This window comes from Beta vulgaris, chromosome 3 (assembly GCF_026745355.1).
Source record: "Beta vulgaris subsp. vulgaris cultivar EL10 chromosome 3, EL10.2, whole genome shotgun sequence".
Lineage (NCBI taxonomy): Eukaryota > Viridiplantae > Streptophyta > Magnoliopsida > Caryophyllales > Amaranthaceae > Beta > Beta vulgaris.
Window position 1 is genome coordinate 40,033,370 of NC_079204.1, and position 72,089 is coordinate 40,105,458.

The 72,089-nt window shown below is 35.3% G+C and overlaps 1 protein-coding gene and 1 long non-coding RNA gene across 4 annotated transcripts; one reads left to right on the plus strand and one right to left on the minus strand.

Annotated features, from left to right (window-relative positions):
• Positions 1–22,300: 22,300 nt before the first annotated feature.
• LOC125496059 (uncharacterized) lies at positions 22,301–29,640 on the plus strand. 3 transcript variants are annotated; one of them, XR_007272741.1, is made up of 3 exons: positions 22,301–25,087; positions 25,159–27,391; positions 29,444–29,640. It is a non-coding gene; the product is annotated as an uncharacterized LOC125496059 (long non-coding RNA). The 3 variants fall into 3 exon arrangements; XR_007272740.1 differs by having other exon boundaries at positions 22,301–23,432; positions 23,718–27,391; XR_007272739.1 differs by having other exon boundaries at positions 22,301–27,391.
• An 8,918-nt stretch (positions 29,641–38,558) lies between these two features.
• Positions 38,559–42,166, minus strand: LOC104906524 (uncharacterized). Its single transcript, XM_010695288.4, has 3 exons — positions 41,773–42,166; positions 39,669–40,107; positions 38,559–39,564 (listed from the first exon to the last, which is right to left on the minus strand). Exons 1-3 carry the CDS (start codon positions 41,857–41,859, stop codon positions 38,918–38,920), a joined length of 1,173 nt encoding a protein of 390 aa, XP_010693590.2. The 5' UTR covers positions 41,860–42,166; the 3' UTR covers positions 38,559–38,917.
• Positions 42,167–72,089: the final 29,923 nt, after the last annotated feature.

The following is a 72,089-nucleotide window of genomic DNA, read 5'->3' on the forward strand; positions in this document are numbered from 1 at the left end:
TTTGCTAATATAATAATGATAACTTAAACACTCTTAAAAATCTGGGCCATTGCAGTTTGACATGTTAAGTTTAGGCAATCTCAATAATCGAACTTCAAGCAAAAAAAAATATTAAGAGGTAATCGACATTATATAATGGACGTCAATAATCATTCCCATTAATGAAGTATGTTAGTCTATTGTATAAATCTTCATTCATCCATATGAAGCACGCTTATCAACTCACTATAAATTGGGAGTGTAAGTTAATCATCTACACATGTTTGATTCTAAATTATCGTAACCCTCTTTCAAAGTTCATCATCTACCATTTGAACTTTGTTACGAAGATATAAAGGGCTACAATTGTAGAGCAAGTGGAATGAAGGAGGATGCTTTTTACTAGCAACAATGTTTTTTTCGCAATTCAAAATTATTATTGGCTACCAAAAAAATGGGGATTACACACCAAAGCAACACAAAAGCCCTAAAAACTCACCACCAATAAGGGGATAGAACAAGAGCCAAAACAACTAACACCCAATAGTTGCTAAACATTGTTTCTCAACAGTAAAATTATATCACTATCTTTACATCTAGGAGAGACTTTAAAAACAATATCTTTCATGATTTGGCTAGTAGTCAAGCAAGCCCCTCTGAAAATCTTGTTGTTTCTTTGAATCCAAATTGCTTCAGTGAAAAGCATGACATATAGCATTGATCTTCTACTCTTTCTATGAGCTTTAGTAGCTGCAATCTACCACTCATGCTGAAAGCCCTCCCCTACTTGAATAAAACCCATCATCTGCATAATAGGATGCCAGACACCAGCAACAAACTCACACTCAAACAAAAGGTGATCTATTGATTCCTACTCCTTGTCACAAAGCCTATAAATTTTGTTGCACTGAATATTCCACATACTCAGCTTATCTGTAGTGTAGAGATGATTTTGCAAGGCAAGCCAAAGGATAAACTTGCTTTTGGACATCCCATTGTTGTTACATAGTAGTCTTCTCTTCCTGACTCCATCATGGTCACCAAGCAGTCAAGTTTTTTTTATACTGAATTGACCCTGTATAAGGATTGAACCCCAACCTCCCAGATCAGTTAGGTTGCTTCTACTTTCTACTATCTTCCTCAATAACTAGGATGTGTTGCTATTGATGGCAACACTGATAACATTTTCTCTTTTAATGTAGTAGGCATTCACCCACCTTACCCGAAACTTATCACTCTTGAAGGCTAAGGCCTATAACTGATTCATAATGGCAGCCTTATTCCACAGTTTCATACCAATCAAATTCAAACCACTAGCTGATTTAGGCTTATGGAACTCAGTTTGTGCAACAGGAGCTTTAGGAGAAGGATTAATAGACCCGATCCATAAAAAATTTCTACAAATACTCTCTATTTTAATAACTTACTTTGATAGGGAAAAAAAATATGAGCCAATAGTTCTGCATACTACTCAAGATAGTTCTTATAAGCTGTAATCTTCGTGCATATGAGAGCAAATGTGCCATCCAGCTCTGAGCTCTCTCTGTAATCTTTTCAATGAAAGGTTTACATTGAGAGAAGCTCAATTTCTTAGGAGTTAGAGGAACTCCTAAGTACTTAAAAGGCAGAGTACCTATGGGCAAGTTCACTACTGCTGCTAAAAATAGCTTCATCATTTTTTATTACTGTCATACAGATGCAACGTTTTTCAATCCATGCTTCAAGCCCTGAAACTTGAGAGAAAGATTGGAACACTGTCATGATTTTTATGATTGAGCTCATGTCAACCCTTGCAAACAGTAACAAATTATCATAAAAGATGAGGTGTATGAGGTGTGTGAGGTGAATCTTGTCACATTTAGGGTGAAACTGAAATCAGGGGGTACAATTGTCTTAAGCCCTTTTTTTCTTTAAAGGCTTTAGTAGGAATTCCATTAACCAAGATAGAGTATGAAACACTTTGAGCACAAGCTGTTGTATTCACTATTTTGATGATGACAAATATTTATCTTTGATTAATTTAGTTTCTTTTATTTCGTGTGTTTTATTCATTTTATTTTGTGTTATTAGATTTATTTATTTTATAATTTAGGTTTGTTATTTTATCTTAGGTTTATTATTTATATCACAAATATCATGTTTAATAACTTATGGAGAATTGATTAGAAGTTTAATAAAAATTAAGTTATTAACTGTATTTGTGTTTTTGTCCAATAATTAATATTATGGACGTTAATTTGTAAAAATATATGAATCTATAATGCTCTTGGAAGTTAGTATATGCGCAGAAATTGAAACAATTAATTGATGAGAAGATTTATGAAGCGCTAACTTCTAGCACCTAAAACGGAGGGATATTGAAGTAGTTCCTAGATTTTAGGAACTACAACAACCCACAACAGCCCACCTACTTCTAAGGCATGTGATCATGGTTGAAGATTTGGAACCGTAATAGCATAACTTCCAACATATTCACTAACGACTAGAAAGTGGATGAGTGAGGCTGAAATTCAGCTCCCACTATGTTCGTGGAGAAGATCATGGGAAAATCTGTTATCTACAAATAGTTGTGTGTAACGAACAAAAAATAATAGCTTTCAGAATTTTATTGTAATATTTTCTGTGAAAGTATTCTCGGTTTCATCTCTTCTTTCATTATTATTCATTGTATTAGAGATTGGGTTGTGTGACACAAAATCTGTAATCATTTCGAGAGAAAAAGAGAAAGAGAAAGAAAGAGAGAAAAAGAAAGACGAGTGAAGTCAAGAGAGAAAGTCACTTGTTCAGGGTTAACAAGGTGACAGGAAACAAGTTCCTAGAGGAACAGAGAAGGTCCAAGATTAGGTTGTACAAAAGAGAGTCTTTTGGCCTAAGTATATTAAAGAGAATTGAGTCAAAATCCCTCGTGGTCAAGGTTTTTCTTCCTATTGGGCCTAGGAAGTTTTCCTTGTAAAAATTCTCGTGTTCTTATTTCTTTCAAGTTTATGTACTTATCTCTTTCCTAGTTAAAGATTATTTTATTTCCGCAAAAAGATAGAAAATCTTCCCAACTACAATTCAACCCCCCTCTTGTAGTTGCTCAAGTGTTTGTACTCGACTAACAATTGGTATCAGAGCCCGGTTCTACCAAAATCAGTATACACTGAGGAGCTAGTACCTGGTAATCATGAAAACTACGAGAGAAAGATTGGATGAAGGTTACTCAACTCAACGTCCACCTATGTTCAATGGCAAGCATTATCCATATTGGAAGAACCGTATGCAAATCTTCATCAAAGCTGAGAACTATCAAGTTAGGAGAGTGATAGAAATTGGTGACTTTGAAGTCACTCAGAAAAACGAAAAAGGCGAGACCATCCCCAAACCACTCTCAAAATATGATAAAGATGATTTTGACAAGATGAAGATGAACAACTTAGCCAAGAAGATTCTCCACTGTGGTCTTGGTCCCAATGAACACAATAGAATCATGGGATGCAAATCTGCGAAGCAGATGTGGGAACTTCTACAGGTTACTCATGAAGGAACAAGCGAAGTCAAAAGATCGAAGATAGACATGCTCATGCACAGGTATGAGTTGTTCCAGATGAAGCCTAAGGAGTCAGTTCATGATATGCTCACTAGGTTCTCCAACATCATCAATGAGCTTGACTCCCTAGGAAAGGCTATCACTCGAGAGGAACAAGTACGGAAAGTACTTAGGAGTCTCCCACAGGATGACAAATGGATGGCAAAAGTTACGGCTCTGCAAGAAACCAAAGATTTCACCACCTTCAATATTGAACAACTTGTAGGTTCCTTGTTGACTCATGAGCTACATCTGGGAACTCATGAGGCTGACCCTGGTAGATCTAAAGCTTTGGCTCTCAAATCGGAAGAATAAGATGATTCAGAAACTGATGATGAGGAAGCAGCATTGATCGTGAAAAAATTTAAGAAATTCTTTAACAAGAATTATTAACGGAAAAACATGAAATAGTCTGCAAAGCTAAGCTGTCATAAGTGTGGAAATCTTGATTACTTCATAAAGGAGTGTCCACTTTGGGAAAATGACAAAGGTCAAGGTAAATACAAGGAGAAAGGAAAGGAACAACATAAACCTTTCTCAAAAGTTGATATGAGAAGGGTCATGGTTGCTGCCTGAGGAGAATCAGACTCTGACGAGGAGCAGGAACAACCTGAAGAGGAAACAGCTCATCTGTGTCTCATGGCGAAGACAGATTATGAAGAATACTTGCCAAACAATAAGGTATGCATTAATGTTATTGAAGAAGAGTTAAAAGAACTTTCAAAGAATCAACTAATAAAAATACTTTTGGAAACTTTGGATGACTACAAGGGCAATCTGCATTAGAGAAGAAAATCTAGAGAAGGCCTTGGAAGTCACCAAAGAACATTTGAATTGGTTCAAAACCGTAAATGCAAATATTGAGGAAAGATTCTTTGAAGTTTTTGATGAAAACCGGCGTATTCGAGAAGCTCTTGAAAATGCTAAAAATGAAAATAATTTCTTGAATATGGAGATGGCTGAATTGAGACTATTTATTCCTGAAGGAACTAGTTCCTCTATAAATACCAGATCCGATTTCGAAAAATTAAAATTCGAACATGATAAAGTTTTAAATGAATATCTGGTACTTAAAGGGAAATTGGAATCTTCAAGAACAAAACTTCCTGATCCAGTAAGTTGGATACAAAAGTATAAAAATGAAGGAAGGAATGGATTAGGTTTCAATCACAAGAAGAAAAACAAAATGAAAAAATATGTTGATATTCCAAGCAGCCGAGTATGCTCTTACTATGGGAACAGTGGTCACTTAGTGTCTGACTGTTCCTCCAGAGAAGAACATATTGAGATGAACACTCGCTTAGTTAAGCAAGTGTGAAAAGTTAAGAGAAATACAAGCCCGACAGAGGAACCCAAGTCAGAGTGGGTTTCTACCACTAACTAATTGTTTTGGATACAGGCTAAAGTGAGGGGGAATAACCTGTGGTACCTCGATAGCGGTTGTTCTAAGCACATGACTGGAGACAAAAATAAATTTCTCTCGCTTTCAGCCTATGATGGAGGAACTGTGACATTTTGAGACAATCTTACAGGTAATATTGTAGCGGTAGGCAAGGTAGGAAAGTCTAAGTCACATTCCATAGATAATATATTTTTGGTCGAGGGTTAAACACAATCTACTTTGTATTTCTCAATTTTGTGATAAAGGGAACAATGTGAAGTTTACTGCTGATGAGTGTTGTGTAGTAAGTGATACAGGACCAGGCACCAAGATTCTGGAAAGAACTAGGAAGGGAAACACTTATGTTGTTGACCTAAACCTGGTTCCTAGGAACAATCTAACTTGTTTAAGTGCTATTGACGATGAACCTCTTCTTTGGCATAAAAGGTGTGGTCACGCAAGTATGACCTTGCTCCAGAAGCTAAGTGGTAAGGACTTAGTTGTTGGTCTACCAACAATCAAGGTCTCAAATCATGAAGTTTGTGGACCATGTGCAAAAGGAAAACAAGTTAGATCCTCGTTCAAACCAAAGAAGATGGTAAGCACACAAAGTCCTCTTGAATTGATACATATGGACTTATGTGGCCCTGTTCGAATCCAAAGCAGATATGGTAAGAGATATGTACTTGTTCTAGTTGATGATTTTTCAAGATACACTTGGGTTATTTTTCTTCATAGCAAAGATGAAACATTTGATGAATTTGTAAGGTTTGCTAAAAGAATACAAAGAATAAGTGGTTTTAAAATTAAGCATTTGCGTTCTGATCATGGTAAGGAGTTTGAAGATTTTTGCAGTAATGAAGGACTAGACCACAACTTCTCAGCTCCTAGGACCCCACAACAAAATGGCGTGGTGGAGAGGAAGAATCGTACTTTGGAGGACAGGGCAAGAACAATGATAATAGCCATCAATCTTCCGAAGAACTTCTAGGATGAAGTAGTGAACACGGCGTGCTATATCATTAATAGAGTCATGCTGAGACCCATTGTCTTGAAGACCCCTTACGAGCTAATTAAAGGAAGGAAACCCAATATCTCATACTTTAGAATCTTTGATTGTAAATGTTTTGTACACAACAATGGTAAAGACAATTTAGGAAAGTTTGATGCTAGAAGTGATGAGGCTGTTTCTATAGGATATGCTTTAAATATTAAAGCATATAGAGTTTACAACAAAAGAACAATGTGTGTTGAGGAAAGTGTCATTATTATTTTCGATGAAACTAACTCCTTGCAGGAACAAAGTCATGAAAATGACTTTGAAATAAGACTGACTCGCTCTGAAGAGTCAGTGAACCTTGATGAGGAACTAACACCTGCAGGTACTGACAAAAAGCATATTCCTGAAGAAGAGATAACTGTTCCTGATCTTGTCATTCAGGAGGAACAGGCAGAAGAAATTCATCCAGAAAATGAAACAACTAATGATCCTCAAGCTGAAGGAGCAGAGACAAGGAGATTTGAACCAAGACCATGGAAACACCTGAAATCACATCCCTTGGATTTAATCGCAAGTGATATCGAAAAGGGAACTCAGACGAGATCCCAACTTAAAAATTTTTGTGCTTTCCAAGCCTTTTTGTCCATGACAAAAACTCGAGATCACAATGATGCCCTACTAGAGTCTGACTGGATCAATGTCATGCAAGAGGAACTGAATGAGTTCTAGAGGAACAAGGTCTGGCATCTTAAGACCAAGCCTAAAAACCAAAAGGTAATTGGGCTGAAATGGGTCTTGAGAAACAAGCTGGATGAGCATGGAACAATCATAAGGAACAAAGCCAGACTCGTAGCAAAAGGGTACAATCAACAAGAAGGTATTGATTTCGATGAAACTTTTGCTCCTGTAGATAGAATAGAAGCAATGATAATTTTGATTGCCTTTGCTGCATTTATGGGTTTTAGGTTGTACCAAATGGACGTTAAATGTGCCTTTTTAAATGGGTATTTAATAGAAGACATCTATGTGGAACAAACTCCTGGATTCGAAAACCTTGATATTCTTAACCATGTCTATAACCTAGATAAAGCTCTTTATGGGCTAAAGCAAACTCCTAGATCATGGTATGAAAGATTCTCAAAATTCTTACTTTCTAATGATTTTATAAGAGGTAAAGTTGATAGAACTAAAGGAACAGACATTCTAGTAGTTCAAATTTATGTGGATGATATAATCTTTGGTCCAACTAACGAATCTCTTTGTAAGGAATTTGCTGAGTTAATGTGTAGTGAATTTGAAATGAGCATGATGGGAGAATTAAACTTCTTTCTCGGCTTGAAAATCAAACAAACTGAAGGAGGAACAATGATCCATCAACAAAAATATGTGAAGGAGTTATTGAAAAAATATGGGCTGGATCAAGCAAAAACCAACCATACTCCAATAGGAACAGGAACAAGGTTAGATGAGGATCCACGTGGTAAATTCATAGATCAGAAACTCTACAGAGGTATGATTAGATCCTTACTTTATCTAACTGCTAGTATGCCTGATATTTCCTTTAGTGTTGGTTTATGTGCTAGATTCCAATCAAATCCTAAGGAATCTCATTTGACAACAGTCAAAAGGATCCATAGATATTTGAAAGGAAGTGATGATCTTTGTTTATTTTATCCTCGAAGTGACATCTTTGATCTAGTGAGCTATTCTGATGCTGACTATGCTGGAGACTTGGTGAATCGAGAAAGCACCTCGGGTATTGTCCAGTTCCTAGGATAAGGGTTAGTTTCTTGGAGTTCAAAGAAAAAGAACACTATTGCTCTTTCCATAGCCGAAGTTGAATACTGTCATGATTTTTAGATTGAGCTTATGTCAACCCTTGCAAACAGTAACAAATTATCATAAATCATGAGGTGTATGAGGTGTGTGAGGTGAATCCTGTCACATTTAGGGTGAAACTGAAATCAGGGTACAATTTAAGCCTTTGAAGGAACCTACTCAAGTACTCCATAAATAGAGCAAAAAGAAGGGGGAAAGGAGATCCCATTATCTTACCCCCCTTTTTTCTTTAAAGGCTTTAGTAGGAATTCCATCAACCAAGATAGAGTATGAAACACTCTGAACACAAGCTATTGTATTCATTATTTTGATGATGACAAATATGTATCTTTGATTAATTTAGTTTCTTTTATTTCGTGTGTTTCATTTATTTTATTTTGTGTTATTAGATTTATTTATTTTATAATTTAGGTTTGTTATTTTGTCTTAGATTTATTATTTTATATCATAAATATCATGTTTAATAACTTATGGAGAATTGATTAGGAGTTTAATCAAAAATTAAGTTATTAACTGTATTTGTGTTTTTGTCCAATAATCAATATTATGGACGTTTATTTGTGAAAATATATGAATCTATAATGCTCTTGGAAGTTAGTATATGTGCAGAAATTGAAACAGTTAATTGATGAGAAGATTTGTGAAGCGCTAACTTCCAGCACCTAAAAAGGAGGGTTGTTGAAGTAGTTCCTAGATTTTATGAACTACAACAACCCACAACAGCCCACCTACTTCTAAGGCGTGTGATCGTGGCTGAAGATTTGGAACCGTAACAGCATAACATCCAACGGATTCACTGACGGCTAGAAGGTCGATGAGTGAGGCTGAAATTCAGCTCCCACTATGTTCGTGGAGAAGATCATGGGAAAATCTGTTATCTACAAATAGTTGTGTGTAACGAACAAAAAATAATAGCTTTCAGAATTTTATTGTAATATTTTCTGTGAAAGTATTTCTCGGTTTCATCTCTTCTTTCATTATTATTCATTGTATTAGAGATTGGGTTCTGTGACACAAAATCTGTAATCATTTCGAGAGAAAAAGAGAAAGAGAAAGAAAAGAGAGAAAAAGAAAGACTTCGAGTGGAGTCAAGAGAGAAAGTCAATTGTTCAGGGGGAACAAGGTGACAGGTAACAAGTTCCTAGAGGAACATAGAAGGTCCAAGATTAGGTTGTACAAAAAAGAGTCTTTTGGCCTAAGTATATTAAAGAAAATTGAGTCAAAATCCCTCGTGGTCAAGGCTTTTCTTCCTAGTGGGCCTAGGAAGTTTTCCTTGTAAAGATTCTCGTGTTCTTATTTCTTTCAAGTTTATGTACTTATCTCTTTCCTAGTTAAAGATTGTTTAATTTCCGCAAAAAGATAGAAAATCTCCCCAACTACAATTCACTCCCCCCCCCCCTCTTGTAGTTGCTCAAGTGTTTGTACTCGACTAACACAAGCCATTATCCATCTTAGACACTAAACTAGAAATCCCAACTCATAAATCATGGCCTCTAGAAAAGTCCACTCTACTAAATCATAAGCCTTTCAAATATCCACCTTGATTACACATTTTGGAGATATATGAGTTCTACCATACCCTCTAATCAACTCCGTTGCTAAGATTATATTATCAGTTATATGCCTTCCAGGAATAAAGCCAGACTGAGATTGATTCACTACCTCCCCTATGACCTTATCCAACCTGGGAGCGCCTATTTTAGACACTATTTTGTAAACAATAGTGCAGCATGCTATAGGACGAAAATCCTTAGCATACCTTAGATTGTATTTCTTAGGAATAAGTGTTACAACAGTGTTGTTTAGAGGCTCATGCATATAGGAATGCAAGAATAATTCCTGAATTGCATCATATATATATGTCTCTTTTTAATGAAAGGCCAACATTTCTTGACGAAAACAACATTAAATCCATCAATGTTTGGGGCCTTAGATTCATCAATAGCCCAAAGAGCATTGTCAATCTCTTGCTCACTAATAGGCTTTACCAATATTTCCCTAGCTGTAGCACTCAAGGTTGGACCATCTCTAACTATAAGAAGATTAATCCCTAGCAATTCAGTTGCACAAGTACCCAACAACTTTTCATAGAAACCATCTAGCTCTTGCTGAATATCTGCTATGTTTATGAGAGGAGTATCACCTTCAGAATAATCAAAGCCAATATATTCCTTGCTTTCCTGATTTTAATAGCAGTATAGAAAAGTTAAGAGTTGGAATCACCTAGGGATAGTAAATTATGTACTTCTGTCTCAATATGCTTTCATTGTCCTTATACCAGAATCTCAGTTTATCATAGCAGTTTTTTCTTCCTAATGAACATCAATATCATCCTAAAAGTGTGCCAGAACTTGTAGGGCTGCAAGCTTCCTTCTAAATTCTTCCATTTGAATGTGAGCCTGAGCATAATGCTTTGAATGTAAACTTTTAAGGGCTTATTTACCATTTTTAAGTATGTGCCAGACTTTCATCATATGAAATCTTTCATTCACATTATTCGAAGATGTCTGCAATATATCTTCAAAGTTTTCATGATCACAAATAATGTTGTTAAATTTAAAAGGCCTACCATCTTCAACAACAATAGTATTCATATTAAACATTAAGAGAGAGTGATCAGAGATACCATAACGAAGATAATTAACTTTAACTTCTGAAAACTTATCAATCCACAGATCATTAATAAAAGCTCTGTCTATTTTACTAGCAATTTTGTCTTCACCCACACCTTTGTTAGTCCATGAGTAAAAAATACCCATACTAGGAGCTTCAATGACATTAGTTTTATGAATGAAATTAGCCATGTCTTGAGTCTCAATGTCACTTACCAAGGTTCCATTTATTATATCATCAGACAGATATACTTCCTAATTAATGAAAGGCTTGTTGCAACCCTGAGTAACAGCCTCCAGTTCCCTCAAGAGCTCTTTCCTATCACTTATAGTGCGCAAACCATATACTATAATCACCATAAACTCCACAGTAGCATTTTGTTGCTAGCATCAGTTGCCATAACTTGCTCTGAAAGACTAAGCACAATCATTATAACTTCATTATGTTGCCATCCTAACCACATTCTTCCTCTAGGAGAGTGAGCATAATTACAAACCCATTCCCACATTGTTCCAAACTTCCTTTGAATCTTAATTAGCGACATTATGAGCTCTTACTCTGGTTTCAAGAAGAGCACATACTATAATCTTTTGTTCATGTATGAAATTCATAATTTTTTTTATTTTAAAGGGGTCATTCATTCCCCTAACATTCCAAGAGACACTATCATCCTGATAGATAAGGGTTTGGTCCCTTAGCACCCCTAGGTCTACTTGAGTCTAGCACTATAAGCTATCATCCTTGAAGCCTTATAGCCTACTTCTTTTCCCTTATCCTTGGTCCTTCTGGTGACCACCCTCCAAGCACCTTCTTCATCAGATTATTTATTTATTAATCCTTCTGGTGTGCCAACAGGTGTCTAAATAGGTGTGATCAAGTTGCCAGGATCTACTTCAGTGACAGGATCACCAGCTAGGCTAGAGTCTACTGTCAAATAGGGACCCCCTGTAACAAAATTAACCTTAGAAATTTCAATAACTTCTTGTGGCTCTGTCACTAACTGTTGAGTTCCCTGTTTTGAGTTTTGAGTGATGACAAACCACATTGAACTATTATATTGGATGCATGTTTCTGTTTACATGTGTAGGTGCCAAAGTACGAGTTCAATGGATAGAAAGATGAAGCTTGTGAAGCCAAGTCTTGAAGAATTGCATGAAGACCAAGATCATGTTGTAGCAGTTAGGTCTTAGATGCAATGTAAGTGGTATAAAGGTGTTGATGCACTATAAAAGTTTGAAACTAGAGAGATGAGTTAGTTGTGGATGACAAGAAACCTCGGTTACTTGTCATACACAACTACAAGTAAACTTGGTTGATTGGAACGTTCTGGGAACAGATCTGAACCAGTCCTCTAGGGTTTATTTCATGCATTCGTATTTTACGAAAGTTTTCTTTCCGCGTAAATTGATTTTCAAAATACACGGATGCATGGATTGTTGTGTGAGCAAGATTTCTTAAGTATGGTAAGTTTGTTATATAATATTATACTGATTTTATTTGATATCAAATAAAATCAGTGAGTATATTTTCCTTGGAATAATTTCCATACTTCCGAGGAAAATATACTCTCATAATATCATGTAATATTTACTTACCACAGACTTATTTAAGGAGTTCTGCTAGCACACAAACAGTGGGGCTTTTGCACGCATATTTTCATATACTCTAAGCAAAAGCTTTCTCTCTCTCAAGCTCTCAAACCTAGCACTGATTGGAGACATAGACCAGAAGCAGACCAGTTTAGGAAAGAAAGATGAAGCTGGGGTGATTCTAATTCAGGTGGTGAAAGTGAGGAAGATGAAGCTCTAATGTGTGTGACTGCACTGATTGGAGACATAGACCTCGTTGGATACTCTTCACACGGCAAGGCATACAAAGTTTTCAATAGAAGAACCTTGTGTGTTGAAGAAAGTATCCATGTCTTGTTTGATGAGACTAACATGTTCAGCAAGCATGTGCAGGTTGAAGATGTTGATGAGTTCGAAATCGGTATGCTGAACTTTACAGGAGCTAAGGATGAAGAAGGTGTTGAACCAGGCTCACCACACAATTCTCATAGAGAGGAAGAGTCTGGTCCAGCACAGAATCAGGTAGCTCAAGAGGTAAGGGAAGGAGATAGTGACTCAGATGCTCATCCACATGAAGATGATGCAGATGAGACCACTATGGAAACTGGTTCACCTGCTCAAAACAACAATAGACAGGGGGAACCAATACAGGAACAGGTTCAACATTAGAAGGCACAAATGCAAACCTTGATATGAACAAATCTTTTAAGTACAAGTCCTCTCACCCCACTGATCTAATCATTAGTGACATTAACAAGGGGGTGCAGACAAGGAATTCTACTTTGCAAAACTTTTGTGCATTCTATTCCTTCTTATCAAATGTTGAACCTACTGACTATAAGGTTGCTTTAACGGATCCAGATTGGGTTCTAGCCATGCAAGATGAACTCAATCAGTTTGAGAGAAATCAAGTATGGCATCTTGAACCCAGGATGAAGAACATGTCTGTTATTGGAACTAAATGGGTGTTCAGGAACAAATTGGACGATTCAGGAATTATAGTCAGAAATAAAGCTAGGCTAGTGATTCAAGGGTTTAATCAACAAGAAGGAATTGATTATGTTGAAACCTTTGCTCCAGTAGCCAGGCTTGAAGCTATCTGGATATTAATTGCATTTGCTGCTCATATGAACTTCAAACTCTTTCAAATGGACGTTAAGACACCCTTTCTTAATGGTTATTTGAAAGAAGATGTTTATGTAAAGCAACCCCTGCTTTTGAGGATAGTGACTTGCCAAATCATGTTTTTGAACTCGACAAAGCTCTTTATGGTCTCAAACAAGCTCCTAGAGCATGGTATGAGAGACTTTCTAGTTTTCTTTATAAAATGGCTATAAGAAGGATCGGTTGACAAGACACTATTCTTGAAAGAAAGGGGAACTGATTTGTTAGTGGTCCAAATATATGTTGATGATATTTTGTTCGGAGCTACTAACCCTGATTTGTGTAATGAGTTTGCAGATTTGATGAAGAGCAAATTTGAGATGAGTATGATGGAGAACTTGGATTCTTCCTTGGGCTTCAAATCAAGCAAACCAAAGATGGAATCATGATCCATCAACAGAAATACCTCAAGGAGCTGCTGAAGATGTATGGTCTGCAAGATAGCAAGTCCTATAAAACACCTATTCCAACTTCTACAAAATTGAGCCTTAATGAGAAGGGAAAGGATGTTGAGGGCAAGCTATACAGAGGTATGATTGGCTCATTGCTTTACTTAACAGCTAGTAGGCCAGATATAGTGTTTTCAGTAGGGTTGTGTGCGAGATTTCAAAGCAACCCTAAAGAATCTCACCTAAAGGCTATTAAAAGGATTCTTAGATATCTCAATGGTACTGATGATATGTGTTTGTGGTATCCAAAGGGCAGCAGCATGAGCCTCATTGGATACACAGATGCTGACTTTGCTGGTTTTATTGTGGACAGGAAGAGTACTTCTGGAATGGCCCACTTCTTAGGTTCTTGTCTCATTTCATGGGGATCTACGAAACAAAATTCTGTAGCCTTATCCACAGCTGAGTCTGAGTACATTGCTGTTGCTTTGTGCTGTGCTCAACTCTTGTGGAGAAAGTCACAACTAAAGGATTTTGGGGTCTATTTCGGAAGTGATCCTATTTTATGTGATAACACAAGTGCAATCAATATTTCGAAAAATCCTGTCCAGCATTCTAAAACCAAGCATATTGAGATTAGGCATCATTTTCTAAGGGACAACGTTGAAAAAGGTAATGTTGAGTTGGAGTTTTGCAGGTCAGAAGATTAACTAGCTGACATATCTACAAAACCTTTGAGCAGAGAAGTGTTCATCAACCTTCGTACCTTGTTGGGCATGATTAAGATTAGACAATGAACTCTTAGGTCTTGACTTGTCCCTTTGGCTAGTCAAATGATGTCAATTTGTGTATATATTTCTTTTTCTTCTGTATATTTCTTCTTTTGCTTTTTAGGGCTCACAAAGTTCTTATGCGATGCTGAACTGATCATCTTAGTACTTTAAGCATAAGTCTTAAAAAGGGTAAGTTGGCACAGACCAGTTGCAGACCACTTGGGAACCAGATTCTTGAGGCGGTTATTCTCTGAATATTTTTCAAATTTCAAATAAGGAAAATAAATGAAGTGACGGTTGTAATTAAGGCAACTGCAGTTTGCGAAGAACGGATATATCCGGTTGGTTATTTTCTTTCCATCTTATATATATTCTTGCATGTGATCATACTTTCCTTATTTCTTTCTTATTCTCTTTGATCACATATTTTCCTGATATTCTTTTCCTTTCTTTGCTTATATTCTCTCGATCAAACCCTAATTCCTTTTCTACTTCTTTCTTTCTCGAATTCTTGAAACACAAATTGGTCAAGTTTTTCTTTTCTTGTTCTTAAGTGCTCAAAACAGAGTGAATTTAGTCTCATCATGTCAAAAAGAAGGAGTACTAAGTTGGTAGAAAAGGAGGTTGAAGAATCTCCCGAAATTGAAACTAAGAAAACAAAGGGAAACCAGTGGAGAAATTAAAGAAGAAGGAAGATGCTGATGTTGAGGGGGAAGTTACTAAGAAGGAGAGTGTTAGGGTTGTTGCTAGCAAGGACACAAGGGTAAAGACGGTAGCTAGGAAGGGTGCTGAAACTTCCAAAGGCAAGGGGATTGAGCAGGAACCAGAACCAAACCAGTTCCAGCTGACAAAAAGAGGAAACTACCTGCTATTGTTGCTGCAGAGGGTTCTAAACCCAAGAAAAGTAAGTCTATCACTCACGAGCCTTTGTATGATTTGAGGGATAGGTCTATTCTGGTTGGTTTTTCTGCTGCAAAGAGTTGGGTTGATCAGAAATTCTTGCATGAGGTTAAGGAAGCTTTAGAATTTCAGAAATGGTCTGTTTTGTTTGCAAAAGAACTTGATGTGTTTATGTCTTTGGTTGAGGAATATATGATACTGCAGATAGGTCCTACTTTGCTTTTTTTAAGGGCACTCCCATTAATTTATCTGAGAAGATTTTGGCTGAAATTCTCAAAGTCCCAAACAAGGGACTTGATGTGTACTCAAGGGAGAACTGGCCCACAGTTTATAGGTGAGCATGACATAGCAGGTGGTGTTCTGAAAATGAAGAATGCAGCAAAGGATTATGCAGCTGGTGCAGGGACAGTCGTCTTAGGCCACTCATGCTTTGGTAAAGCAGTTGAGCGAGCAGAATCAGATGATGCAAAACATGATGAACACTGTTACTGAGTTGTGTTCTGCACCTCAGGAATCCTACAGAGCTGGCATGCAGTCAAGAAAGGATTCTGAAGAAAAGGAAGAGTCATCCCATGCTGGCTAGTGAGAAGATGATGACTGGTTTCCGAGGAGAAGAAGAAGAGGAGGAGGAAGAAAATGAAGAAGATGTTTCAGAGAATCTTGAGGAGGAAGAAGATGATGGGACTGAAAACGACTCTGGAGCTGATTGATTTCTTCTCTTTTCTTCTTATTCTATTTTGCTACTAACACCTCTCTTTTCTTGAACTTTCTATCTGGTTTTCCCCCTTCCGATCTTATGTAATTTGGTCTACTACTGGTCTGTAATAACTCTTATTTAGAACTCGTAGCTTTTGGTGCTTTGCAGGAACAATGGTAGCATCAGCATCCCTAGAATGTTGTTTGAGCTACCTATTTAGCATGAACTTCATATAATTGGAAGTTTAACTACTGGTTGTGTGTTGTTATTTGTTAATTTGTTTGTTTTCTTGATCTATTTTGATGATGCCAAAAGGGGGAAGCAGGTGTGAAGTTCTGTGATCTTTTCCACCTAATCTTAAGGGGAAGCAGGTCTGGTGTTACAACCTGTGTGTGTTGCAGCAACTAGAGCAAGGCTGAGTGCCTTGTTAGAGGTGACAGACCAGAAGTGGTCTGGAAGTGAGTGTATTCAAAGCACTTTACTTCTTTTCACCCTAATGGCTTAGAAATAAGTCTCAACAACTACTGATGTTCTTCTTGCGAATGCATGTTTATTAAGAGCTCTGAGTCTAATTAGTAGCTGCCTATGGTACTTAGAAACTCCTTAAACTGCTGTCAGTTAGTTGTGAACTGGTGTACTTGTAAATGATGCTTAATCTGCAGGAACAGTACGAGACCAGTGCCTTGAGTTCTTATCTTAGGAATTCAAATTGTTTGAAAAAGTTCTCAAAACTAATGATATTATTTGTAGGGGGACTTCAGGGTTTGTCATCATCAAAAAGGGGGAATTTGTTGAGTTCCTTGTTTTGAGTTTTGAGTGATGACAAACCACATTGAACTATTATATTGCATGCATGTTTCTGTTTGCATGTGTAGGTGCCAAAGTATGAGTTCAATGGATAGAAAGATGAAGCTTGTGAAGCCAAGTCTTGAAGAATTGCATGAAGACCAAGATCATGTTGTAGCATTTAGGTCTTAGATGCAATGTAAATGGTATAAAGGTGTTGATGCACTATAAAGGTTTGAAACTAGAGAGATGAGTTAGTTGTTGATGACAAGAAACCTCGGTTACTTGTCATACACAACTACAAGTAAACTTGGTTTTGGAACAGTCTGGGAACAGATCTGAACCAATCCTCTAGGGTTTATTTCATTTCGTATTTTACGAAAGTTTTTTTTCGCGCAAAATTGATTTTCAAAATACACGGATGCATGGTTTGTTGTGTGAGCAAGATTTTTTAAGTATGGTAAGTGTGTTATATGATATTATACTGATTTTATCTGATATCAAATAAAATCAGTTAGTATATTTTCCTTGGAATAATATCCATACTTCCGAGGAAAATATACTCTCATAATATCATGTAACATTTACTTACCAAAGACTTATTTAAGGAGTTCTGCTAGCACACAAACAGTGGGGCTTTTGCACGCATATTTTCATATACTCTAAGCAAAAGCTTTCTCTCTGCTCTCAACCTAGCACAAACCCTAATACCACATAGATCTTAAACTACTCTCATTCTAAGCGTGTAAGGCTGTTTGTTCTTGAGAGAAAACTTGTTGTAAGTGAGCAAATTGTGAGTTCAGTTTGCTGGGGAAGTTGATCGGGGATGAACTTCATTTGAACCATCATAGTTGGTGGTTTGGTCGAACTTCCATAGGTGGAAGTTGGGGAATCATCTTGTGCATAGGTGCATAAGTGATTGAGTGTAATTCTTTTGTTATTCTGAGTTGATTAATAGAGTGAGTGAGTGGAGGACGTAGACTTATTAGAAGTCGAACCTCGTTAAATCCTTGTGTTGTTTATTCATTGCTTTTATTTCCGCTGCTAGAGAATTGTTCCTTTACTGTTCTTACTATAATCGAAAAATTTACAACATTCGGACAAAAACTCAATTCATCCCCCCCCCCCTCTTGAGTGTCACTTGCACTTACACTAACACTGATTTCTTTAACACGTTTTTATTGTGGAGCCTTAGCCTGACTTTTCTGATGATGCTTGGTATCACAATTATGCCCAATAACATTGCATTTCCTACAAAAAGGGGGAGCCCATCATATAACACATATAACTTTCCCATTAGGATCAGCTATTTTCACTTCTTTCTTTACCTCCTTTGTAGCATCCCTTTCAACGAAAATTCTTGCAAAAGAGACTTTCAAGGATTTAGAAGTACATTCATCAGCATATAGAGGGACCCCAATTAGACTACAAATCCTATTGAGTGAATCTTCACTCCACCAATCAAGAGGCAAGTTTGGAAGCTTAATTCGGATAACCTTCAACACTTGACTATGAAAATTGAAATTAGTTGTCTGTTGTTTATCAATCGATCATAGGTTTGCCATAAAATAGATGTGGACCAGAGTATAATATTTAATCCCTAATTTCACGACTACCCAACTTAATCACTAAGTAATCCTCCTCGTGTTTAAACATTTGAGGTTTGTCTATTAGCTGTCATTGAGACATATGTACTTTCAGAGAAGTTCGTTAATGCAGGGTTATGACCAACTACATAAACAATCACAACATTCATCCAGATTTCATTCATTTTTTCAACTTCATTATTCTCTAATCTAGCCGTGGGTACTCCTCCTACAATAGTAGGAGCTACAAATTTGAGACCAATAGCTTTATCATAGATTTTACTTTGATTAGTGAATGTCTTCCGTTTTTGTCGAGCTTCTTCACCAAACATCACTTCGGCAGATGCCTTTGATTGAATATTTTCAGGGATCATCACATTCTGATCAGGGTTAGTAATTGTTCCATTACTTTTCTCCTAATCTACTCCTTCTCCAGCCTCGCCTTGTGTCTTAGATGATTAACCAGATTGTTTCGGTGCCGGAGAGCTATTAACCGTCCCACAAGTCTTTTTCTTTCTCCCCGTGGAGGCCCGTCGGCTTACGATAGAAAAAACCTAAACGTACGCTAGTCAAGCTTCTAAAAAGAAAGTTGATATATTCGAACTATAGCAACAAAATCAGAGACTTAAGATCAATTTTATTAAAGCAAATTAATGAAGGGAAGAACAATGAGATCAAAAAGAAACTTGCTCATAACATGTTGCATGTCGGAAGATTGATATGAGTGAGAAAGGGTTTGATAATTCAATACTATAATTAAAAAAAATGGATGGAATAATCTCACCTTTGAGCGGTATTCTTAAATAATTACCACCTTTGGATTAACTAGCTATGATCCAACTTTTAACCTTATATTCTTATATTTGGTACATTACCTATTAGTAACTTACAATTGCAGGTGAAAACCCTTGCGTGCTAATGTAGACATAAAATCGTGTTTCCACATTGAGTACCCAATGATGAAACATACCGTCGTCCTAATTGGTCTGGTCCAAAGAAAGAGAAATTGAAGAAGTTAATCCCAAAAGCATTTAGAAATATAAAGTATTTATCAAACCCAAGCCTAATTTTAAAAGCCCAATTAATTATTCCTGATAATTAATTGTATTTTAAATAGTATTTTAAATTAATTATTCTAGATAATAAATTTTTAGAGGATATTTCGAAAATCAGATTTTTGTTCCTGAAGATAGTTGATTTCATATCTCAAAGAATAGATTTTATCGAAGGATAAAAAAAACGAATCCTTAAACAATAAAAAACCGGCCAAAAAGCAAGTGCGCGTGATGCACATGTTGTGCTGTTGATGCAAAGATGTGCGTGTGGCGTACAGGATAGCGCACATTTTTATTTTACCCTTTCACTTTGATTTGCGGTTTCCTTTGCATATAAATACTTCGTTTCTTCGGAAAAAAAAAATCACAATGCTCTACTACGCCTTAATACCTCGACATCCCTAAAAAAAAACGTTCAAACTCATAATTAAACACATTCATACCTTCGAATTTCCTATTTCAATCTTCAAGATTGCTCATCTGGAAGATCGTTGCATAAGATCCAAGCGACAAAGGTATAATTTGTGATGGTTAAATCCAATTTAGTTACTTTTTTTTACTAACAGTTTACTTGTCACAATATAGATCTTGAGAGAATTAACATTCTATTCTATTTTTATGTCTTTTCTTTATTATTCATATGCATGATCGTATGTTTTAATGTTTTTATTACCTCACATGATTATTATAACTAATCAAATACCTAAATAATTGTTCTAATGCCTAATAAGATAAATAGATTACCTGTTAGGATCCTAGTAATTTTTTAATTGCATAATAACATGCCACCCAAAAATTAGTCTTTTCTTTGTTTAAAGGACCGACATAGATTTATTATAGATTGACATATTAAGTGATTATTTATTTGCCTAAATATTGACATGAACCAATATTAAGTAGAGGCTAGCAATATGCGAATTCGATTCCTGGTCTTATTTGTACTCTCACCCTCGAACTCAATATATGGTTCATTGACCATTAATAGAGTCATGCCGGGGAAAATCTATATTGGATAAGTCCCTAAGTTGTTGCTATGATTTTCCAATATCCAATTAGGTTTTTGAGTATTCCTTTAAAAACTTGTTGGCAACTTCAAAAACTTTTTCAATAATACAGAGGTAGTCAAATATACACTTATCCCACTTAGGCAATAAGAATATGCCCTTGTTGCCTAACATGTTTTTTTAGATGTATTTTTTCCTCTCCCCTCCCTCTCCTGCTTCTCTTTTAGTTGTTTCTTCTTCCTTTTTAGTGCTCTTTAATATGTCATGTATCTCTCTTCTTCTTCAATTCTTATCCAGTTTCGACTTTTTTGTGACACGAAGATTAGTTTATCAATGCTAAAACTAATATCTCCGCCTTCTTCTCTACAACATTGTCAACCGCCTCAATTTTGCTATTGGGCCCGTTATCCTTATCTTGAACCTTGTCAATTTCTTCTTAGGCACTTAAAATCATTTCCATCTTAAAATTTCCACCACATTCTTTCTCAATAGCAGCATCAATCGGTAGCGACTTCAACAATATTATATTTCGGCCATAGCAGCATTTATTTCTTTGTTGCTTCAATATTGTGATTTGTGTGTATGATGATATCTTCCTTGGATTTGTTGATCAAGAAATCGGGCAAATTTCCCCAAATTTCAAACTCAAAACTGGATCAATCTGAATTTGTTGCTCTTAATTTTTTAATCGTACTTATCTAAAAACTTGCATCGATTGCTTGCTAGTAATAGTCATGAGTCTCTTTCTTGGTTCATCCCCTGTTTCAAAATTTATCAGGACACAGAAAGTTCTTGAAAGATTTGAATTAAAAGGATAATTTAGCATAACATTATCTTTTAGTAACCTGTGAATATTTTTGGATGCTATATATTCAATTAGCTTGTCAATTGTTCATCTAGTAGATCTGATTAACTCTCACACATGTAATAAGTGTGATCCTTGGCTATCCTTCTTTAGCTCTTCAACATTTGAGATAATTTAAACCTGGAAAAATTGAAGCTCCACTACGATAAAAAGAGTATTGAAATCTTCAATTAGAAAGGGTAATTTATTATGAAGCTATGTTGGATATGAATGGAAAGTGAATTAGTAAGTATAAAGGTTTTGGTTTGTGGGTTAAGCACTTAAGTGACGGTGCTCGAGATGTGATTTTGTGAAAATTTATAGGATTTGTTTGGGATCCAGTGAGAAATGGATAAAGTGCTGGGATAGGAGGGGAGGACAAACCTTGTTGCATCCACTGAGTTAATTTTGAAAGTAAACTTGATTTACTTTGTTATTATGGTAATTAATTAATGCATTAGAGAGTAAAACATGAGTTTTTATTGGTTTATCAGTCTCAATAGGTGACAGGTTAGTCCAGGTCAGTATAAAAAGATAAGGTTAAAGGTAGAATTATACTTAGTTAATGTAAGGTGTGATCATTTTAAGAATATGGCTCAAAGGTGGAATTTTTCCCTCTAACTTTCCTTTAAAAAATTAAAACAATTTATGTAAGTATATCTACAATACTTTTTAATACTATGACCGAGTTAGAAATTATGGTTTTTTCACCATTTAGCCCTGACAAATTTTTTTTTGCACCATATATCCTTCCAAGTTTCCAAATTCACTATATACCCCCCACTTTTCAAAAAATATATCCACTTACCCTTAATGACTAACGGCGTTAACGTCCGTTAGTCATTAACCCCTAATCCCTTCCTAACCCTTATTAACTAATCTAAACCTAAGCCAAATGCTAACCCTAACCCCTAATTTATACCCTAACGCTAATACCCCAATCCTAACCCCTCGCCCCCAATCCTAACCCTTCTTTCCTTCGTCTTCCTCTTCGCAGAGATTGTTATGTTAAGATTTCGCCTTCTTTGCCAAAGGAATTCAAAGAAATTTGGTTGCAAATTCACAGTAAGACGAAGGAAAAAAACAGGGGGAGGGGGTTACGCGATTTTGTAGGGGGGTTGCGCGATTTTGCGGGGGAGGGGGGTTGCGCGAGTTTGCGAGGATGGTGGGGAAGAGGATTACGGGTTAATGACTAACCGAGTTTAACGTCGTTAGTCATTAAAAGTAATGGAAATATTTTTGCAAAAGTAAGGGGTATATGGTGAATTTCAAAAGTCGAAAAGGTATATGATGCAAAAATAATTTGTCAGGGGTATATTGTGAAAAAAACGTAGGAATTAAAATGTTACCTTATTGGAATATATTATGTTAATAAGGAATTTAGTTAAGTTAGATTAGTAGTTCAGTTTGGAATCCTATCTGCAAAGTTGTTAGTATTCTAGTTCAGTATGGTTTCCTAATATTAGGTTGTATATATATTCTCTATCGTTTGATGTGTTCAGTCGATGAGTTTTCCTATCTTCAAAATCTTAACATGGTATCACAACCACTCTAATCCTAATTGATTTGATCGACTGTTTGCTGTTCTTGCTCGATCTTTGTTGTTTCTTGCTTGTGCTATGTGGGGTTCGTCTCTTATTCTTCCGCTGCTGTTGGTAATTGGTATGGTATTCTTGGTGTGTCTTCGCCATCTTCTTGTATCGTTGACTTAAATTTATTAAAGTGTTATTTTTTCTCGTCAAATTCTTGTATCCTTTTTCCAGTTTCTTCTTTGTTTTGTCTGCTTGTTGTTTTCGCCATCTCTATCTGTTCTCCTTGCTTTTGGTTGGTGCAGTTTGTACGAGTGTGAGTGCGGATCAGTAACTATTGCTGTTGTTGGGTGTTCTACGTCTTCTGCTTTGTGCGAGTTGTGTGTGCAGATTTCTTGTCTGCTTTGTGTTGCGTGTGCAGCCTCGTCGATTTTTTCCCTCTTTCTTGAGTATGCTTTGTCGTGTTTTTGGCTTCTTTGGTTGGTTTGCTTTGTGTGAGTGTGAGTTGTCTTCGCTGGGTTGTTCCTGCACTTTGGCGGTTTGATGATTCATCTTGAGACACTTTCTCCAATATTCAGCAACAATATTCAGCCACGTTTTCAGTAGCTTCTTCCTTTGTGCGGGTTTAACATGGTAAATGATGCGGTAAGTGATGGTGATTGGGCTAGTCTCCCGACGCTGACTGATGATCAGTGGAACCAATTGATTGCTGCTTTGAAGTCTTCAAAGGTGTCTGCGACTTCAAAATGTTATTCAGGTGTGCTCTGTTCTAGTGATTGGATCAATGATGGTGGTGCATCAAATTATATGTCTGGTCATTTGGAGTTGCTCTCTGATTTGTGTCTATCTCATCTCTTATTGGTTTGCCTAATGGTAAACAAGCTACTACAACTATGGAACGGAAAGTTGTGTTGTCGGATGGTTTTGTGTTGGATCATGTTCTCTATGTTCCTACTCTTACTTGTAGTTTATTGTCTGTTTCTCAGCTTTTAGAGCATCGTAAATATTTATTATTTTCACCGACAAGTTTTGTGTCACACAGGGTCGCACTTTGAGGAACCTGATTGGAGCGGGGACGCGGTTTAATGGAGTCTATATTTTCACACATGTCCGTGCTCATGGTTTGCAAGCAAATATTGTTCAGGCTCCGGATTTGGGTATGCTATGGCATCGTCATTTAGGTTACTCCTCTATATGCAAGTTATTTCCATTTTTCCAGGTGTAGCTAGTACTAAAAATTTTAATAAGGGTTGTTCTCTTGATTGCCACATTTGTTTTAAGGGTAAATTACCTAGAAACAGTTTTCCGTTCATTAATCATAAAGCTACAGAGATTTTTGATTTAATTCATTGTGATATCTGGGGCCATAATCATATTGTGTCTACTAGCAACGCATGTTATTTTCTTACTATTGTTGATAATTATTGACGTGCTACCTGGGTTTATTTCATGATTGGCAAATATGAGGCAAAACAATTGTTGCAAGAATTTTATGCTATGGTCAAAACCCAGTTTAATAAGAAGATTAAGGTGCTTCTGAGTGATAATGGACAGGATGTTTTATGTCTTGCATCTTTCTTTCGCCAAAAAGGCATCATTTATCAGACATCTTGTGTTGATACTATCCAACAGAATGGTAGGGTGGAGCGTAAACATTGTCGTATCCTTAATGTAGCTCGGACTCTTAGGTTTCAGCTAAATTACCTAAATCTTATAAATATTACCCCTACTCCTAGTTTGAAAGGTTAAACACCTTATGAATGTTTGTTTGGTGTTTCACCTTCTTATGATTCATTCGTGCATTTGGTTGTCTATGCTATGTTGTTAATCGTTCTCGTATACAAGATAAGTTCGATTCTAGATCTCATCGTTTCTTATTTCTTGGGTATCTAATAAGAAGGGTGGCGGCTTTATGACCTTGAGACGTATGATTTTTTGTGAGAATGGATGTTATATTTTTTGAGGATCAATTCCCCTATCCTACTGTTCTTTCTAATGTGGCGCAAAAGCAGTGGGATTTATATTTTTCCCGACCATCCCTTTCGGCGGATGATTTGATTAATGATAGTGGTTATGGCATTGATGTTGGTGCGCCTATTGGTGATGTTGGTGCGTCTAGTGTTATTGATGGTGCTGGCATGCGTATGAATGGTGGGTCACCACGCCTCCACGCTCCATTCGTAGCATAGTTAGTGATGCTTCTGTGACTCATGTGCGTATTGGTGAGGTTATGTGTGACACCTCCATGCCTCTTTATTTGAGGGGGATTTGGTCATTGTCTGGTGAACTATTAGGGCATGGGCATCGTACTAAAGTTCAATCTTGCAAGGTTCGTGATTTTGTGACTCATACTGTGGTGTGTGAAAATATTGACTCCCAACATTCTACTACGTCTCCTTCTCCGTTCTTCAGGTACGTCCTTTGATATTGCTTGTCATGTTGATTATAATAATTTTTAGTAAATCATAGAGGTTTTCTGGCAGCTATTACTAAAGCATAGGAGCCTCAAAGTTTTCAGGAGGTTGCGAAACATCCTGGTTGGTGCAAGGCTATGGAGGAGGAGCTTACGGCTCTTGAGTGCAATGGTACTTGGAGTTTGGAGGATCTACCTTCAGGTAAGAAAGCTATTAGTAGTGGTTGGGTGTATCGTATTAAATACACTTCAACTGGTGAGGTTGAACGCTTGAAAGGTAGACTAGTTTTTCATGGTAATCGTCAGATTGAAGGTGTTGATTATAATGAAACGTTTGCTCATGTTGCGAAACTGGGCATTGTACTTTTATTTTTAGTTGTTGATGTATCTCTTAATTGGGAATTGTGTCTGATGGATGTTCATAATGCTTTATTACATGGTGGTTTGCATGAAGAAGTTTATATGAAACTTCCTCTTGGGTATCGTGGTGCTCCTCCAAGGAAGGTTTGCCGTTTGAGAAAGTCATTGTATGGATTGAAATAGGCACCTCGATAGTGGTTTGCAAAGTTGTGTCAAGCATTGAAGTCCTATGCTTTTAACCAGTCTAATGCAGATTGTTCTTTGTTCAGTTACATTTAGGGACATGTTGCTTTTCATGTTCTTGTTTATGTTGATGATTTGATTATTGCAGGCTCATCTCATGATGTCATTGTTCACTTTACAAACCATTTGAGTTCATGTTTTCATATGAAGGATTTGGGTGTATTGAAATATTTCTTAGGCATTGAGGTTGCTAGGAGCAAGGATGCTATTTTTTTGTCACGACGCAAATATGCGTTCGATGTATTAAACAGAAGCTGCCATGTTAGGTTGTAAACCCATTGGCACACCTATGGAGCAGAATGGTCGTCTCACTTCTGTCGAAGGGAAGCCATATGCGCAACCTAACAGATATAGGCACCTAGTTGGTCGTTTGGTCTATCTGTCTGTTACTCGTCCTGAGTTAAGTTATGTTATGCATACTCTATCTCATTTTTTTATTGCACCACAGGTTTTGTAACAGCCCGTATTTTTGAGCTTGTTTTAAATTAAGTAATTGTGTTTATTAATTTAACTAAACTTTATATCAAACAGAGATTACTAAGAATTTTTATTTGAAATCCAATTATGATGGTGTGGATTTTATCAAATATTTTTGTATTTAGTAAATGATTTTAAGTTTTAAAAGAAAAATAAAAAGAAAACCCATTTGTTATTTCGTGGCTTAATAAGGAGTAGCCACAAATTATATTTGCTGTCAACTTCTCATACCTTCTTTGACAAATAAAAACCCTAGCTTCCTTCTTCACTCAAAAACCCCAAAAAAAAACCCCAATTCTCTCTCTTTCTCTCGCGGGTTCTGCCCGATACCCCACCGAGGAATGACTGCCGGACTTATTGCCGTCTTCGTCACGCTGCTGCTGTTGTTCTAGCGGTGCTGCCGCAGTTGTTGTTGTTGGTTGTTCTTAATTTCGTTTTCTCTCTCCTCTGTATTGTGCTGCTACCATTTTCCGGTCCTCTTCGCCGGCGAGCTGCCACCATCGCTGTTGTACGTTGTTATGGTTGTTGAGTTCTTCAAATTCTTATCTCTTTAACAAGGTATAAATTTTGGGTTAAATTGTGAATCTTATTTCATAAGTTCAATCTAATTTATATGTTAATAATGGTTCTGATTTTTATAAGTATAGTTGAATTTGTTATTGATTTGAAAAAAAAAAATCAGATTATGAGATTTTGAATTGGTATTATTTGAGTTGTTGAGATTAAAGATTGAATTTTTTGCTCAATTATGAGATTGAACTTATATTTTTTTTCGAATTATATAATCTGAATTTTACTTCTTATTTCAAGTTAAAGCATGAAATCATTTTGATAATTTTGTTTCCAGTAGCTAAATAAGTTCAAAATTGGTCTTGTTTTGTAAATCCCTATGTTAATCTAGAGTGTGGGATAGATAATTGAGCTTGCAAATTATATCAGCTTGTGAAGAGGAATGACGTTAATTATAGTTAGTAATTAAGATTGATGATTTGAGTTGGATGAGAGTAAGAGTTTGTATATAAGAATCATAGTTTGTTCATAAAAGAGTTAGAAATATATCAGCAAGTTCAGATTGTCAATATGAGTTGTTCTAAAGATGGATGTTAATTTTCATTGTTTTTATGAGGTGAATGATTGTGGAGCTCGAGTATATATTGGATAATGAGGATATTAGACTCTTGAAGAATATTTCGGAGTCTAGTGCTATTTGAAGATGCATAGAGGTACACATTGTCCCTCCACTTTTGATTGGAAATCGGTATTTTTGTATGATCATGAGAGTTCTCTGAAAAACATTGATTTTCAGCGTTAATTTATAATGTTCTTTCCGGAAGCTTTAAGCTACAATGATGGAGATGTTTCATAAGCTTACTGTATTTATAAATGGAGTATATGATAAGCAATTAGTGTATTATTCAAAGCTGATGTTATTATATTAAACCTTCTATTGCAAAGTATGATAAGTTTATGAATTATGATTTTGAACGACCTGATCTAAACTTACACTGTCTAAGTACTACCATTCGTTGTACTAAACTTAATTATTTATGAGACTTAAGAGTATTAAATGGGATGTTGGGTGATTGTATAATAGGTTTCTATTTGCAAATTATGGTTGTATATAAATGAGTTCATAATAGGGAGTGTATAATTATCAAGTATAATCGTTATATCCACTAGACAAGTTATGAATTTATATTGTGGATGTAAATTATAGATAGATGCTTGTGATGTGAATCATTATGACTATAATATGAGTCTTCAAAAGGAAGGAGTTTCCGATATAAATTTTGAGGATTTTATCTTTCGGTTTCTCTAAGTTCATAAACTAATTATTGTGTTATATGTTTTTGAGGAAAAGAAATCCAGATTATGATTAAATTATATTCTTTAAAAAGCACCTTTAAATATTCTCTGGAAGGAACTACTTTAGTATACACTGGGAATTTACGGTACTATTGGAGCCAGCAATAAATCATTTAGGATATTAGATTTAATATGCAATTGTAAAGTTATAAGTAAGTTTTCTGAATGTGTTTTGGGAAGGAAGAGAATTTCATACTAGAAGATATATCACATTATTTAGAGGTAGTCTTTGGAGAATTCTGCATCCTTGAAAATGGATTTGGTAAGATAGAAAATATATGTTGGAGATGGTTGTGCGTTTGATGGATTGCTAAATAGGATTAAATGGAAAGGTTATTCTGCATGAAGTTGTGTTTTAGATATAAAGTTTATATAGAATAGTGAACTCTAATTTGGAGACATGATCTTTTGGTAAGCAATGTTTTGTTTTGGAGAATCCTGTATGGGAATGAAGCATAGTTTCTTTAAAGTCGGTATTAAAAGAGATTTAGCCAAAGAATTTTTATAAAGGCTGATTTGTACCAAGTTACTAAAATATTATGCAAGCAATTTAATTTGGGTATATCTAATACCCGAAAGTGATTCTATTATGACAATTTGAGATTTATGAATCTGAATTATCGAAAATATGAATTTATGATTCTGTTTTATGAGGGTAAGAAGCTGCTAAAGCAGTGACGAACAACATTCGTAGAGCGAGTATTGCTCATTATGTGTTAGAGCGGGTATTGCTCTGGAGCTGATATTGCTCCGTTATGTGGGGTCATGACCTAAAAGTCTTCCAAGCAGTACAAAATGGAAGAGGGAGACGTCCCTTGTAAAAAGCTTAAAGAATTCGCCTGTAAGGCAACTCTATTCGTGTTCTCTTCCCCAATATGATATTCAAAGAAAAATAGAGTATGTATTTGAGTATTCGAATGGTTTCGTGGAAAGATATTTCAAACTTTAATTTCTGAAATAATGTTTTACTCACCCAAGTTATAGAGTTCATGCGCCAATTTTGGAAATGATTACCAAGGAACTTGTTAGGAATTTATGCAGAAGTTAACTATGATATACATATGGATTAAAGGTTTTTGGATCATATGGATTAAATGTTTTTGTGTATGATCCACAGAAGTGGGAGAGATTTATTGACGTAAAGTATGTTAGAGTTAACTTCGAAAGATCGTATTAGTTCTATGGAAGTAGCATTACAAACTGTGTTCAAATATTTGTTATATACTTCTTTATTTATGACTTCGATGTATCTTGATTGCAAATGTCTTATAAAATCTTGATTACAATTGTTTCATAAGATAAGTTTAAATCTGTAAATACGTTTTTAAGCCACTGAAAGATGTTCTGGTTGGACAGTGTGTACTCAGTTATCCTGATTTTGTTCTTGGAACCTGTCCTGGTGGGGGCAGAGTTCATTATTAGTGATCTTGCAGGTTCGTATGTGGAAAGCTCGGAATGGAGTAAAAGGAAGAATTTAGGTATCAAGGTTATAATCAGATGTAATGGTTCAGAGGTTGTATTTAGGATTATATATCCTTATTTGTGAATGAATTATTATATTGCTTTAAGAGTTGAGCAAGGTATTATGTAATATGTTATTTGGTTATTGAGGATGTTTTGTTGTGGGCCTGAACCACAGGTCCAGGGTCGTTCTATGGGTTATGTTCAGTTGCAGGTGAATATAATTCAAGGTTATTAAGCGTTATTTGTAATTAGCGTATCTTAAGTGTGGTCAGCTAGCAGCTCGGAAGTGCGGGCTGTTACAGGTTTGTCACTGTGATGCCGCTTTTCATGTTTTGCGTTATCTCAAAGGAAGTCCTGGTCAGGGTATTATGTTGCGTCCTTTAGGTGATATGCAACTTACTGGTTTTTGTGATAGTGATTCTGTAATACTCCGTATTTTCTGAGTTATTTATTTATAATTAAGAAAATATAAAGAATATAATTGAACGGTATTTTAGTATTATTTACAAAAAAATAATAATAGATAATAATAATACAGTTTGAGTACGTTTACAACCTTAACGTAATTCTATTATAGCTCAGTTTAGTTTAATTTCGAAATTAATAAATTAAACCGAGTCCTACTAGACCTAGAGTTGCCACACTATAAATTGGAAAGAATAAGAATAATTAAATCAAAAAAACGCTAATGTTCTCTTTCCCCCTCCCTCAGCCGTTTCTCTCTCTCCCTCTCTCAGTTTCTCTCTCCTCTCTTCTCTTCTCCCTCGTTGTTTCCCTCTAAGCCTCAGAGTGTGGTGTGAGGCGTGCGAGAGTGTGTGAAACAAGGAGTGAAGGGGAGGATTTGAGCGATCGAGTGTGCGAGGGGCTGCTCGAGTGTGTACAAGAATCGTGCGAACGATTTGTGGTTCAAGGCTGTGCGAGCGACGAGGGGGTTGTGAGCAACGAGGGGGTTGTGTGCGACGAGTTTCGAACTGTGCGAGTGCGAGCGACAAGGATTGGACGAGGGTGTTGGTGTGGCGTTCGGAGGTCTGTGCGACGACTCGAGGGTGCGAGCGAGGGAGTTTGAGGGGCTTTGCGATCTTCGGTTTGTGCGACAAGGTGGTTGTGTGTGCGAGTCGAGCACGACATGTGGCTCAAGTGCGTCGTGCGAAGCAAGGCGACCAGTTGTGGGTGGCGACGTGCAAAGCAGCAGCACGACCGTGTGTGGCTGTGTGGCGAGCGAGGGTTGCCGAAATTCGGTTGCCGGTGTTTAACGCCGCCGAGATTCAGTGGTATAGAACCTAATATGTATTATATGATAGTATATTAGTTTAATATTGTATATTTTGTTTTTATATTTAATTTAAGTTGTAAGTAATTAATTTGTAATTTGAGTAAATTAGTAACTAATTAAGTTGTATAATTAGTTTAAGTTATTAATATGAGTTAAGTTGTAAATCTGGTTTAAGGGTTGTAATTAAGTAAGGTGGGAAATAATTAAAGTAGATTATTGTTCATTAGTTGGAAGTATAACCTTGCTATTCGAACCTGATTTTGGAATAATTGACATAAGACTGGATTGGACATATGACTTGAATGGTTTTGGTAAAGGTAGTGGACTATTACACTAACTAAAATCAGGTTTGCTCACTAACATCGACTTTTAAAAGATGGTAAGCTGAATAGAACAAAAAAGAAAAAGAAGTTGATATGCAATGAGATTAGCTATCGTTATATTTCGAGTTACTAAGTCGTTATAGTTAGTTACGCAATAGTTGATAATATTATCAAGGACGTAGCACTGAAGTACTTACTTAATCGTTTAGGTCCCAACTTCATAAGCGGAACGTTTGGTTAATACAGCGAAAATTCTCCGTTACAAGGTACGTACGCGTACCAGTTTAGTTGCAAGTACTAGTATCATGATTAGGTTGTGATTTATTCTATCGGAACCTAGAATCATGATAGGGAACGTTTTGATTGTTGAGATTGTTTGGTAACATGTTTATGATTGGAAATCGATATGGCATGGAATGCGTAATTCTATCGTATTATGAACATGAGTATTGTATTCGTATTATCTGATCCATGGTGTAACAAGAGTGTTACAAGAGAAAAAGATTTGAGTATTGTAACTAAGAGAACATGTTAAACGATTCTATGTTATTGTGATATGAATGGACAATATTAAGAATGAACTATGGCAATAAGCTTGTAGTTGGACTCCCTACAAGTGATGAACAATGGGGGAAGTGTGGAACTTGTTCTACACTCCTACGCAGGCCTACTGTGACGACAGTGTGTCCTTATAAATTTTGATAACTCAAGTAGGCGGAAGGTTCGTACGATCTTGGGGGTATGCATACTAAGGTGATGGGTGTGAGACGGAACAAAATCGTATTTGCATTTCATCTAATAGACCAAGTTGTCTATTAAGGATTAAGTAGCCCGTATGATTCTAGTAAGATGACGGTGCCCGTTCGATGCCAACTAAATAAAGAGTAAAGGATGTAATGTTATTGTAGTATCATGCTTAGGATTGTTCACTATTGCTTTGTTTATTTTATATGCATTCAATGAGTTATTATGTACTCAGTATAGCTGATTGTGTGTTATTATGTGTTTGTTGACCTGTGATGAACCATTGACGCTACAATGGGGAGCAGACTATGTGTACTAGTGCTGCTGCATGATACCGAGCATACGGGGGTAGTCCTTATTCTTTGAACTCTATAGTGTTTTAATTAAGTATTATAATATTATTATGATTTACTTTGTTAGTTTGTGGTTTGAATAAAAGGGGTCGTTGATGATTCCCAAGTTGTAGTTACATTTTTATTTCCGCTGCATTTCAGTCTTCGAGACAACGTTTTGAGTTAACATTCATTTTTAATAAGCCTTGTGTTTCATCGCGGCGGTAACACTCCCAAGGTCGATGCGACGTAGTTGTAGACGTGTATGGATTTTGGGGGTGTTACAGATTCGGCTGCTTGTCCTTTGGCTCGACGCTCTGTTACCGGTTGTTTGGTGTTCTTGGATCGTTCTCTTGTCTACAGGAAGACTAAGAAACAACCTATTGTGGCTCGTTCATTTGCAGAGGCTGAGTATCGAGATATGGTAGTTTAATTGTGAGTTGAAGTAGTTGAAGTATTTGTTGTCTTCTCTTGGTGTTTTGCATCCTAAGCCTATGCGTTTGTATTTAGATAGTCAATCTGCTATTCATATTTCAAAGAATCTCGTTTTTCATGACCGTAAGAAACATATTGAGGTAGATTGTCATCTTGTTCGTGATGAATTAACTTCTGATAATTTGTCTACTTCATATGTTCCTACGGGCCATCAATTAGCAGATATATTGGCAAAAACTTTGGGAAGAAGTCATTTTGTTTTTCTGCTCCGTAAGTTAAGCATTTGTGATATTCATGCTATAACTTGAGGGGAAGTATTGGAATATATTGTGTTAATAAGAGTTTAATTCAGCAGTTCAGTTTGAACTCCTATTTGCAACGTTGTTAGGAATTCTAGTTCATTATGGTTTCCTAATATTAAGTTGTATATATATTCTATACCGTTTATTGAGTTCGGTCGACAAGTTTTAATTTCCTATCTTCTAAACCTTAACATCCCTTGTAATATCAATTATATTATTTAAATTGGCCTTAAATAGATATCGTCCTAATTACCTCTTTTTTCTTTATAATTTCACTACTCTATTTTAGTCGAATTATAATTGTAATAAATATTATTTATAATATTTGTCTAAACAAAGACTAATAAATGTACTTTGAGGTTCACAAAAAGAAGCTCAATAAGCTCAAAAAAGACAAAATTAAGAACTAGTGGAAAGGATAAGTGGTATAAGAAATAAAGAATATTATACTCCCTCCGTTTCATTTTAATCTACACATTTTGACATTTTACACTATTTACAAATTGCACTTTGACCATCATTTGTAATTTATACGCGGATGAAAATATAGTCATGTGGGATCTTGTTAAATTAATCTTAACATGTATTTTATTAATATGTACTTTTTATAATTTTTACAAATACAAAACTAAAAATATATATCCTCAAAGTTTTGCATTGACATGCGTAAAAAGTGTAAGTGTGTAGCTTAAAATGAAACAGATGGAGTATCATGTATGCAGAAAGAAAATAAAAATCAAGTTGATTCACTCAAAAGTCAATGTAAAGAATATAGTAAAAGTCAAATTTCACAATTCATGAATACCACAAAGCAGTTTGTTATATTCTTAATTTCTAGGATATATGTCGAGATCAAAGCAAGCCCTAGCATGCAATTTGATGATGAATACTTTTAGGCAAACATGGTCCAAAGAAAAAAAAAATTCGCTCAGGTACCTCTAAGGTTTGATGTAATTCTCAAAATACCCTTTACATTTGGAGAATTTTTCAGATACCTTTGAACATTGAGTTTGTGCTCAAAATACCCTTACTGCTAACAGAATCCTAAAACCATTAGTTTTTCTCTCTTTCTCCTCGGTTTTCTCTCTCTCTCTTCCCACCATCCTCCATTAATGACTATCTAAAGCTCTAGGTTTTCTCTCTCCTCCCACCTCCATGCCTTTCTTTCTCATCCCAATCTTCTTCATCATCTTCTATCTCTTCTTTCTCTCTCATGTGCTCCTATTTTCTCACTCTAGAAGAGCAACACAATGAACTCCAATTTCTCTCTGTGATGGCAACCATGGAAGCCTATTATAAGCTCCACTTTCTTGTTGAGATGAACATTATAATGGGTCTTGCAAAACTATAAAAATGGCAGCCACCATTATCATCTAAAAGACTAAAACATCAAAATTACAAATTACCTTTCTGAACTTCCAAAAATTTTGGGGGATCAAACCACATAATCTACACAAATTTCGTGAAATCCCACAAAAATAGGAGATACCCAGATTAAAATTTGAGTAGATTTAGCATTCTCAACCAACAAAACATCTCTTTTTTAGATATAAATTTGTAAGAGGAGAGAGAGAGAGAATTAGAAAAGAAAAGGTACAGTGGACTTTTTAATTTGGGTTTTGTGAAATCTTTGAGAAGAGAGAGAATGGCATGGAGGTGGGAGGAGAGAGAAAGCTTGGAGCTTAGATAGTCAGTAATGGAGGAAATGGAGGATGGTGGGAGCCAGGAGGAGAGAGAGAAAATCGAGGAGAAAGAGAGAAAAAACTAACGTTGTTAGGGTTCCGTTAGTATTAAGGGTATTTTGAACACAAAAGTTCAAAGGCATCTGAAGAATTCTCCAAATGTGAGGGGAGATTTGAGAATTACGTTAAACCTCAGGGGTACCTGAGTAAATTTCCCAAAAAAAAATGGGACATGCACTGAATTGTCTATTCAATTCACCTTATTTTCACTATTTATCATAAAAAAGAAGTTTAGACGATTTTAAATAAGGAGGATTACTAAGATTTAGTAAGTTGGAATAATTGTCAATAATAAGTTAATCTTTTCCCCGTCTATTAAAAATGAGTCATCTTTTGATTATTTTATGAATAAGTCTACGTACCTTTACTACTTATGAATTTTAAACAGCTTAGATTACAAATAATCTGAATTTTTTCTTTCTTTTTTTTGTAATTTTCAATTTCTTTTTGTTTTCTATCTCATTGCTTTAAAGAGTTACACATATTATATTTAAGCAGTTAAATACCAAGGATTTCTTCGCCTAGTGGTTAAGATTGAGGTATTGTGAATGATAGGTCACACGTTTGAATCCTCTTCCCCTTCTTTGTAGTGTCTTTGGCTCATATGGATCAAAACGAATATATTTAAGCGGTTAAAAAAGTTAATAATAGGCAAGGACTTATTCAAGGATAATCAAAAGACTGACTTGTTTTTAGCGGATGGCTTAAAGGTTGACTTATTCTTGATAATTTTTACTAATAAGTTTAGATAAGTCCATTTCAATGAAAATTAGGTCTAACACTCTAACAAAATAAGTTCATATTATTGAAATAAGGTATAATAAGGACCAATAAAGTATCATAAATTCAAATAAGTTTATATAAATAAAAATAAATTAAATAGAACATACTCTTAGTTCGCCTTTATCATATAGGAATTCAGTGACAGTGAATAAGGAACGTATTAGTGATTTAGTGTCAAGATGAAAATAGAGAAGGGAATCTGCCAATCAATTAGAATTTAGAAACATTTTTATCTTTGATCTCAACATTAAAACACAAGTGTACGGATTTTTAGAAAATGGAGGGAGTAGTTAAATAAAATATGTAATGTTGTTGTGACTTGTATTTATTCCTGTTACGAATAAGTGACTGATAGTTATGATTTTGGTAACCCAAAATTATTTACTAACTAGAACCATACTTATTATTTTCAAAACTTCTGACCCAAAATCATAATTACTAATGAAAAATAATAACTATTAACTCGAAAACTATAACTAGTAACCATATGACCATAAATATATTTAAAAACACAACTATCAACCTAAGGACCATAACAATTTAGTTTTGAAAATAATTTAAAGCCCAACAACCATAACAAATTATCGAAACCTATTAACCAAATACCTTAAACTCTTATCTAAAATCATAAGCTTTAGTAGGGTTGTTTGGAGCATGGTCTAAATCGCATCAAATCGACGTCGCCCATTTTTTCGTGGTTTAATTTGATTTGCGATTTCAAAACTTTGGGTTGGTTTGTAATTTCAAGCAAATTGTAGTTTTGGTTGGGTTAATATTTATAAAACCAAACGACACTATAAACCACAATATTATTTAGATTAACTATGTATTGGGTTTGAAACAACTTTTTATATATCACATATTTTAATCAATCATAAGTTACTTTCCAGTAATTTGTATTCACTTAACTATTTTCCAGCAACATGTCTACATTAACTTTACGGAAACTTTACCATAGTCCACAAATATAGAAATTATATCTTAGATTTTAAAAAACTCATATCACAAATAAAAATTGTCAAATCGCAAACCACGGTGTACCAAACTATTTCACATGGTGCGGTTTGGACTGCTTTGTGCAAAGGTGTGGTGCAGTTTTTGTTGGAAAAATGTCAAAACATATATTTGCAGTTTGATTTGGTTTATATCCCACACCGCACGAACCAAACCCACGAATAGTCCTAATATTTGATGGTCAAATTGGATGCCAAAAAGAGTTACAAGACTACATTTAGAAACATGAGAAATAATCATGCTTTCATATTGATAGTTATGATTGGAATAAATAGTTATGAATTTTAGGTTATTAGCTATTTTTTTCATCCTAATGATTACAATTTTTGATTAATAGTTATGATATTTGTATAAGTAATTATGCTTTTTAGGTTAATAGTCATGGCTTTTGCTTGATAGTTATGGCTTTTTGAGTTAATAGTTATGGTTTTACGATTACTAGCTATGGTTAGGGTTTTCAAGTTAATAGTTCATGTTTTGGATTAATTATGGTTTGGGGTTAAAAGTCGTCGATTGTCTTGTGTTAATAATTGTCTATTATTAGTTTACATTGTGTTTTACTAGTTAATAGTTATAATTCATTAGTTAATAATTACGGTCAGTCAAGTAGCTATGATTTTGGACTTATGTAGTTAGTTGAAATATCTAACTAATAGACCTGTTCAACGGGCGGATTCGGATCGGATCTGATCGGGTCATGTTGTGTGCAGGTCGGATCGGATCTAAAGTCGTTACTAGCGGTCGGGTCAAGGGATAGACTAACCCGAATCTGGCCCTATTTTTTAAAAAAAACAAATGAGCAACCTGAATGCAATCAGTGGGTGTCTTTTAATATTTTTCAAGGCAATGTAATAAAACAAGGAGGTATGTGAGTTAAAATGAAGTCCGAGTAAAGAACACAGGCCATCTTATCAACTTAATTTACCATTGTACTTGTGTTCACCCATTGTACAGGTCTACTAGGCACTAGCTGCTCAAATTATACATGCTGAAATCAAAGAGAAAAAAAAAATGAAAGACTATGTTTCTTCTTCTCCAAAAAGCAATTCAAATGATGAGAAAAAATTACGTATTGGGTTAAAACAATTTATCAACTCAATTACCATTGTACTTATCTTTATGGTGGAAATTAATAGTCAATGGGTGAAGAGATGGACAAAGCTAATTGTTATATATTGGACATTGTTATCTATTCGTCGACAACTCAAGCTCCTCGTAGGTAAAAAATGGAGGAAGCAAAGAAGTCGAACGATGGTTCCTTAAAAAAAACAATCATCGGATCTTCTACACTCATATTATTCCCACCAATTTTCCAATTTCTGAAAAATACACATAACAAACATAGGATAACAAAAACATAGTATAATGTAACAATTCACAGGAGAAATATGTTCAATTTTGAAACAAAGAAGAGAGGGGAGAGAAGAAAGGAGAAAGAGAATTTAGGATTTTTAGACAATGAAAATGATAGATTAGACCCTACCTAAAACTCAAGTTATCTTTTTTTTAACCCGACCCGACCCGCTAATGTCTTATTAGATACAGACCCTATACTACTCAACCCTATTTTAATTAGGTCCGGTCATCACCCTATAATATAGGGTCGGGTCAAGGATTTTTTTTAGGATTCGATCCATTGAACAGGTCTTACTAAGTAATAAATGCGGTGAGGATTTTTACTAAGCTCAGCCTCGTGCTATCTTTTTGAAGAATTTGCAATATAAAATGTAGAAGTAAAAAAAATCCCTAGGAGTTAGAAATTATGACATTACGCCTTAAAAGTTGCATTATATAAATTTCTTAGAGCCCTTTCACCATATATTTTAAGAGGAATTCATCGTCTAAAAGAATTCATGAAAAAAAAGTCACATTCACTATTGAACGTAGCCAAGAGAGTACATTTGATTTCGGCACAATGAGTAGTTGAATTTTTAAAAAAATGAGGATGATATGTACTTTTGTTGACAATTGAAAATTTTCAAGCACACCACCCAACTTGTTAGAATTGTGCTAGTTCATAACTGAGAAAAAAGTTCATTCTAAGTGGGCATTAACATTCAGAAATAAGCGGTTCACAGTGCTCCTAATGATGGAGCTATGGTCATATACTCGTATGTCAATGAATATTGTATTAGTCGTCCAAATGGACAAAGACGTTCCACAGTATATACACTTCAAGAACGCCACAAAGGAGTTCTCTCAAAAATAAAAGAACAGCAAAAGCAGAGCACACAGACAGACCCTACACAAGTACTCCACACCCAAAGTTCCACCATCCCCACCAGTTACCAAAACCCTATCATTGTAACTCAATGAGGGTCTAATCTGCATCTTCACAAGCTCCGCCACTACCATAGCAGACAAACTTCATTGCCACCAACAGCCCCACACACAAGAAAGATAGAGTAACCAAAAACCATTGCTTGGACGAGGACTGAATAATTCCAGCATGACCTTCCAGCTCACTCAGTTTAAAATGGAACTGTGTAGGGCAACGCGTAAACTCCAACATCAGACAAGAAATGTGCTCGAGGCTGCAATACAGCAGATGACGAGCATGGAAGACTGTCCATACAACATTCAAGATCATCACTGCTTTTCAATCTTTTCGCTGGCTTCTCCTCGCTCATTCTACTACCAAACAGCCAGTCCTCGTCATCTTTGCCATCCTCTAACATAGGTTGGAGCAAATTCTCAAACAAGTTGTTATACAAGGCTACTTTTTTCTGCATCTTCTTGTCATGAGATGAGAGTTTCTTTAACGGTTCTCTACTCAATATCATGTCCTGAGGTAAGACATCTTCCCTTCCTGAAATGCTACACTCAGTCTTCTTGTCTTGCAGAAGTACTTCTTTACCCTTTATTGAGACCGCCTGCAGTGTAGCACTACTTGTACTTGTTAGAGCAGAGCGAGGAAGATCTTTGACTTCAGAAACATCTTTCAGTTTGACAGATGACTCTGTCCTTACAAGATTTGGACAAGGCTGCTCTGTACTGTATGATGGGCTAGGATCTTCTTTCTTCTGAACAGGCAGAATGACTGACTGCTCTTTGCTGCCAAAAGTACTAGGTTCATCTCTTTTATGAGAGGATGACAAGCGAATTCGAATAATGCTGCCTGAGTCGTGAAAACCACAATCTCATTAGTAAATTAATGAAGTTAAATCAAGCAACAAAACGAATTATGAGATATTATGAATATATATGAAATACCACCCTCACCTTGACTCTGAATGCCACCAGGTGATGATAAATGCCTTTTCCTCTTGCTGCTGTTACTTGTACTGTCTGAAGAGCAAGAAACATTTTGCGAATCGAGGGGCCTACCATGCTCTTCAGTAAGACTGCTCCTCTCCAGTACCTCAGTTTCATGGTTCCGCAAACTACATTTACCTTTGGGATCTTGTAGACAATTATCATCTTTGTAGAGTTTGTCCACAGATTTATGCTTCTCATCAACAAGAGATTTGACTTTCTTCTCCTTCTTCTCTCTCTTTTTCTCTTTCTTCTCCTTTTTATCTTTCTTCTTGCCAGATGATTTGCCCACCTCTAGTTCTCTGTCTGAAATGGCCTTCTCTTTTCTGTCCTTTTTCTTGTCTGATGATTTGACCACCACATCTCTTTCTCTGTTTGAAATGGCCTTCTCCTTTTCTCTTAGGAGCTTTAGAGCACCAGAACAGTAAATTCAGACCATATAATGGTAGCAAGCTAAGAAAGCAAGCATGACCAGGATAGGCAACTTTTCACATTGCATGCGAAATCAGGCAATGAATCTAAACTGCACACATAGGGTAGAAACCCGCATGCGTTTATACCAGACAACTTTCATGACCAGTTTAAGTGTTATGCGTCGAAAGAACAAATCAATGGACCACATTAAGGGTAAACAACCTGACATATCATATCATCAGGTGTACGAACACCAGAATTTCATAATTGCAAATAATGGACAGGGGTTTCCATAAGCACAAACAGTGAAGGGGACCATACAGAAACCGAATGTCATGCCAGTAAAAACCTACCAGAAACAAGTTTATAAAGACAGAAGAAAAGGGAAATGTTTTAAGTGGTCATGAAGACCAAGATCCACGAACTCACGGCCATATAAGTTTATAAACCACACTATTTGTTTTACCAAAAGCTTTAAAAGATACAAAATCGTTTATCAAATGAAATCAAGATCCACAAACCCACCCCAAATAAGTTTATAAACCACATTATTTGTTTTACCAAAAGCTTTAAAAAGGTACAAGATCGTTTATCAAATGAAATCATTCACAAACCCACGCCAAATAAGTTTATAAAGACCAAGAAGAGTAAAGACATGTTAAAACAATAGGAAATAAAACCAGCCTGCTTTTCAATGAAATTAAGTTTCAAAAACCCAGAAAGCATCAAAGAAGTCACTTAGACAACCATAATCTTCTAACCTAACCCTTTCTTTGCACTAATAACTGAATCCAATTAGCCAACTCATATCACTAAGAAATACACACACAACAGAAACTTGAACAATCGAAAACTGGCTTTAACAATCCACAACAAGTCCAGCAACGCTGACAACTTCAACATAATCCAAGGCACCACCCAAAATAATAGAGGTATATCTAATTCCTCAAATTCCCACAAACAACTCCATACTCAACCTCACAAACCCTAACTAGATTCCAATAATCACTTCAAATTCCACCAAACTCCACTTCATAAGCGAGACCACTCAGCTCAAAAACAATCAAAAGGTGAACCATATCACCACATCTTCTTATACTAATCCTACTCTAACGTATCATAATCACAACTCTCATTACTACTCCAATTTCAACTTGCAAATCTAATCTGCTGGAAAACAACCAATAAAGGGCGAAACTAATACATAGATTCAAATCTAACATCGACATTGAAACCCCAAAACCATTCAGAGGCCAAATTCAGCTCTCTATAAAAAATGTTTCTGGCTATTCCTTTTGTACAGTCTTGGTACTAAAATCGACATTGAAACCCCAAATCCAGATATTCGTAATTATCTCATATACTATTCATAACATTCAAAAACCATTATAAATTTAATTAACTTGCAATCATTCAGTTGGGTACTGTCCATTCTCTTACATATTTTCTTACAATACCATCATCTATCCAAACTGTATTATATACAAACATCTATATATCCATCCATACATATGCATAATCTTTTGATATTTAGATCAAATACTTACAACAGAAAGGGTATCCCTTAAAATCTTTATATTATATACTACCTTTACATATATATTCAACATGTACAACAAACTTTGGCATTTTTATTTGTTTGTTGGGTATAACAAACCTTAATCGAATCGATCAAGGCATCGTTATTGCTTGCTGAACACTTCCCAGCAGAGCCACGTGGCGTAAACGGAAAACAGCGAGACATTTTCTTTTCTTTTTTTTTCTTTTTACCCGGAAATCCAAACAAGAACTTGCCCCTTTATGTGATTTTCTCTCTCTAAAACCTAAAGAAAACTGCGATTTGAGAAAACCCTAATCGGAGATTTACAAATTAATGAAAAGGGTTTGAAGATCTGAAGGTGGGAAAATCAAATCTTTGATAAAATTTGCGAACAGAGATAGATCGGCGGGTTTCGATTGGTGGGAAAAAAAATTGCAATGAAACCCTAACGGCGAGAGCAAGAGAGAGAAAATTTTGGGGGAAAATTCGTGAAGGTGAGATCTGAGAGGGGGTGAGGTTATATTTATAGCGGAATTCAACCGACCTACTAGAATTTCGGGTTGTTTACGCGTTCTCCTTTATTTGCTGTGTTTGACGGTTTTACCCCTGTGTGACTGGGTGTGATGGGCTTTTTGTTTTGCGGAGTACTAGTTGTCAACTTGTCAATTGTTAGTTGTTACTCGTTATCCTTTGATATTAGTCTAATAGGTAGATATGCATGTGAAAACAATAAAAAGTTTAATGGCATAATAATCTCTATTATATAAGTCAAGGAGGGAGTTATAGTGTCTCTTTTTAAAAAGTTTTTTTGTCCTTAGCTAAACATATATATGGATATTCAAATTTTCTACAATATATCTTTTTCTAATTTAAAGATGTGGAAAAATTCTAATGATAAATTAAACTAAATAAGCATTAATAAAGTAACTTGACACAATGAGAAAAATGGTTATTTAATTTAAAAAATTATAAATTTAATTTGACTATGACGTTACATCTAAATGTTCATTACAATTTCTAAACACTTTACATTAGTTTGTACAACAATAATTATAATCACACCTCTAAAATTATATTTAGATGAAACTAATTAAGAACATACCCAAACAATCGACGCACGCATCGCGTGCATAGAAGGCTAGTATGTACGAAGAGAGCAGTAGGTGGTAAATTATGACTTATTTTTTTCGGCATAAAACAATTGAACTGAACTGATTGCAACTGAACTGAACTGAGCTGAACAAAGGAGTTCACATCCCTTGTAAGGAGGGATCCTCAATTTCTCCCATCTTTGTAATGGACTTCTTCTTACTTTAAAAGAAAAAAATAATCATAATAATAATATGTACGAAAAATTAAAAACAAACAAATATCGATACCGAAAGGCTATACTTACACTTAGTGATATAGAATTTGATTCTCTACACACTACTAATTAAAATTTGTCACGTCATTAGTTGAAAAGGCTTATGTGAGAGTTTAGACAGAAAAAGGAGTATGTAATGACTAATTTTGGGATGCAATGTCAAATGAAGCAAGAAGCGGGAGGAAAATTATAGGCAAGAACTCCACATGGAGAACCTCAACCATCATTAATCCTTATTTTGAATTCTTTCGACAACTAAATTTTTTTTTACTTTAAATTAAAAAAGAGAATTAAAAGATATATTAGGAAATACTCCATCCGTTAAAAAAAAATCTGAACACTTTCTACGACATGTAGTGTAGATGCGTTAGGAGTTAGGGAGGTATTTTTTTATTGAAGGAGAGAGAAAGTTGTATATTTTTAATTATTAATAGAGAAAAGGTGTTGGACCCATCTACTTTTTTGTTGGTTTTAGCAAAAGTTGTATGTGGGAATGGGGAGATTTGCTAAACTTCAGAATTTTCTGCCCCAAAATTTTCCCTCCTAAAGTTTCATGGAAAGTTAACTTATAAAACTTTAATTTCCCACTAAAATGAAAAATCCAACAAACATAAATTCGATTCAACGTCACAAATTATTGGTGGGATTCAAATTTGCCTCCAATATTTCAACACACTAAAATCACCTAACAATGCTAAACATTTCCCTCCAACATTTTAATACTCCAAAATCTTAACCACTGCCACTATAAAATCTCTTCATAAATGATTGTGCTCTATTTTTGGTGCAAATCTGTCCAAATAAGAGAGAGATAAAAGAAAAAAACAGAGAAAAAGAGGATACAAAGTTAATCAAATTGTTGGGGGGATCATTATCGAGGTTTGTGAATCCCTACTTGAGCTTCATCAAATTAAAAAGAGTGGCTTTTTGAGCCTTTTCAATTTTTAATTTGGTGGCATTCAAAGTAAAGATTAAATGTGTCAACAAGAAAAGAAACATCAATTTACGACTAATGAAAGGCGAAAAATTGTTGACTAGTTATTCCAACATGTACATGGAAATATGAGACGGGGTGAAATGATTGAGGCACCAAAAAAAATGTACTTGTTCATGGACCACCATTCATAGCATATGGAATGTGGCACAATAGCAAACCCAAAATGGAGATGTGGTCAACGTCGACCCATGAAAGAAAAGCAAATGTGGAGCAAAGAGGAAGCTCATAGATGTAGACAAAGTTGTTGAAATTCCACTTCACAAAAAGATCACATTGAGAGCATTAGCCGAAGCACTAACAGAGTCAAAGTCAAGTGTGCATAGGCTGCTTAAACAAGGTAAGATCAAAGCACATTCAAATGCATTGAAGCCACGGTTGACAAAGGCAAATATTGATCAAAAGCTTAGTTTTTGTAATAATACAATGGATCCAAATTCATTATACTCTGACCCATTTTTCGAACACATGTATAGCACCATTCATGTTGACAAAAAATACATGACTTATAAAGATAGCCAAAAATACTATTTACACCCTTATGAATTGGGGCCTTATAGAACTTGCAAGAGTAAAAGATTCATCCAGAAGATTATGTTTCTAGCCGCAGTTGCTAGACCACGGTTTAATGCACAAGATGAGTGCACTTTTGATGGTAAACTAGGCATCTTTCCCATTTATGAGGTGGATGCCAGCAAAAAAAAAAGTAAAAATAAAGGGGCGGGAACTTTAGAGCTAACACCAATGACTTCATTCACAAAATATGCAGATAGAAGAATGCTCATAACACAACATTACCAGCTATACTAGAGAAGTGACCCATTGATGATGATAAACCCATAAAAATCCAATAAGACAACGCACGACCACACATACAAGCTGATGACATTGAGTGGTTGCAAGCCATTCAAGCCACAAACAAGGATACCAGGTTAGTGTGTCAACCTCCAAATAACCCTAATTTACATGTTCTAGATTTGGGATTTTTTAGAGCTATTCAATCTCTTAAGGATAAGACAGCTCCAAAAAATTTCAGAGAACTTGTTAGGAATGTTTTAAATTGACTACAAATATGTTTATCTAAGGAAGGGAAACAAGATTTTCCTAAGTCTCCAACTTGTCATGATTGAAATTATGAAAGCAAAAGGTATTAATAGATATGATAAGAGGCATGTAGGTAATGATTCACTCAAAAGAAATGGCCTACTCCCTCTTGTATTCTCTCCACCAGCACAACTTGTACAACAATGTATGGCACATTTGGAGGCATTAGAAGAATGAAGACATTCATGATCCACAATTTAGCATTTTGTGAGGAAAAAAAACTAAGATTACATTTGTAGATGTACAAGCTTTTTGTATGAGAATAGAAGCATAAATGATCAAACAGGGCATTATATTACTAGTTGTTGATCATGTCCTTAGCGTGAAAATAGAATGCTTATGTAAATATTTGTGAAAAAACATCCCAACTTCTAACTTTGTTTCAAGGCCTCTTAGTTCACACATATTATCTTTATTTCTTTTACCTCATTAGGGATACCATAGTCTTTTACATTTCAATCACTATGCCTCATCAAGGGAATATAACATCCTGGTGGCAGAATGGTAACACAAAGAAGGATATTAACATTGGCTTCCCATTCAACTTCAACACGAGGCATAATATCTCCTCAACCCATTAACAACACTCAAAAGTCCAAAAAAAAGACAGCCATATTAATTAAATTACTTAAAATGATCCATACATTTTTTTAGTTAAACATTTAATCCATAACTACAGAGCAATAGCTCCCATCGATCTAACATCCAGAGTTTAATTCTTAGAACTCATGCATGAAGCATCTCAAAAATAAAATCTTTTGAAACTGTTGGAGCAGGGGAGGGGATGACAACTTCCTCGCGCTTCGGCGTGTCGGGAACAACGAAGGAGAAACCACCAAGATTTTTATTATCCAGATGCAATTGCATATTAGGTACAATACTAGCTTTTAGTTTTTTAAAAGTCTCATATGAATTTGAATCAGATGAAGAAACAAAGGGATGATTTTTCTTAACAACTTTGCAATTAGTCAAATACCAATCAATGAAGGGTACCTCTGACCATGGTGTTTCTGGTACATCTTCAAAAGGAGAGTATGAATCATCCACCCATACATTTACAAACTCATAATCAAGAAATAGAGCTTGTGAATCACTCATTGCAATATCTCCCTTGTTTTCAATTGACATATTCGAATGAATTGCAAAAATAATTGAGCTAAAAAAAAGGACAGTCGAACTTGCCCAAAATAATGCCCTACAAATTCGAATCTAAAATGGCTACTTCATTCCAAAAAATTACTCGTGAATTTCATAAATAAAACTAAAAATGGGATGCTCTTGGTATGGATGAGTAAAAATTAAGAGAGTTAAGCTATGGAGTTTTTTTTCTTGGCAATTCAAAGTAGTTATTGAAACTAAAAAAAAATAGGGATTACAACTTAAAGTGTTCGGGTAATAAGTTACTCTTAAACACCAACAAACTAAGCTACATCACATCAACGCATTAACTTAGATCTTTCATGCTCACTACAATTACAAAGCAACTCTGAAAATGATATCCTTAGCAAAAGCAAGAGGACTCATTAGGGAGTTTCTAAACAGCTTACGGTTACGTTGAAGCTAAAGAGAATACACTCTCTGTAAACATCATCACAAACACCTTGTCTTGGCTTTTCTTACTTCTTGCCTTCTTGACAACTGTTGTCAATTCTTCTAAAGCATCACCTTTAGGCTGGCAGTAAATATAATGCAACACATTCCTCCAAACTTCAAAGTTGTAGGAACAACTGAAAAATAAGTGTTGATGAGTTGTTTCCACATAAGAACCACAAATCTTGCACAAGGGATTAACATCCCTGTTCTATTGATTTACTCAATCTATTGTTGCAAGCATGTTAAGTAAGGTAAGTTAGAGTATGAATTTGCTCTTTGGTGTAACTTTATTATAGCACACTAATCTTTTCCATTCCACCTTACCAAGCTATGAAATTTTTCCATTTTCTTAAATGTGAGATGAAGCTTGGTTAATGTAAAATAAAAAATGAACATGGTGGGTGTAATCCCCCGTAAATTTATGGATTTTATAACTGTATTTTAGTATATATATTTATATTTAAACATAATTTTGTTTAAAATAATTTATTTATGCAAAAGTTTGACTATTTTGAAAGTCAAAGGAATTATTTTAAAGATTTAAGGAAGTTAAAATATTTTTTTAAGGCATACTTTGAAAAATATTTGAAATACTATTTGGATTTGAAAAAGGATTTTAAATGGGCTTGGGGAATCCAAATACTAATTGGACTTGGAAAATGAACTTCTAGTAATGTTAGGAGTTTATTCATCAATCCTATTTATTATTCAATCCTACTTAGAATCCAATTGCCTTTTCCTAAGCCCAAAAGGAAAACTTAAGTATAAATAACTTTAAGCCCAAATATTTTACCCACATAAAATTCTTTCTCCTCCTCCCACACAAGAAAAATCGGCCACTTTAATCTCCTTCTTCCTTCCACGTTATTTTTCTTCTTTCTTCTTCCTTTCTTCTTTTTTAAGAAATACTTTCTTCTTTCTTAAGAAACACTTTCTTCTTCACCAAGAAACACCACAACACCACCACTGCCGCCAACCACTTTCGGCTGCTGCTGTCGCCACTTCCTTGGTCCTTGTCTGGCGCCTTCTCCATTTGTTCCTCTTTCTTGTATTGGTTTGATTACTTTTCTTCTTCCTTGAGTTTTGATTAAATATTATGTCTTTATGTTTTGTTTTAAAACTAATTATGATTAGAAGCTTTAATTTATTGTTTTAATGATGAATCTATGATTATATAAATGATGTATTAAAAGAATAAAAATTCAGATTTGATTATTATGTTTAAATTGAATTTTTAATTATCAAAGCATTGATTTTTAGGGTGTTAAAGATTGAAAAATCATATTAGCATATTATAAACTATGAAATTGGTTTAACTTATAAATTAAGCATGTTTAAGTATGTTTAAAGAGAGTTTTAATAATTTATAAGTTGCTGAAATTTTAGACATGTTGTTATTAATGGAGTTTATAGGTTTTCATGACTAGTATAGTAATACTATGCTAGGAAAATATGAGTAATTGAAGTTTTAATGATAAAAACAACTTTAAATATTTTAAAAGGAAATTTAAAGTATTTTAAAGTTGTTGAAATTTATTTGGGGGATTGATTATGAATTCTATTGGTTGTTTTAGGCGGAGATTTCTCTATAGGCGACTTCTAAAGTTGATTAAAAGTGGCCTATCAATTTATCTACACAAGGTACGTACATACCTATGTGTCGATGGATGTAGTATCATGATTTTAGGAAGAAAAGTTATGTAGTATCATGTATAGGAACTTTGTAAGTTCATATATGATTGTTATGATGTTCGATTTTACATGTTTTATGCATGCGTGCGAACATGTTAAGTATGATATTTAATTATGAGATTAATATCATGTTTGTATGGAATATTGATGCAAGTATGTTGGTTGGGAACTTTATTTATTAATTTACATGGGGGAATTAATATATTTATTAGTTGGATTATGAGTGAATCATATGTTCCTTTATATTATTATTTTCACTACTCTATGAGGACTGTGGGCCTTATTTGGTATTGATAATTTTTACCTTTGAAAGGTAAGTTGGTTGTTGGCTAGGTTCAACAAATAAGAAGGATTGAAATAAAGAAGGAATTAATCTTGGGTTGTAAGTTGTATGATCACTTATTTAATCCTAAGATAAAAATGAATAGAGTTGTGAATGTTTGAGTATATATTATCTGTATTGCTTGTGTGTCATAACAAGTAATAATTGGTAAATCATGTAAAGTGAAACTTGGATAGTAATAAACTTTAGACTTGTACATGTCTGAAGTTGGACAATTAGGAGATGAGGTACATGGTGGTTGTGCCATGGCTTTTTCTGTGAATTGGATTGATCACGAATCCTTTTTCCTTTTAAAAGGTTCATCGATATCGTAGGTCATTCTGGAATACGAAGTCGCGCCCGTATTTCTTCTTCCTAGGTGAAGCCTGGTTTTTAGTTGAGACAACTTGGTCCAATGACTATTACATTAAAGTAATAAAAAGATTGTTAAAGTTTAGTTCAGTAAAAGTTATATGCAGATTGTTATGTTGTTATTTATCCCTGCTTAATATTTATTGGTATCATGTTAGAAATCAGCTTTGCTGACTATGTGCTTTGTTTGTATGTGTTGATCATGGCTTTATCACCTTATTGATCCCGTGGTGACCCATTCTTGGTGAGAAGATTCTTTAATGCTATGACATCTACAAGTGTACAGATGATGCATCATGGGGTTTTGGGAATGAAGAGCTTGTATAGCAGATTGATTTATCTATTGTTTTAGTAGATACATTTACATTTAAGTTTGGTTTGAATTTGAAGTTAACAATGTTGTTTGGTTTTAAAGTCATTTCATTTTTTACTATATTTCAATTCTACAAGTTCAGTTATATGTTTTCCGCTGTAAATTCTGAATAAGCTGATACGTTATATATCACACGGGCAATAATGCTTTGATGATTCTCTAACTTTTATATTGAAAAAGTATTTTGGAAAAGAGAGAATTATCGGGGTGTTACAGTTGGTTCTTGTATCAGTAAGAAAGATATGGGAAATAAGGAGTGAGAAAAAAGATGTTTTAATGATATGTCAGTTGGGTGGGTATTAATGTTCATCAGGTAAGAGAACCGAAAAGCAGATGTGATGGAGTAGTAATAAAATATAAATGGTGGGCCTATGAGGTTGTTAAAAAATTGATATTATAATGGTGCCACCATACCAAAAATAAAAGTGTTCAGATAAATTTGGGACAAACGAAAATAGAATGTGTTTAAACTATTGTGGGACGAAGGGAGTATATGAATTGTGGTAATCTTGACTTTGAGTTCCCATTGTTGCATGAAGGTGTTTAGATCAATACAGGACTAGGTAATTCACATTGTGATTATGCTATAATGATTCACTATGAATCAAGGGTTGCAAATTGGACTTTATGAGAGAAAATTTTGGTATGTGGAGGGGGTAAAGTTTATGACAGGTAAGTATCATATAGTTTCCTTTTTGAGGGGAAATATGTAAAAAGACTAATTTGGTGTAATAAAAATTTCTTATACTTCTTTTTAGAAAAAAAAAATGATAAGAAGAAATCCTCAGGGCTGCGCTCACACAGGGTCCTTGTAATATCCCATATTTTTAGGCATTTATTAAAATTATTCAAAATAATTCTAAATTTTATCTTCAAAACTCATTTTAAATTATTTCAAAATCACTTTAGAGGTTCACTAGGAGGGAAAATATAGTTTGAATTTTGAAGGTTATTTTAGTAATTTTTAACTATTGTCATTATCTTATTTATTTAACTAAATAAATAAGAAATAATTTTATAAAAACCAAAATTCATTTTTGGGTAATAAAATCATATTATACATTTTAATATGTAATTTTTGGTTTTTTTAAGTGTTGTTTTAAAAAATTGGTTTCTTTTAAATAAAATCGAAAACTTTAAATATTTAAAATATTTTGTCAAAACTTATAAAATTAGATTTTTTTTTGAGATTTATATTGAGTTAGAAAGTATGGGATTTTAATTGATTTATGAATATTTAACAATCTCTTTAAAATCAAGCAAAATTGATTTTAGGAAAGAATTTTGATAAATAAAGGAAAATTCAAAAAAAAAATTTGCTGCATCTCTAGAGCTACACGTCAGCCTTGAATGATGTAAGATAAGCTTTGCTTCCTTTTATCGCAAATTTTATGATTTAGGAAAGTTTTACCTCTTTTTTTTTTATCCTAATTTACACTATAAATACCCTTACATTCCTTCACTTTTCCTTCACCAAAAAAATCTTGAGAGTTCTTAATAAAGTTTTCTCTAAAGTGAATGCTCTCTTTGAGTGCTTGCTAGTAGTTTTATTTTTCACCGAGGAGTTTTAGCGGTGATTCGCTAATGAACCTGGTGAGAGTTGTCATTCTTGCCCAAGGAAAATCCTGAATCGGTTATTCCAAATTAACGGGTTAGTGTGATTGATGCTGCTCGTCTGTCAGGATGGCTCGACGTGGTTTTTAGTTCTTTCATGTTTGTTTTGATTCTTAGTTTTTGATCTTTTTGAGTTTTATGAAAACATGTTTTTATTTTTGAGCATGAATCATGTTTATAATTAGTTTGTTTATTATAATATTTTTTAGAGTTCATATATTGTTCATCGTTTCAATTAGAATTAGTTTATAATTGTTAGGAGGATTTCGTTTGTGAGCATTCTCTTACTAGTTGATTTTCTTGTTTCGTGAATTATCAAGGTACATTTGCGTGGCTTGATCTTTAATTGTTATGTATAAACTAGTTATGTGTGTTTTAATACAAATTATATGAATTGGTATATGTAATTGGTTTAATCAGACCTTCTTATAATTTAAGCTAGACAAAAGCTTGCATTTCTCTTAGTTTGTTAACTCATAGACTTCTCATATGCTAAATTAACTAAAGAATGTTTTACTTGTTTTAGAAAAATAAAAATAAGTTTGGATGTATATATAGCCACCCAACTCTTAATATATGAATGAATGCACTATTTTTCAAATTAATGGTTTTGAGTAAACTCCAAAATGTTAGCACGAGTTTTAGTTTTTAAAGTTTGAATTATCCTTTTTTCCTATAATTAAGTTTGTTTATCATAATTCTTTATTTGAATTAAAGTAAAGGTTTACCCCTATACTATCCTTATATCACTTGGTTTTGTTCAAGAAGGGTTCTTCCAAGTCCAATAGTTGACATCAAGGTTACTTCAATGTCTTTGTATTCATAAAGGGATATTAGATGGGGGAGGGGTGTGCACACTTAGGATTCGCGGATCAAGAAAAGGGGTTTAAGTTAACTTCTCAATTCTTATATTATTGTTTCCGCTTTAAATGAAATTATTAAAGGAGATTTATTACTTGGTAACATGGATTTGAGAATGAATTTATCTTATCTTTTATTGTTACGAGAATTGTTAATATACTTGCAAGTTTACAAGTCTTGCATGTAAACATACTCATTATTTCAACTGACTCGTATTTCCTATTTGTTTTGGCTTTACCCTATTTTCCTTACGGGGAGTATTTTTGAGGTTTAATGATGATTACGGTGCATGGGAGGAACCTTTCGGGATCATTAGAACTAAATTACTATTTTAGTAGTATTTAGACTTTTCAATTTTAGTATTGTTGTTTTGGATAGCAATGTTTATTATTTTTCATAAAATAAATTTAGAAGTTTCCGCTGCATATATTTTTGTGTCAAGTTATAGTATTGTCAAAGCAAATTTACATGTGGCGGTAATACCCTTAAGTTTTTTCAAGTATTTTATGAAAGTATAAGTTTTAAAGTGGAGAAATATGAGAATGTTACAAGGTGGTACCAAGTTAAAAGCCTAGGAATATGAAACTGGAATCTAAAATAATGAGTAGACTTAGATGGGCATTTTTTTTGGGGGTACAAAAGAAAAAGTTAGGGCACACTTAGATGGACATATAGGTTAGAGAGTTTCACATTTTTTTATATTTATATTATTTATGAATAAAAATCTATTTTATTATTTGAGGAAAAACAATTGATTTGGATAAGTTAGCAATGTTTATGTAAGGAAAGGCTTGGGCTCTCACCAATGTCGCGTGTAACCAACCCTTTCTTGGGAAATGCATTGGCCGACTATTCTTTGTCATGAATCAAGTACTCATTATAAAACATATTTTTTTTAAAAAACAAAAGGTTTTAAAAATAATTTTGGCAAGAAAAGATTTAGCATTTTATGTGCATAAGTAGAATAACGTGACTCCCGCACAAAAAAAGTAAAATAAGGTGATAAACTTTGATTTCCTTATAAAAATCGAGTACCTACATAGTAGGTCGATTTTTATTAAGTTGCATTATTATTTTTAGGACTTTTTTTTTGTGGAATAAGGAGCAAGAAATTGCGTTGTGCAACTTTATTGGTTAACTATTTGTAAATTAAATGCTTACTTGTTAAATGTTAAATTTCATATGCTTGATTTTGTAAGGGATACTTATTATGATGATGCCTATTTTAAGAGGCATTATCACACTATAGCATTCTTTATTCAAGGAATCAATCTTTATGCCAAGTTCTTAGCTTGACAAGGAAGAAGAGAAATGAGGGTTGAACCACTAAAAAAAAAAAACAAGCATTGCAACTTTGTAAGTGATCGCTATAGCTAAGTATTAGTTGCGGCCTTGCTAAAATCTCATCATAGCTATCAAATTCTCGTCGCAGAAACAACTAAAATGTTGCCAAAATGAAAGCGAGATTTTTTTCTCGGGTTGCAATATTCTTAATTTCATTTACAACAACACACATAGGTCGTGCTTGATTCACAACTAGTTTTACAAGAATAATATATTATTAAAATTCTTAGGAAGAAAAAACCCTTCCCCTCCATTAGTTTCATTGCATAGTAACACACACTCTCTCACTATGGCGGTGTTGCAGATAGACTCATGCAATCTAATTCTCCATGCATGGTGAAATTCCTTCAAAATTCTATCTTTTATTTCACAATTCGATTAACTTTAGTCCAAATTCTCAATATTTAGGGTTGAATACCCAATATTGCGGTTCATTAGGAGTTCGAAAGCATCAAAACTTTGTGTCGGATTTCCAATATTGCAGTTCATCAATAGTTCGAAAGCATCAAAATTCTGGCCCGAATTGCCAATATTATGGTTCATTAGGAGTTTGAAAGCTTCCAATTTGCTCCAAGGATCTGATAATTTCGACTTCCTCTCGAGTTTAGATGTTAGATATTTCTCATTGATTATTTTTTTTTTTTTGCAAATTGTGGATGTTTTGGATTTCTTGTAACATTTGTGTCTTTGTTTTCTCGATTTATGTCTTTATTGCTTCTTAGTTAGGGTTTATAAATTGGAAACTTTGAAATATTATTGGATTGCTGCTTGTTTATGGGTTTGGGTGTGGTAAATTTTCGTTTTTCAGTAGTAACATTTTTGTTTTTTTTTGCTTATAGTCATTGTTCTTGTTGTAGAAGATAAAAAAAAGCTTAAGTTGTCATGAGTGTAAAAAGATTACATAAGATCCAACATCAGAGAAATTGAGTCAACCTAAAATTTATGATAGACTATTTCCCATTGATTTCATGCAAACTTAAAGGGCATATAAATAAAAACGTACATCGTCAAAATTCTAAAATACTTCAAGGATCAATGCTCAGTTTAATAGGTGCAACTATTCAAAGTTTTGAACTAACCAACTGGCAACAACTCAGAAACTAATTCTCATGAGTCATAATGCAAGCTCAAAAACATGTTAAAAAACTAATATTAGATTTAGTAGGAAGTAGGAATGAATCCCAACAAAATCCACAATAAATTCCAATAAAATCTTAATGAAAGCGATGATAATACTGATAAAAGATAAGTGAAGTAATGTTTCTTGTCTCCATTTTTGCTGCATTAGTTATATATGCTACTTTAGATAATTCTTTTCCTCCTAGTTTTTTCATTCTGATCTAATTAATTATAATCTATCTTATAATTTTTTAAAATTGTTGAGTTCAAGTTATAAAATTTATTGAAATTTATTTGTTTAAAATATAATGGCACCTTGTAAGGAATGGATGAAATTTGCTGAAACTGATCGTTTAAACATTGAATATGAAATAGGTGTTGAAAGTTTTATAAAATATGCTTTTGAGAAGACGGTGATGTGATTCCGTGGATGGTTCGAACTCTTTTTGTGTTTTTTTTTTATGAATTTATGGACGAAAAACAATAACAATAAAATGGATAGGCTCTATATGTTCCCTCAAGAACTAGAGGATCTCTACTTAGCCTCGACTAGGAGATGCACATAAACCACGATCTATGTGTTCTTGGTACGACGACCAAAATCAATGCAAACATGCACTTGACAAACTTTCTTTCAATAGCAAAACAAAAACCAACTCTCCTTTTATTAATGAAGTACTTATATATACACGCCTAACACACCCTAAATCTTATCACCCTATTCACTAATAAGATAAACACAAACTCAAAAGATAAACATAATTTAAAGCACACGCCTAAGATAAAAGATAAAATCCTAACCATACTTAGGATAAGAATACCATATCTTATCTTATTTGGACTCCTAACTTGACTCAATGACAAAGGAAATTAGACTCCTAAGTATAATAGGATTCCTTTTATCACTCACCCAACTAAACGCCTAATAAGCAATTAAATTACATAGTCTCCTAACAGAACTAGGACACTACGTACGAATCCTAACAGAACTAGGACTCTGGCACAGTGGTTAGAACAGTGGTTGGCACTATCTGGCCAACAGTGACCTACGTTTTCGAACTTGATGCTCTCATACGCATCATACTATCCCTCTTGAAAACGATCCTTGTCCTCAATGGTCTTCTAAGCATGGAACCAAGTCACTTGACTGCAATGTGGCACAAATCCCATGTCCCAACAACACCTTGTACGTATCATAGCCCAACTTCTTCACCACAGTGAATGGCCCTTCGTCCATAGGCTCGCCATACTTATGGTTTACGTGAAGTTTTTGTGCTGCCAAGGACAACCATACATAATCTCCCTCGTCAAAACCTGGATCATGGCGCAAGTGAAGCAGTTTTGCGCGCCTTTCCTTCTTGTTGTTAGCCAGCTCCAGTACTTCCTCCCTACAAGAACTCAAGCACACATGAGGCGTAGCTACGACAGCCACACTTGACGGTTTCCTCAATGCACTAGCACTAGGACTGTCCGTAGGCATCACCACACTCTTTGGAGGCAAATGTTTCAATCCGATCCTCTCCACATCCTTCAAAACTGAATAGATGTTGTCCCTCCCATGATGTATGACACTTCTATCCGATTGCCATGGACGCCCCAACAATAATGAACAAGCAGTCATCGGCACCATGTCACACCATAGCTTGTCCATGTAGCCACCAATTCGAAAAGAAACAAGAGCTCTTTTCTTCACCCACACGCCACTCTTCTCATCCAACCAACTCAGTTTATAAGGCCTAGGATGGTCTTGTGTAGGTAATTTCGCTTCTTCCACCATAGACAAGGCACATACATTAGCACACGAACCACTATCCACAATGACAGAAAATAGCTTACCATTGACGAGGCACCTAGTTTGAAACAAGTTTTGCCTTTTCTCATGCTCGTTAGTTTGTTGTGGAGTAGCCATCAAAGCCTGACGCAAGATCAAGCTCTTAAGGATATCTTCAGCTTCAAACATTGGAGTTCCTTGCCAAAATCCCTCGTCCACAACATCCTCCAACTCGTCCTTCTCCCTCTCAAACCCAACAGCCGCCATGAGGGCTTGGTGATCCTTGATGGAAAATAAGACTCTATTAGGACATTCTCGTTGCAAATGACCAAAGCCCTTACACTTGAAACACATATTCTCCTTCATAGTTTGTTGTCCTTGTGTCAAAGTTGGATCCTTCTTTAAGTCTTGAGTGCCGAAGTTAGATGCACAACATCCTCACTACTGGCCTTAGATGCAGCATCCTCCACCTTTGTGCTCTCCACCCTTGGCGCCACTACTCCATTCCCTCTAGACTTAGGTTCTTGCTGCCTTTCAACCTTTTTGGCCAACAACACAAGTCATCAAACGTTCATATGGATGGAGTTCCACCAAATCAGCAACCTTCTTCTTGAGACCAATTAGGAACTTGCGGATTTTTGCTCATCCTCATCCTTGCAATCACACGCAAGCCATAGCCTTTCAAACTCCGAAATATAGGACTCCATACTCAACTGATTTTGCTGTAAAGAGTTCAACTTGATGAAGAGTTCTTGCTTATAGTCCTAGGTACAAAGCGTTTCTCATCTTTGCACGCAAATCGTCCAAGTGCTAACTCCTCCTTCCCTTCCTCTAGCCTATTTTGATAACTATCAAGCCAACATAGCATATTCCGTCAACCTCAAGATAGCATGATCAAAACGCTTGTAGTCACCCATGTTCTTATGATCAAATAGGCGAGTCATACGCCTCTCCCAATTCAAAAACGAATCGGCCTTTTAGTCCATTAAACTCTGGAAGATCTCCAAGTTTGATGCCCTCCTCTCTTGGTGAACGTGACTCATCCCCTTTCTTATTCTTAAACACCTCTAAGGGCAATTGAGCGAGCTTTTCTTTCATGGTTTCGTTCTGTTTGAGAAGGGTCTCCAAAATAGCATCCCTTCGTTGATCCGTTCCACTGTCTCCCATGATAACTTCCGATTGTTTGGTTCGCTGCGACTTTGTTACTGATCGGAATGGGCTGAAATTTTGACACAACGTAGCCCTATATGTTAGCTATCCACAGAACCAAAAACCTCATAATTTGGCCACTAGACACGCCTTCACGCGCCGTCGCAACGCACGCTGCTCTAATACCACTTGATGTGATTCCGTGGATGGTTCGAACTCTTTTTGTGTTCTTTTATGAATTTATGGACGAAAAACAATAACAATAAAATGGATAGGCTCTATATGTTCCTTCAAGAACTAGAGGATCTCTACCTAGCCTCGACTAGGAGATGCACATAAACCACGATCTATGTGTTCTTAGTACGACGACCAAAATCAATGCAAACATGCACTTGACAAACTTTCTTTCAAAAGCAAAACAAAAACCAACTCTCCTTTTATTAATGAAACTCGTGTACTTATATATACACGCCTAACACACCCTAAATCTTATCACCCTATTCACTAATAAGATAAACACAAACTAAAAAGATAAACATAATTTAAAGCACACGCCTAAGATAAAAGATAAAATCCTAACCATAATTAGGATAATAATACCATATCTTATCTTATTTGAACTCCTAACTTGACTCAATGACAAAGGAAATTAGACTCCTAAGTATAATAGGATTCCTTTTATCACTCACCCAACTAAACGCCTAATAAGCAATTAAATTACATAGTCGCCTAACAGAACTAGGACACTACGTATGAATCCTAACAGAACTAGGACTCTGGCACAGTGGTTAGCACAGTGGTTGGCACTGTTTGGCCAATAGTGACCTACGTTTTCGAACTTGATGCTCTCATACGCATGATACAATCACTGTTCGAGACTGTGCCAGAGTCCTAGTTTTGTTCGGATTCGTACGTAGTGTCCTAGTTCTATTAGGAGACTATGTAATTTAATTGCTTATTAGGCGTTTAGTTGTGTGAATGATAAAAGGAATCCTATTATACTTAGGAGTCTAATTCCTTTGTCATTGAGTCAAGTTAAGAGTCTAAATAAAATAAGATAAGGTATGGATAATTCTTATCCATAGGCGTAGAGTTTAATTAGGCGTGTGCTAGTTTAGTGTTTATCTTTTCAGTTTGTGTTTATCTTATTAGTTATTAGTTTCCTAATATCAGTAGGATTAGGGTTACTAGTTTCTTTATGTTTGCACGCCTATATAAGGCTATTTCGTTCATTAATAAAATCAGTTTGTTGAGTATAGATTAAAGTGTTATTAAGCTTGTGCTTGCATAGAACTGAGTGTTCAAATACACAAACCGCGAATTTGTGTGATCTTGGAGCCGAGACTCACAAGAGAACCTCTTAAATTGCGATTTAAGAGCCTATCCTTCATATGGTTAGGGATCATACGGGGGAAAAGTATAAGATCAAATGCCCATGTCTAATATGTAAAAATTCGTGATTTGGATCTCTACATATGGTTAGGGATCATTCAAAGCTATACATTTTGGTATCATCACGGAGATAGGGTAGGCAAGGATAATTCTGAAACACATTCTAAAGAAGTCGATGAGTCCTTAAAATATGATAGTGAAGATGAGATTAAGACAATACTAAGAAATTTTTTCCTAGTCATGGTGGTTTTCGGGAAAATGACACACAGAGTGCTGCATCGAGTCATGATAAGCCATATGTAGATACTAATGATGATGTACAAAAATTTTATAGATTGTTCGAAGATTTGCATACACCATTATTTGAAGGATCTAACTCTTCAAGATTATTTTCGTAGGGTATATCCCTTCATCCTCTACAACATCATCTGTTGACTCCTGTACATTATCAATGATTTATTCCTTGCCGGATCGAACATTGCCATGGCTTCTCGCGAGATCGAAAAAAGATAAGGATGGAAATTAATTCTTCCTTAATGAAGAGATACAAAAGATAAAAGAGTCCATTGTAAGCATTCTTCAAATTTTATAATATTTTCTTGTCTAATTACTCGTATTCTACTAATCATACAAATTTTTCTAATTGGACGTAGGATGATTGGAAAAGGAAAGAAAATGAAGGAGAGTTTGTTCCAGGTCGGATGGATGATGCTCTATCACGTGCTCTATAGAGGAAAGATCGTCATGGGTGTGTGTTAACAGCTGGGCGTAGCATTGAGATTACATTCTTATTGGGGAGATCCTACTGATTAGAGAAGTACTGCTCGCAAGGGTAGGGGCATGGATGATGAAGAGATGCAGGCATTAGAGGCTAGAGTGAGCCAAAGAGTTAGAGAACAAACGATGGAAGAGATGAACTCGAAGATAGATGCATTACTTAAAGAAAGGTTCATGGCTTTTGTGGCGCAATTAGGTATTCAAGTACCAAATCAAACAAGGGAAGACGCGCTTGGGCGAAGTCCTCACAATCCAGTTGCTCCTAGTAGCTGTCATTCGGGGGGCAATGATCCATTTGTGAACTTGCAAGTATATATTTATTTTATATCTTCTAAGATTATGATATAATGCTTCTAAGACACTTAATTAATGACATTGTGCTCTCATTGGATGTTAAGAGTCAAGTTCCATGTAGTTTGGCATTAGCGGATATCTCGGGACCGATCATTGTAGTTGAGGGTACCGTTCATCCACAAAAGGAGTCATCATCACATCCTACCGCTGTGAAAGTGAGTGTTGATGATTTTTTTGCAGAGTACGTAGATGCTCCAGTTCCACTACCTACTCCATTCATCATGAATCTCAAGCAAGCTGAGGGTTCATTCATAGAATGGCCGAAAGAGTTGGTATGTTTAGTCTCAGATAATCAGGTAACTTATGTTTAGTATTTTGATTTATATAATAAGAAATCTAAATATATATACTAAACAATCTTGATTTATATATACAAATATTTTGTATATGAAATGAATTAAGAAGAAGTCGAATTGAATTAGGAACATATACCTAAAGAAGGTGCGATGAAGAAGAAAAAAAAAAAAAGTTGGTACTGATCCTTGCACCAATGAGTCTGCACATAGACACGTAGATCCATTCATTGACTTGTCACTGGAGGATATACCTGATATTGTCAAAGATATGCATCGAATATTTAGCAAAAAACCCGCAAATGAGCCTTTTACTATGGAAGTTAGTAAGGGTACCGTCTTCGACTATGATAGTGATCAAATGAACATTCTCTCGTGACAAGATGTTTTTCAATTTCTCAGGGGAGAATGGCTTAATGTATCCATTTTGCAAGTATTTATGATGTGAGATTTTTCAAACTCTAAACTAATTAAAATTGATTTATTTTTATTATTGTTTCTTCTAACTATAAGTATTTGGAGTGTAGGTACTTGGCAGATGAGATTGAGGAGCATGGAGATGCAAATATTGGTTTCATGTGTCTAAGTATGATTCCGGAGACCATGATATGCAATCAGATGCCGTGATCAACTACATGGCAAATTCAAAGAAAGCGAATGGACAAATGCGTTACATCATATGTCCGTACATTGAAAAGTATGATACTTAAACTAATCTTTACTTTGTTTTATCTTTATGAACTTGTAGTTATATATATGAACATCACATTTTGTTTCATGCCTTAGGGAACATTGGATTCTTCTTGTCATTTGTCTATCTAAGAAAACGGTATATATATTTGATTCGCTTAGGAGAGATAGATCATTTGCTATCAAGATATCGTTGAATACATAAGTTAATAATTGTTATATATACATGTTAATAAGTTTACATGTATTTTATGATATTTTAAATAATTTATAAATGTTTGGTATTGTTACAATTTTTTTGTACCTAGTGCATATACAAAATTCACGTGCCTTGAATGATCCAAAAAAGGAACTAAATTGTCTTGGATAACTATGCACGTAAAGACATGAGATGGCATTCTGAAAGGAATGTCAAAGCTGGGGTGATTGAGCACTCTGTTGATTGAAATTCCTGGAGAATATATGATGAGCAACATGCAGATTTTGGCTTAGAATCACACAATGTTAGATTGGGCTTATAAGTGATGGATTTCAACCATGTTCTAATGCTGCACTCCCATACAACATTTGGCCTGTTATGTTAGTTCCATGCAATTTGCCTTCTTGGATGTGTATGAAATCATCTAGTACGATGTCTTCAATGCTTATGCCGGGTATGAAAGGTCCCGGTGATGCTATTGATGTATATTTTGCAACCTATAATAGAAGAGTTGAAAGAGTTATGGGAAGTACACTTGGAGACATATGATGCATCCAAAGGAGAGATTTTAAACTTCGTGTAGCTTTATTTTCAACTACTAATGACTTTCCTGCGTATGGAGTTTTATATGGATGGAGTACAAAGGGGAAATTGGCTTATCCTCGTTGTCATAAACAAACCTCAGCTTAAGGCTAAAAAAGTTGTTATAAGCATGTGTATATGCGTCATCGACATTTTCTTCCTATTAAGCACTCTTGGAGAAGGAAGAAAGATGTCTTTGGCAAAAAGGAGAAAGGAAATGCACCACATCCATTGTCATGGGATGAAGTCCTTGAGCAAGTGAAAGATCTTGAAGGTGTTTGTTAATCTAAAGATCCAACTGTGTGGACTAAAATATCACATAAGGCTAGAGGGGATAATTGGAATAAAAAACTATTTTTTTTAAAAAAAAATTGCCTTATTGGAAAACACTTTTGTTACGATATAACGTAGATGCAATGCACATTGAAAAAAATATTTGTGATATTATTTTGGGGACTATCATGAACATCAAAGGAAAGATGAAAGACACTACCGATTCTCGACTTGATATGAAGGCGTCGGGTATAATAAAAAAAACTGCATCCTATAAAAAAAGGTGACAAGATTGAAATTCCTCATGCACCATATACATTAAGTAGGAGTCAAAAGGCGATACTTTGCAGATTTCTAAAAGAATTGAAAGTTCCAGATAGGTTTTCTTAGCTTCTAATATTTCCCGATGTGTTAATATGAAGGAGTATAAGATTTATGGATTAAAGAGTCATGATTGCCATGTTTTATTGCAAAGCATACCCCCTCTTTTGATATGCGGGCTTCTTGTGAAAGATGTTTCAGAGCCTTTGATTGACTTGTGTCAGTTTTTTAGTGTGCTGTATGCTAGATCAATTCAAGTGGAACATCTAAATCAGATTAAAGCCCAAATTCCCTTGACTCTTCCCAAGTTAGAAGCATGGATGCTTCCTTCTTGTTTTGATATAATGTTGCATTTGAGTATCCACTTACATGATGAGGTAATGCTTGGTGGCCCCGTTCATTACCGTTGGATGTGTCCTTGTGAACAATATCTTCATACACTTCAGCAATATGTACGTAATGAACCTCGCCCAGAAGGTTCCATAGCAGAGGGTTATATTCACTACTACATTTTTAATCAAAGGCAATGACTAAAATTAGCTAATGCGACGATTGTTTTTTACACCGTTGCAGTTGGAGCATCTATTGCAACGACCCATATCAATTTAGGTTCATGAATTGAGCTACTGCAACGGCGTCACAATAACCGTTGCATTAGGTATATTTATAGCAATGACTTGCTTATTGTCGTTGCATTAGATGAAATTATACGTTAAGAGTCAAGACAATTAAGAGTCGTTAGTTTAGACATTATTTATGGCAAATATGATATTTCCCTCTATTTTTTCATGAAATTTCAAAACCTTTACAAAAAAAGACTTATAATGTAATTATTTTCGTAAAACAAGAAAAAAAAAACCATTCACACCGTAACTGATCGAGTACTAAGAAACCCTAAGAATGTCTGTTTGAATTTTATTTCAATATCCGTAATCTTTCAACTGCTCAAGGTATGAGAATTGTGATTATCTACTAAGAGGAAGCGAAATTCAGGAATTCACGAGATTCTGAATATTACAATTCAAAAGGTATGTTCATGAATTCCTAAATTCATGAGTATAAAAGGAAGAGAAAGAATTCAGGATTTCACGAATATCTCCAAAATTCAAGTCTTCAACGCAGAAAGTAGGCGAAATTATTCAAGAAAACTCAAGCAAAGAGGCGCAATTCGAATTACCAGTCGAGCTCCAGAGGTATGTCCTTCAATTTCAATTGTTATGAGAATTTTAGGCCCATGACTTCTTCAAGTTATATGCCTGAATATCTCTCAACCATGGCCTTTCACTATTATAACAAACAGTCCTTCAGTCTGAACGGCTGTCAAATCTATCTAGTTTAATATGAAATAAGAAGTATAATAAACTCAGGCGTAAAAGCTTGAGGATGAGAAATTATTTGACCTGATTTACACCACTCAACTGCAAAAAATTGACAGTTGCTAAGTATCAATTAAGTTCTATGTGATCAATTTTAAAGTTTCTACTCTGAAACAACTAGGTTTTGCGTAACTTTTTAAGATGTGTATCAATTAAGTTGTTTTATATAAATGGAATGTTGTTATATTACAGGTATTGATGTTTCTGTAATGTATAATTGTATATTGTCGACTAATGCACAAGTATTATGGGCTGCAATATCATCCATTTGATTCCAGGCATGTCATATGGTATCATGGGCAGCTCTAGGATAAATCAAGGAGCTACATAGTTTAACTATATGGAATTTCCATGATAAGATATCCAAAAACTGAATAATGACCCTGAATGAGATAACCCAGATAGCAAGAACAACTTGCTTACTCCAGTCTCCAAATAACAATTTATTTTCCATATATATTGCAGAACATCTAACCATATGTATTCTAGAGTCTTTCTTTTCTCTTGACGTTTCTATTTTACTGAGTGATCCCCTTGGATATTTCTAACCAAGTCTCACACTCTCCATAATCCATATACTAGAGTTTAATTGCTGTCCAAAAGTAAAGCAACTGCATCTGAACCATATCCCGAGTTCAAGTATCATGTCCCAGACGGAAATTAGGACGACATAAATAATTAAAAACTTCTGTGCTTTTCCAAATTTCACCACTCGGCTGTCAAATTTTAGCATGAAGCAAGAAGTATAAAAAGGAGAAACTTCACCTCATATTTACTTGTACTCATCCAGTTAGCCTATGTCCATGAACATGCTTTCTCATACCTTATCTAGGATTAACATGATGAGCAGATGGATTATAAAGGTTGGATTTCAATGCTTTGATATCTCAATAAGCACACAAGTTCTACAGCCCAATGGCCAAAATGCACAAAAAAAGCCTCTGTTACAGTAAATTTAGCTTATTAGTATAGCTGCTCACAACCACACTAAAAACTCTAATTCATTATTCAAAGAATAACCCAATTTTCAAGTTACACAATCTTTTTAAGTATTCTTTCAAGTTTAGCTACATTTTCAACGATCTATACACTATTCTTTTTATGTTTTTGACGTTATTTTTGTTTCTGGACAGAGGAATTCTTCTGGTTTTTGGACACAAAATCTGCAATTCAGCTGAAAAACCAGGTAAATTCTAAGAAGTTGTTGTGTTTTCTCCATGATTTTGTGCATTCTTAACTGTCAGATTGTCAATCCTGAGATCTACTTTAAATTCGAATAATTTATTTGCTCAAAATGGAGTTATCTTTTGGTGGGTATCTGATGAAAGCCATATTTTGGACTCTAATTTTGTACATTATGCAATCATTTTTCATTCAAGTGATTATCCATTTTTGGTAATTGCAAAAGAATTTTTCTGGTATTTGGGAATTGGGAGCATAATTGGTGTCTCATTACTTGTGGCCGCATCTGATTTGAAACTGATATAAAGTTATAACATTATGAGGTTTATAACATGATAGAAGTTAATAAATATAAAAACAAATAAATCAAAGGAGATGAAGAAAAAGAAATATAGTTGCATGATGATTTCACTTATGGCATCAAAAGTTCCTGTTATAAATTTATTATATACCAGTATCCATATATAGCTTCTTGGAAACTTATTCTTCTTTGGTTAACCAGTTAACCTTGTTCTAACGCTTGTCATCTAAACCTAGCCTCCCCTCTTCTTTTCTCTCTCTAAAACCCTAGCCTCTCTTACCCCTTCTTTATCAATTAGGGGGCTGCCATGGATGTTTTCATCCATGGTAAGCCCCTTTTTCCCTTTTATTTTCAGTTTTTAGTTCATTTTCTTGTTTTGTTTAATAAATTAGTATCTCTTTATGAGATTTTCTCAAACCCTTTTATGGGGTTTTTAGTTTCTGTTTTGGAAATCTCCTTCTCCCCTATGGGAGTTGTGAGTATGGTTCTTTTGTTTTTAGGTATGAGAAATTATTCTCATTTGTTGAAGTTCGAGACTCAACATGAAGAATTAGGGTTTCACAACTTCTGTAAAATTATGGAAGACTATTGGAGTACGTTCATCCCAAAATTTCCGCATCTGCAGATGGTATGCCGAACCAGAGCGAACTCACAGATTGCATTGCTTCAGATGAAGATTTTTATTAAGGCAAAGTTAAGTCAAATCTGCGATGTTTACATTTCTAGGGTGATATGTATTTCTATTAGAATTTTATGTTTTTCAGAAATGACTTGTAAGTGCCGTTTGGCGAAATATTAATGAAATCCCTTTTCTTTCAAAGAAAAAACCTTGTTCTAAGACTGAGGCCAGTGAAATAAAAAGGCCTATATTGCTGGATTTTTTGATGTATTACATATTTACTAGAGGGAAGGTTGCATGTTTTGTGCTTGACATGATAGACATGTATTGCCTATGAAGTTCCCACTATGAGGAAGAGTTCCGTCTATGCTTTTGGTTCTCTATAGAGGCTTCGGGTATATCTGCTAGATCACAGACTCCATCAATTTCAGATATTGCAACAGGGTTTTGATAGCTTGATTTCCATATCTGTGCTTCCTCGCGTTATTTGAGTCCATTTCACTAGGCTCATTATCATAGTGCATAAGTATTGATGCATGCAACAAGGTCTTCATTGCCTCATATCTGTTTATGTACTCCTGGCTATTTCTGAGTCCTTATCACATGGTTCTAGACTAAATCGCTTATACGAAGGCATTGAATGAAGACGCACACAAGTGTGGTTAGGATAGGTGGACTTAATTATTGCTTTTGCCTTTTAAGTGTATAGATTATACTGGAGTAAATAGTCTTCTTAAGACCTACGAATGGTACCTGATTTATTGACGAAATTGTCACGCTGGAAGCTGGGTGCCTTGACGGCATTAAGTAATAACTCCTATCATCTTGGGCATGATGACCTTTTTCTCATTTGCTTATATTAAGATGCCTAGGGCGGTAGGGCCTAATTCTCATCTTCTTTTTATCTTGAACTTTTGCACCTATGTCTATTCATGAGACTTAAATGCAATTGGGTTGAACCTAAAATTTATTGATGGTTACTCATGGATATTGGAACAGTGTCATGATTCACTCTATTGTTATGAGTAGAAATAAAAGAGTTGTTGTCCATAGTATTGGAAAATCTGCACTTTAATTTAACAAATGTTCACTAGATATAACAATTGTGCAAAGAGCTATTTCACTTTCTCAATTGTCAAGCTTCCAATTACCGTCGAAAGCAGATAATCGTAGTCACTCAATTGCGGTGCAGTGGATGCATGATTCTTAGGGGTGTCTTGCTGACCCTCTGTGCTTTCCGTTTCTTCATCATCTTCGGCACCTACAACAGCTGCTCCAACAGGTTGTTGCTTGGGCATAGGATTAAATCCTTTCTCACACAACTCATCGACAATTTCCGCCTTTTTCCTCTTGCACACCATAATATCTCCTTCAACTACTCCAAGGATGAACTTGACTTAGTTATCCAATCTGACCATCTCAACTCGATATATTTCCAAGTATGTTTCCTGCCATTTTTTTATTTAACCAAAAGTCAGTAATGCAGTGACGAACCATTTCTGTTCAGCTGTTTTTTATATTATCATTTCCATAATCTCGTCTTCTTGCATTTACTTCTCTTTATTTTCCTGATCTTGAGGTTCGTGATAATGCAAGGTATTGTAATTACTGTCTCTTTTATATTGTCATCTCCATCTCACATTATTCTATTGTCATCTCCATCCCACTTTTAATTATAAGCAAAATCTATGTAACTAAACCGCAATGGAGGACTACATTTAGGCAAGGGTAACTAACCTTTAGATCAGCAGGTTTTCGAATCTATCAATGCAAGTGTTGGTCTATAGACTATAGTTTTGCAACTCACAAGAACACTAATTACTGTAGTGCTCACCACGACACCTCACAAAACATGGACACATCTGGTCCAACTATGTCAAACCTTAAGTGTTCCCGGCAATACCGTGATCCTATCATGTAACACTGTCATGTACAGAGCACCTGACCTTTTATATATGAGAAGGATCATCATGTTCCTCAAATTAAAACATAATAGACTAACTACTGGTCAGATCAGGTATACCTTCATTCCATGACATACTATCTGGCAATCATCGTTAACAATATCTACTTGAAGCACGCATTGCGTCCACTTAAATCTAGTACATGTCTAAGTTAAGCATCTGACTTGGACAACATAAATTGTTACTGGAGAAGTGGTTGGATTTTATCTATATATGTCGACTATAGATAGTTACCCTTCATGTTAGTCCCCCTTCTTTTTCCCCACGGGAAGAGTTTTTTTTTTGCTTGATTTTCTTTGTAAAAGGGTAGTGGCTAGCTTCAAACCACATCCATAACAAATATTCATTAGTTCGGTTTGATTAAGTACATTAATTTTCGTACTGTAATTTTGTCTCTTTTATATTGTCATCTTCATCCCACATTATTCTTATTATAGCAATAATACAAGGTACTGTGATTTTGTCTCTTTTTTTGTGTTGTTGATGGGTACGTTTACTAACTATTACAATGTTTGAATTTTTAGGTGAATGATGAACCAACTAGAGGAGATCAAACATAGACGTCTCACTATACATACTATCGGCCAGATTTAGCTAGCTATAGTATAGTGATGCCATATTTGGTGGTTAGAAGGAAAATGATTTATATGTTTTCGGTAGGCATCAGGAGGGGTTTTCGGTTACTAATATATATCCAGGCTGTAATATTATAGGTTTTCGGTAGGCATCAGGAGGGGTTTAAAAAAAAATTCCGTCATAAAGGCGTTGCAATAGCTATATGATAGTGTTGTAATATATAGAGAGGCGTTGCTATAGAAGCCAAAATGGGACACAATATGAATATTAGGGTCGTTGCAATAACTATCGAATGGCGTTGCTATAGATATAGAGGTGTTACAATAGACCTTATAGATGACGCAACGACTCTTTACATCTATTGCAACGGCTTTGTGGTAGCCGTTGCAATAGGCCCCAAATGTCGTTGCACTAGGCCTATTGCAACGCCTCGAAATGCAATGGTTGAAAACCGTTGCAATAGGTCTACTGCAACGACTTTTGGACCTATTGCAACGATTTTAGTGTGTTGCCTTTGCCTTTTAATGTAGTACTGATTGTAGATGAGTGTATGAATTTGTGCTCATGGTACTTAGTTGATATAAAAATAAAATTAATCGCCTTGAACGAAATTATGATGGTAATGATTGTCATAAGATACTTTCAATTTTTTCTCACCCGGGAAGACCATTATGGGCTACGAAGAACATCGATTTGGATGTGTATGAAAGAGATAGAGCAAGCTCACATTTATGCATTGAAGAATTGCAATGAAGTCGAACCATTCTTTAAGTAATTGAGATTAACACTTTTATTTTCTTTTAGCCTAATCTTTTCTCTAATAACTCTTTTCCTGTACAACATAGAGAGTATACTAAAATAATGTCAAACAATGATATTCAATTCTCATAGTATGGTCGGGATGTATACTTTATACATTGGTTTTTTTTTTAAAAGTAAGTGCACACATTTCTAGAAACTTCATAGTTAGACATTTATATTTTGGAGATTTTACGCTTTTATAGGTGCTTTCTTCTATATTATGCAGGTTGAAAAGTTGCATGAAGAAGACAATTGTCCTTATGGCGAAGAGTTCTATCTTTAGCACGTGGTCCTATTCAATATGTGACTTCTTTTACTGGCTATGTGACTAATGGATTTAGATTTCAGACATTGCAGCGTGATAAAAACTTAAGAATGCAAAATAGTGGAGTAGTGGTGCTTGGTAATACATGTGATGGGCATGGGACTTTAGACTTTTATGGGGTCTTGAAAAAAGTACTCAAGTTAGAGTATTTGGGGGAAAATTATATCGTGATATTCCGTTGTGATTGGTATGATGTTCTTGATTATAGGAGAGGAAAGCAGGTGGACAAATTTGGTTATATTAGTGTTAATACACAACGATTCTTAAAAATAAATGAATTGTTTGTGCTAGCTACCCAAGTATCGCAAGTGTTCTATGCAACAAATATTGTAAACATAGGTAGTTGGCGTGTTGTAGTGAAGACAAAACCTCGATCAATGTATGAAATGTTAATGCAATAGGATAGTGATTCTCAAAACAAGGAGAACTTAATGTCTCCGAGGATGCGTATCAAGAAACAAAGTCGTTTGGCTTACATGCTGGTGCATCGACATCAACATACACACATAATGAAATGAAAAATGAAGATATGGTTGACATTGAACTTGAGATCATTGATGCTTCTATCTTAGTGAGGAAACAGAAAAGAAGACTTTAAGAAACTTTAACATTTTTTAACTAGCAGCGTTGTTTGCATTTTATTGTTGCGTGGTGATTGTGTTTCTAATTGGCTATTCAAACTTATTTTTGGATTAAAACCTATTGATGAAGGTGCTTTTGTTGCATCGTGTTGCTAACTTGTTCATTGTGCTTTGAATGCTTTTATTTCATAATTTTAATTGCTACATGATGATCAGTAACTAATAATAAGTTATATTTTTCTTTAAGTTCTCACTTCATAAATGGCACCATTACTGAAGAAGCCTTCCTATTAGCACTTAGAATACTTGGTATATGACGTGATCAGTGTAACACCCCAATTTTCTCTTTTCATAAATACCATTTCAATATAAAACATAGAAAATTACCAAAGCATTATCGCCCGCGTGATAACATATCGGCTTGTTCATATTTTACAGCGGAAAACATATAACTAAACTTCATACTTTAATATAATAAATACGGTTTTTTCACCAAGTACCCCCGAGTTTTCAAAAAATTCACCTGGTACCCTCCAAGTTTTCAAAATTCACAGGGTACCCCTAAGTTTCAAACTAATACACGGGGTACCCTTAAATGCCCTTAATGACTAACGGCGTTAAGCGCCGTTAGTCATTAACCCCATTAAACCCTAATTAGGCCTAATTAACCTAACTAAATCCTAATTAGGCCTAATTAACCTAACTCTAACCCCTAATTTCAAACCCTAACCCTAACCCCACTACCACCAACCCCCACCCCCACCCCCACCACCCCTGGCAGCCCCCCACCCCTGACAGCCCCCCCACCACCCCGTGGCAGCCCCCTCCCCCTACACCGTCGCCACTCCCGTCGAATTACCCACCCCCTGCCCCGTCCCCACCCCCGTCGAATTACCCACCCCTCCCCCTTCCCCGTCGCCACCCCCTCCCCCAACACCGTCGAAAAATGCACTCCCTTTCCTTCGCTCTCTTCTCGGCACAAGCCGCCGACCAACAAGTCGCCCACCACCTCTTCAGCGCCCCCTCAAACTGCTCGGCGTCAGCTTCACTTGTGTTTCATCCCTAAAATCGAGTGGGTGGGGGGAACTGTTGGGCGTCGCGGTGGGGGGAGGGGGTGCAAATTCTTCGAGGGTTGGGGAGGGGGTGGCGACGGGGTTGGGGTGGGTGCGACGGGAAAGGGGAAGGAGGGCTGCGGAATTCTCGGAAGGGGCCTGCTGGGGTGGGGGGTTGCGGTGGTTGCGGGGAGTGGGGGAGGCAGGGTGAGGGGCTGCGCTGGGGGCGGGGGGTTGCAGTGGTGGTTGTGGTTGCAGGGGGTGGGGTGGGTGGAGGGAGGGGTGGTGGTTGGGTGGTAGTGGGGTTAGGGTTTGAAATTAGGGGTTAGGGTTAGGTTAATTAGGCCTAATTAGGGTTTAGTTAGGTTAATTAGGCCTAATTAGGGTTTAATGGGGTTAATGACTAACGGCGCTTAACGCCGTTAGTCATTAAGGGCATTTAAGGGTACCCTGTGTATTAGTTTGAAACTTAGGGGTACCCTGTGAATTTTGAAAACTTGGACGGTACCAGGTGAATTTTTTGAAAACTCAGGGGTACTTGGTGAAAAAACCGTAAGAAATAAATAAGTAAATAAGTACTTAAAACCAAATACACTAAATGTCTACTCAAACCAAACTTATTATAATATGTTCCTACTAAGGCAGTAAATATTATAATAGATTACACAAGCTCTCCCTTTCCAGATTCCCAATGATGCAACATCTGCGAACCTGTAAATGTAAATGCTCTAAAGAATCTGCTCAACAAAATGGCTCATCATAAGATTAATAAGGCAAAGCCATGATCAACAATCACAAACAAAGCACGTAATCAACAAAGCTAAGTACTCCATAATATTACATAAACATTCCTGGCATGATACTAATAAATAACGTGCAGGGATAAATAATAATATAACCATATAACATTCTGCAGATAACTTCTACTGAACTAAACTTTAAACATCTTTTTATTACTTTAATTGGAATAGTTATTGGACTTGAGTTGTCTTATCTAACCTTGCCTTCACCTAGGAAGACAAAATATGGGCGCTACTTCGTATTTCAGAATGACCGACAATATCGAGGAACCTTTGAAAAATAATGGGGATGGTGATCAATC

What these genes read in the sequence shown, in the direction of transcription:
- LOC104906524 (XM_010695288.4), bottom strand. Translation starts at nt 41,859, where the DNA reads ATGTCTCGCTGTTTTCCGTTTACGCCACGTGGCTCTGCTGGGAAGTGT. An exon ending in CCTTGATCGATTCGATTAAG is followed by an intron (nt 40,108 to 41,772) that starts GTTTGTTATACC and finishes GGTGCTCTAAAG; the next exon opens with CTCCTAAGAGAAAAGGAGAA. An exon ending in TGGTGGCATTCAGAGTCAAG is followed by an intron (nt 39,565 to 39,668) that starts GTGAGGGTGGTA and finishes TTCACGACTCAG; the next exon opens with GCAGCATTATTCGAATTCGC.